The 63,400-nt window shown below is 44.0% G+C and overlaps 1 protein-coding gene across 1 annotated transcript; it reads left to right on the top strand.

The window, feature by feature from the left end:
• The first annotated feature begins 12,864 nt into the window (after positions 1-12,864).
• Positions 12,865-37,140, top strand: LOC109896225 (endothelial lipase-like). The gene is made up of 10 exons (XM_020490524.2): positions 12,865-13,431; positions 18,669-18,850; positions 19,004-19,183; positions 21,647-21,758; positions 22,045-22,269; positions 22,571-22,813; positions 27,443-27,563; positions 34,486-34,716; positions 35,090-35,197; positions 35,843-37,140. Exons 1-10 carry the CDS (start codon positions 13,341-13,343, stop codon positions 35,856-35,858), a joined length of 1,509 nt encoding a protein of 502 aa, XP_020346113.1. The 5' UTR covers positions 12,865-13,340; the 3' UTR covers positions 35,859-37,140.
• Positions 37,141-63,400: the final 26,260 nt, after the last annotated feature.

Raw genomic sequence — 63,400 nt, 5'->3', positions numbered from 1 at the left:
CCGAGTCAATGTGCGGGGGTACAGGTTAGTCGAGGTATAGATAGCAACAGCAGTGTACAAAACTGACTGTCCCCATCAGTTTTAGTGAAATCCAGAAAGTTGAAGATCATTTAATGCTTTTCTACACCATTTCAAAACTCTAAAATGCTATTTGGAGAACAGCAAAAACAAAGCAAAAATGACCCCAGCCTTGGTTGCTGTAGCTTCATTCACCTCAGTCGATCTACAAACACATAGCCTATTAGCTATACAATTGGCAGCTACACACATTTTTATTAACAAAAAAGGTAAACAAATAAGTTTGCTTTACAGAACTTTTGTTTGTTGCAATTTTACAGCAAATTTCCTGCAATTTTACCCATTTTGCTCTGGAACTTTGGCGACATCTACGTGTTTTTGAAACCTCCCGCTTTGGGCTGGATGTGTCAATGTGTAGTTCATACACAAGCTTTAGACCCTCGCCATTTGAGTGACAGCTAGCAATGCACACGCAGCAGAGGTGGTGCACATATCTGCACATATTGTGATGTAGTGCACCATTTCCAGGGACCACTTTTGGCTCCTGAGTGCAAAAAACTTTTCTGAGAATCTCTTTAATATGATATCTGAGTGAAAGTGACTAACAAATCAATGTGTAGGGCCCTTGGGCACGTGATTACTGCAAATTTAGATCGCTGGCTAGACAAACTAGATTCAATTGACCAATCTTTAAAAAACGTTAACTGACATGGGCTAATTGAGTGACTGTCAGTGAAGGACATATAGCCTAACAAGAGGAAAACTGCTGATGCATAACCAAGTTTTGATATTGCACCTTGTGTGTTCTACTAATCGAACTCAACTGAGTTTCCCCCCCAAAATGATTTGTTATCTATATATATTGTAAGGACCTCGGTGTCGCCCATCACATACACATCAAGGCAGGTAGATACTTGAAACCTAAGATGTAGGTTAATTAACCATTTGTTTGTGCGTTTATCTTTTATCGTTTCCGGGATTGTTGTCTCTGTGTTTTAAAGTAACCCAACCCCGACCAGAGAGCAAAGCAAGAACCACATCGGTCCAGGAAAAAAACGGAAGAAACCTTAAAAGGAACCAGGCTCACAGAGGAAGCCAATCCTCTTCTGGCTAAACAAGGTATTGTATGACTACATCTGACTGTATCTAGCTGTATCTCGCTATATCGAACTAGCTTACCTGGTTAAATAAAGGTGAAATATATATATATATTTTTTTAAATAGCTTTTTGGATGATTGATTGATTAAGAACTTTATACTGTGTGTCCTCCTGGCTCTTCTGTTGCCTGTCAACTGTCAAATTGTGTTATTTGTTAGCCTGCATCATCTCTGTGTCTTGCTGCATGTGCCATGTACCAATTCTACACTACAAGTACCCTCACAGGAACATACATCTTTACCTGATCGATCTCTGAATTTGTTTAAACTCCATTCCAATACAGCTTCTTGTTATACAGTGAGGAAGTTGTAGTTTCTTTTATTGGCCACTAGAGTGCGCTAGAGTTGAACTTTTGATACATTTCTATTGTTTTTAACCACATAAAAGTGCAGACAGACAGACAGACAACCTCTGACCATTCTAAAATCCTATCCAGTACTAATAACTGTGGTTCTGGAAAGAAAAGAAACGAAACATGCCCTCAGAAAGTATTCACACCCCCTGATTTTTTCCCCACATGTTTTTTGTTGTTGTTGTGTTACAGCCTGAATGTAAAATTAATTACATTGAGATTTTTAGTCACTGGCCAACATTGCTAGAAAGCTGGCTGTTTTTACAGATTTGAAATCAACAACAAAGGGCATCAAGAGAACATCCCTGTTCATCTCTACTGCCTAGGATCTGGCAGACTCACTAAACAGAGAACATCCCTGGTCATCTCTACTGCCTCTGATCTGGCAGACTCACTAAACAGAGAACATCCCTGTTCATCTCTACTGCCTAGGATCTGGCAGACTCACTAAACACAAATGCTTTGTTTGTAAATGATGTCTGAGTGTTGGATCGCGCACCTGGCTCTCCGTAAATAAATAAAAACAAGGAAATTGTGCCATCTGGTTTGTTTAATATAAGGAATTTGAAATGATTTATACTTTTGCTTTTACTTTTGATTTATACTTTTGACTTTTACTCCAGTAGTATTTTACTGGAGTCATTTTATATTAAAGTATCTTTACTTTTACTCAAGTATGACAATTGGGTACTGGTTGGTTTAAAACATTCTTAATGTGGGCAAAACGAAATATATGTTCTTCTCTAAATCTAGCAAAAAATGTTTCGGATGGACTACATATTTACTCGTTGAATGGTTCTCCCATCAATCGGGTTCCCACCTCTAAGTATCTGGACTTTTGGATTGACGTAACTGATGAGCTAGTTAAAAAGCTACGATTTAAAGTGGGCTTCTTTTTTTAGAAACAGATCTTGCCACTCCCTAAACAGTAGGAAGCAGATCGTACAGTCAATTGACTATGTTAACAGTATAACGTTAGATCGTCCCCACGCCCATACCCGGGCGCGAACCAGGGACCCTCTGCACACATCAACAACAGTCACCCCTCGAAGCATCGTTACCCATCGCTCCACAAAAGCCATGGCCCTTGCAGAGCAAAGGGGAACTACTACTTCAAGGTCTCAGAGCAAGTGATGTCACCGATTGAAACGCTATTTAGCGTGCACCACCGCTAACTAAGCTAGCCGTTTCACATCCGTTACATTAACACAATTTACCATCTACCGTAGCGCCCTTCGCTTTATCAAAGGTGACAGTTTTAATACTCATCACTACATCCTGTACCAAAAGGTTGGCTGATCCTCATTAACGCTTCAGGTTCCTCGGACCTCCACCAATTTAGGTAAATCCGCTGTTCGTTTTAATAGTCATCACTACATCCTGTACCAAAAGGTTGGCTGATCCTCATTAACGCTTCAGGTTCCTCGGACCTCCACCAATTTAGGTAAATCCGCTGTTAGTTTTAATGTGCCTCGCTGCTGGAACAATTTGCAGAACTCATTACAATTGGAATGTTCTGGTGCCGCTCGGACAGTTTAGGGTTGATTGAGGACCTAGTAGCTGAGCTGTTGTTCATCAACGTTGTGGTTTGTTTTACGTTGTGTTTGGTTGTTGTATTGCTTTGATCAGAGCAGCCATGGGAATGAGACCCTGGTTTCAATGGGTCTTTCCTGAAGAAATAAATCATTTTACATTTTTAGTGACCTAGTCTGTTTTATCTGGAGTATTTCTCCTGTCTTATCCGGTGTCCTGTGTGAATTTAAGTATGCTCTCTCTAAATCTCGCTCTCTTTTTCATCTCTCTCGGAGGACCTGAGCCCTAGAACGATGCCTCAGGACTACCTGGCCTGATGACTCCTCGCTGTCCCCAGTCCACCTGCTGCTCCAGTTTCAACTGTTCTGCCTGCGTCTATGGAACCCTGACCTGTTCACCGGACTTGCTACCTGTCCCAGACCTGCTGTTTTCAACTCTCTAGAGACAGCAGGAGCGGTAGAGATACTCTGAATGATCGGCTATGAAAAGCCAACTGACATTTACTCCTGAGGTGCTGCCCTGTTGAACCCTCGATAACCACTGTGATTATTATAATTTGACCCTGCTGGTCATCTATGAACATTTGAACATCTTGGCCATGTTCTGTTATAATCTCCACCCGGCACAGCCAGAAGAGGACTGGCCACCCCACATAGCCTGGTTCCTCTCTAGGTTTCTTCCTAGGTTCTGGCCTTTCTAGGGAGTTTTTCCTAGCCACCGTGCTTCTACACCTGCATTGCATGCTGTTTGGGGTTTTAGGCTGGGTTTCTGTACATCACTTTGTGACATCAGCTGATGTAAGAAGGGCTTTATAAATACATTTGATTGATTGATTGATTGATTGATCTAAATAAATAATAATTATTCCCTCTCTGTTACCACAACATTTAAAAGAGCTCCCCACCCCAGATTCTAATTGGTTTCATCCTGAGTTTGAGCACGTCCTGTTTACGTACGCATGCACGTACTACTAACTGTTTAAGTGAGAAAGATGAGAAATGCCAGAAGCGTCTAAATCTCAGTAGTTTTCCCACTACTGAGTTGAACACACTCTGCATCACTGAGTGAGAGTAGGCCTATCAATTCCTGAGGGAATATTGCACAGTCATGAAGCTACTCACTGTGGCATTGGACATATTGCAAGGGGAGGAGAACTGTTTCTACGGCACTGTACTACCAGCCCTGGAAATCTTGTTGTCCAAAACACTGAAGGACGGTGTGTGTGTGTGTGTGTGTGTGTGTGTACATTAGGGGCCAGTTTCTTTCCAGTCAAGGCAAAGACAACTGATCCTCTGAAACAGAGTCTTAGGGGCCCTGGGCTCCAGTCAAACCTATAGGCCTCACACTGAGAAGTAGCAGTAGCCTTGTAAGCAGTCAGACTGCAATAAAGTCGAAGGGCGTTTGGCTATTTCTAACAGCAGGTGTCAGCAGTCCACTCATGGTGTCCAACATTTCTGATGATGCAGAGATGATTCAAAATATCCAAATCTAAATCTATCCGCAGACTCAGATGCTTTGAATAGAACCAATTCATATCCTTCCTTAGAAATACATTTTGGAGCAACTCTTAACAGTGCTGACAACATTATTTAACACAAGCTTACCCTTAGCGCATTAGAAAGATATTGAGAGAATGGAGCCAGAGAGAATGGCGGCAATTTTATAGACTCCTGACCAATTGTGTGTATTTTTTCCATGCGCTGATCTTAACTTGTACATTTCCTACGACTGAAAATCACTTCTGGACATCAGAACATCGATCATTAACCTCCATTTGGACTTCTACTTCAATGAGTCAGAGGTGAAAGACATATTGATTATCATAGACCAGGTCCCCGACACTCGAAGGAGGAGGAGACGGTGCTATAGAGGCCGGCGTGTGGGATACCTGACGAGACTACGTCGGAGACGGGATAAATCGCCTCTACCCTCCATTCTATTGGCGAACGTGCAATCACTGGAGAATAAACTGGACTTAAATACAGGAAAACTGAAATCCGTTTGACCTCATTTCTACCAGCATGTGGAACTAGAAGAGAAAACAACTCTAGATCACCTTTACTCCACACTAGGGTTGAAAAAGGGTCAGATCTTTGCATGTAATTTTCCATAATTTTCCTGGAAATGTTCCATGGGAACTGAAGCCAGGAATTTGGGAAATTTTGCTTAAATTCATCAAAAAAAGTTAGCTTATAACGGTGAACCTTTTTAGTGGGATACACATAAGGCAATTCTAGATATTGTGGCATATTTTGGTTAAACTATCCCCAATTCAATGGAATTGCATCCCTCTGCATGCACAGTGCATTCTTCCATCACATGCACAGTGCATTCTTCCATCACATGCACAGCTGATTCTCAAGATCTTGCACACTAATGAGATGCTATTGAGCCCACACTACTACACCGTCTGAGCCAAGGACAACATGCTTTCTGGTAAGTTTTGATTACAATACTGGGTGGGGTGAATATATTTTATATGACATACATGATTTTGTTAATTAGTAAATAGTGGCCTACAGCAAAGTGTATTTAAATAATTTCTAACTTGGTAACAATTTCTACTAGTTCGTTTTTGCTACCATGTGGGTTTTAGCTTGCTTGAGCCTGCTAACTGAGGAGTGTTAATTCACCTGTTTCCATACATGTTTCATTTAAAAAAATGTATCTTACAAAAGAGTTGTTTAATCTAACTGAACCATTGAGAGCATCTTGACTATCTGCATCACCGCTTGGAATGGCAACTGCTTGGCAACTGACCGCAAGGCGCTACAGAGGGTAGTGCGTACGCCCCAATACATCACTGGGGCCAAGCTCCCTGCCATCCAGGACCTCTATACCAGGCGGTGTCAGAGGAAGGCCCTACAGAGGGTAGTGCGTACGGCCCAGTACATCACTGGGGCCAAACTCCCTGCCATCCAGGATCTTTATACCAGGCGGTGTCAGAGGAAGGTCCTAAAAATTGTCATAAGACTCCAGCCACCCTAGTGACAGACTGTTCTCTCTGCTACCGCACAGAACGCTGTACCAAGTCTGGAACCAACAGGACCCTGAATAGCTTCTAACCCCAAACTCTAAGACTGCTAAATAGTTAACGCTTTGTAGTTAACGCTACAAAGTCCACCTTGTTAACATGCAACATGTCGGCATCCCTCTGTTGACAAGGAACATCATGTGGCGTCTCTGCTCCTACTACCATTACTTCTTCAACTTCACTCCTTTCTTCCACTCTTCTCAACTCCTCCGGATAGGAGACATTCTGGACAGTCCTTATTCTCAAAGCCTCCAGATAGGAGACATTCTGGACAGCCCTTATTCTCAAAGCCTCCAGATAGGAGACATTCTGGACAGCCCTTATTCTCAAAGCCTCCAGATAGGAGACATTCTGGACAGCCCTTATTCTCAAAGCCTCCGGATAGGAGACATTGTGGCAGCCCTTATTCTCAACGCCTCCAGATAGGAGACATTCTGGACAGCCCTTATTCTCAACGCCTCCAGATAGGAGACATTCTGGACAGACCTTACTGTCAACGCCTCCAGATAGGAGACATTCAGCCCTTACTGTCAACACCTCCGGATAGGAGACATTCTGGACAGCCCTTACTGTCAACGCCTCCAGATAGGAGACATTCTGGACAGCCCTTACTGTCAACGCCTCCAGATAGGAGACATTCTGGACAGCCCTTACTGTCAACGCCTCCGGATAGGAGACATTCTGGACAGCCCTTATTCTTGACATCTCCAGATAGGAGACATTCAGCCCTTACTGTCAACACCTCCAGATAGGAGAAATTCTGGACAGCCCTTACTGTCAACGCCTCCAGATAGGAGACATTCAGCCCTTACTGTCAACGCCTCCAGATAGGAGACATTCAGCCCTTACTGTCAACGCCTCCAGATAGGAGACATTCAGCCCTTACTGTCAATGCCTCCAGATAGGAGACATTCTGGACAGCCCTTATTCTCAACGCCTCCAGATAGGAGACATTCTGGACAGCCCTTACTGTCAATACCTCCAGATAGGAGACATTCTGGACAGACCTTACTGTCAACGCCTCCAGATAGGAGACATTCAGCCCTTACTGTCAACACCTCCGGATAGGAGACATTCTGGACAGCCCTTACTGTCAACGCCTCCAGATAGGAGAAATTCTGGACAGCCCTTACTGTTAACGCCTCCAGATAGGAGACATTCTGGACAGCCCTTACTGTCAACGCCTCCGGATAGGAGACATTCTGGACAGCCCTTATTCTTGACATCTCCAGATAGGAGACATTCAGCCCTTACTGTCAACACCTCCAGATAGGAGAAATTCTGGACAGCCCTTACTGTCAACGCCTCCAGATAGGAGACATTCAGCCCTTACTGTCAACGCCTCCAGATAGGAGACATTCAGCCGTTACTGTCAACGCCTCCAGATAGGAGACATTCAGCCCTTACTGTCAATGCCTCCAGATAGGAGACATTCTGGACAGCCCTTACTGTCAACGCCTCCGGATAGGAGACATTCATTCCTTATCCTTCTCCTTCACCCTAACAGGACACTTCAGATGGAGTGGGCCACCATGCGGGTCAGTCGTACCAGTCAAATGTTTTTTTTGTACTATTTTCTACATACCAAGATATCAGAACTACGAATAAAGCTGGTTGAGAGAATGCCAAGAGTGTGCAAAGCTGTCATCAAGGCAAAGGATGGCAACTTTGAAGAATCTAAAATAGAATTTAATTTGTTTTAACACTTTTTTTGGTTACTACCTGATTCCATATGTGTCATTTCATAGTTGATGTTTTCACTATTATTCTATAATGGAATGAGTAGGTGTGTCTGGAATGAGTAGGTGTGTCTGGAATGAGTAGGTGTGTCCAAACTTTTGACAGGGATCCTCTCAGGATCCATCCACCTTGACCCATCTTCCTCTACTTTCTCCACTGCCTCAGCATACGACAACTTCTACACTACTCCAACCCCGGAAACCTCAACCTGCCTCTCTCACACCGGACATTTCTGATCCCCAGCTCCATGGGCACCCCTACAATTAACACATACCACTACTTTCTCCAATGCCCTTCTGCACACTTCTCCCACCTAGGATCCTCCCTCCTTCACACTTGCCCTATGCCCATAAACTTGACACCTGTAACAACGTAATGTAATTGGCACAAAAGCTTGTACGGGCAAAGACTCAACATCAAAACTCAAAAGGAGAGACAATGACTCTTCTGTTTCACCCGGTCTGCGTCGCACCAAACGACGAGCATCACAAACACCGGGAATCTTCCCCTTCAGTTGGTCAACTTTGACATTTACCACCACCCCAGTAATCACTCTTCTCAATGGAGCCCTTACCTGTCTTGTCCCCATTCGTTTAACACGGAGAGCCTGCTCCCTCTGACTAGCAGAAACACAAACAATTATCACAAGACCACTTCTGAGTTACCCTCACCGATTCCACAGCACCCAACTCTGTTTTCACCCACCCTGAAACCACAATGGATGTCACTCCCACTGTCACCCTCATCTTTATCCTGACCCTCGGTGCAAGCCTCGGTCTCCGACTTCATCACATCTACCACCTCCGATACTTTGCCCTCATTCACTTCCATTTCTCCTCCTGTCTTCGATCCGGCGTACAGCTCACTCTGCTGACACTTTCTACCGTTCTTCTTCAACACATACTTTCCCTTTATCCCTCCATTTTTAACCAACGTAAACTGCTCCCTCTTCTTCCCTCTCTCTCTCTCTCTCTCTCTCTCTCTCTCTCTTCGACCTCTTCTGCCTCTCTTCTTCCCTCCATTCCTCCTCCCTATTCCAAGTATACAGAGCCTTCGGAAAGTATTCAGACCCCTAGACTTTTTCCACTTTGTTACGTTACAGCCTTATTCTAAAATGTATTAAATAAAAAGAATCCTCAGCAATCTAGACACAATCATCATCCTCGAGATGTTTGTACAACTTGATTGGACTCCACCTGTGGTAAATTCAATTGATTGGACATCATTCGGAAAAGCACACACCTGTCTATATTAGGTCCCACAGTTGACAGTGAATGTCAGAGCAAAAACCAAGCGGTGAGGTGGAAGGAATTGTCCGTAGAGGTCCGAGACAGGAATGTGTCGAGGCACAGATCTGGGGAAGGGTACCAAAAAATGTCTGCAGCATTGAAGGTCCCCAAGAACACAGTGGCCTCCATCATTCTTCAATGGGAGAAGTTTGGAACCACCAAGACTCTTTCTAGAGCTGGCCGCCCGGCCAAACTGAGTAATCGAGGGAGAAGGGCCTTGGTCAGGGGGGTGAACATGAACCCGATAGTCACTCTGACAGAGCTCCACAGTTCCTCTGTGGAGATGGCAGAACCTTCCAGAAGGACAACCATCTCTGCAGCACTCCACCAATCAGGCCAGACGGAAGCCACTCCTCAGTAAAAGGCACATGAAAGCCTGCTTGGAGTTTGCCAAAAGGCACCTAAAGACTCTCAGACCATGAGAAACTAAATTCTCTGGTCTGATGAAACCAAGATTGAATTCTTTGGCCTTAATGCCAAGCGCCACGTCTGGAGGAAACCTTGCACCAACCCAGTGCCAGGTGAAGTATGGTGGCAGCATCATGCTGTGGAGATTATTTTTCAGCTGCATGGACTGCGACATCAAGGCAAATATGAACGGAGCAAAGTACTGAGAGGTCCTTGATGAAAACCTGCTCCAGAGCACTCAGGACCTCAGACTGGGCTGAAGGTTCACCTTGCAACAGGACAACAACCCTAAGCACACAGCCAAGACAACGCAGAAGTGGTTTCAGGACAAGTCTCGGAATGTCCTTGAGTGGCCCAGCCAGAGCCCGGACTTAAACCCGATCGAACATCTCTGGAGAGACCTGGAAATAGCTGTGCAGTAACGCTCCCCATCCAACTTGACAGAGCTGGAGAGGATCTGCAGAGAAGAATGGGAGAAACACCCCATATACAGGTGTACCAAGCTTGTAGCGTCATACCCAAGAAGACTCGAGGCTGTAATCGCTGTCAAAGGTGCTTCAACAAAGTTTTGAGTAAAGAGTCTGAATACTTATGTAAATGTTATATTTAAGTTTTTCATTTTTACCAAATTTGCTAACATTTCTAAACTTGTTTTTGCTTTGTCATTATGGGATATTCGGAGTAGATTGATGAGGGGGGGGGGGGGACTATTTAATACATTTTTGAATAAGGCTATACATAACAAAAATGTGGAAAGAGTCAAGGGGTCTGAATACTTTCCGAAGGCACTGTATGTCTCCTTATGATAATACTGCACTTCTCTTGATATACATCTTGTTCTTGCCCTCTTAAGGGACGCCATTTAGCCATTTAACCTGCTGTCACAATCCCTGTACAATCTGCATAAACCCATCGGGATGTAGCTTCAACAGTGCAAAAACAACAGTAAACGGGATCGACTGTTTACATGCCACAGTATCCCGTTTTAGATCAGCATATGCCAGGCATTTTATCCGGGTTTCTCATAAACGTTTTCGGGTTATTGTAAACGGGATATTATGTTTATGTAACAGTATAACTTTAGACCGTTCCCTCGCCCCCATACCCGGGCGTGAACCAGGGACCCTCTGCACACATCAACAACAGTCACCCACGAAGCATCGTTACCCATCGCTACACAAAAGCCGCGGCCCTTGCAGAGCAAGGTACTACTTCAAGGTCTCAGAGCAAGTGACGTCACCGATTGAAAAGCTATTTAGCGCGCACCGCTAACTAAACTAGCCGTTTCACATCCGTTACACTTATATGTCAACTCAAAAATAGAATACTCAAGTGTCCCGAATAATAACGTGATATTGGTGTGCATGTAAACTTGGTCAATGTTTGATTGTCTCCTTTTCAAGTGTATGTAGAATAGAAACAAATAGAATATCACGTTATTGTCCAGTCAAGGATATACATTTTCTTGTTTTCTCTATTGAATGTTGCCTAGAAACCCCACGTTGAATTGCAAATTCCTTGGGGTCCACATCAACAACAAACTAGATTGGTCCAAACACACCAAGACAGTCGTGAAGAGGGCACGACAAAGCGTATTCCCCCTCAGGAAATTAAAAAGATTTGGCATGGGTCCTGAGATCCTCAAAAGGTTCTACAGCTGCAACATCGAGAGCATAGAACCTGCAACATCGAGAGCATCCTGACCGGTTGCATCACTGCCTGGTACGGAAATTGCTCGTCCTACGACCGCAAGACACTTCAGAGGGTAGTGCGTACGGCCCAGTACATCACTGGGGCAAAGCTGCCTGCCATCCAGACCCTCTACACCAGGCGGTGTCAGAGGAAGGCCCTAAAAATTGTCATAGCGGTACCGGAGTGCCAAGTCAAGGACAAAAAGGATTCTCAACAGTTTTTACCCCCAAGCCATAAGATTCCTGAACAGGTAACCAATGGTTACCCGGACTATTTGCATTGTGTGCCCCCCCAACCCCTCTTTTTACGCTGCTGCTACTCTCTCTTTATCTTATATGCTTAGTCACTTTAACTATACATTCATGTACATACTATCTCAATTGGCCCGACCAACCAGTGCTCCCGCACATTGGCTACCCGGGCTATCTGCATTGTGTCCCACCACCCACCAACCCCTCTTTTACGCTTCTGCTACTCTCTGTTCATCATATATACATAGTCACTTTAACGATACCTACATGTACACACTACCTCAATAAGCCTGACTAACATGTGTCTGTATGTATATAGCCCTGCTACTCTCTGTTCATCATATATACATAGTCACTTTAACGATACCTACATGTACATACTACCTCAATAAGCCTGACTAACAGGTGTCTGTATGTAGCCTTGCTACTCTTTTTTCAAATGTCTTCTGTTATTTTATTTCTTTACTTACACACACACACACCTTTTTTTTGCACCATTGGTTAGAGCCTGTAAGTAAGCATTTCACTGTAAGGTTTACACCTGTTATATTCGGCGCACGTGACAAATAAACTTTGATTTGATATAATTCTGTCGGGCAGAAATGAAGGTTTTACAATCAGGAACGTTTCCTCTCACAGCTCTACACGACAAAATGTTGAATAACGTGATATGTTAAAGTACTTTACCGGTTGTAGGTGAACGTGGTCCTTTTTAGCGGTAGGTATGTGCGACAATATATCCACAGGAAAGTATAAGTACAACATTTTTTTTAAAGCGCTGGTAGTGCGTTCAATCACCTGAAGCATGCGCACAAGATTAAAAAAAATACATGCCGGAGATGCATGCTGATTTGCCGAGTTCATGAACGTGTTTACGAGATTAATTAAAGACATATGAACGCAGTACCAGTGTTTTGAAAAGTTTATTTAATGTATACTTTCCCGTGGATATATTGTCTCACATACCTACCGCCAAACAGACCAAGTTCACCTACAACCGGTAAAGTACTTTGACATATCATGTTATTCAACATTCTGGTGAATGGAAACTTAACCGATTCAAACGCTCAGTCCCGAAGTAGAATTTTATGCAATTAAATTTCTGGTTTCCAGGCAATATTGAAATGCAACCAGAAGTCACACCATTGAAATGTAATCATTGATAATCACCTCCAATTACACTAATAACATTTCCTCTCTGAAACACAATAGGCTAGTAAAGAAATGATCTAGCAGATCTCTTGCTCAGTGTTTTTACGGTCAACTAAATAACGCATCTAAATATGAGGGATTACTATGGGGTAAATGCCAAAGGAAGGAGAGACTAGAGGTCCAGTTTGACTTGTAAATGTACAGACAATATAGTGCTGCTGTGATGCCTACAGGTTGTGACTGCGGTATTGGCACTTGTCGTCCATGCGTACCTGTAGTGGTTCTATTCAATGTAGTCTAATCTGTGTACTCCCCATAATCCGAGCCATACATGGTCGGATCACATGGTGGCATTGTTTGTTTTCAGAGACCGCTCATAAAATAGTTCAAAAGACAACGTGAGGCTACCACAAATCCATTCATGAATTCTTCGCCACGCCTTTAAAACGTAAAGAAATTGTGCTTGACCAATTGCAAGCCTTGAATCCTCACATAGCGCTCTGCCGATGATCAGACGACTAAAGGAGAAACTATTTAAATCTCTAATGAACAACTTGACTCCAGGTCACTCAACTCTCACTGGTGTCAGGCGTACACGAACAACAGTCTCGCTGATACTTGGACGTAAACTCACTGAACACACGAGTAACTGTTAAAAAGAGCCGGTTATCTTTACATCGACGGACTTCACATTTGTTTGCGTGAGGAAGAAATGAAAAAATTAACTTTTTCTTTGTGGATTGTCCTACTTTGTGCAATTGCGCTCTTTGCGTCGGGAGTGGAAGACAACGAACTTTTCAAAGGTAAGAAATGCATCTAATCAGACTATTTCATTGACACTTAACAGCACAATCCAGGGTTTCCCCATACTGGTTCCTCGCACCCCTAGGGGTGCACGTTTTGGTTTTTGCTTTACACTACACCGCTGATTCAACTAGTCATCAAGCTGTGATAATTTGACTCAGTTGTGTAGTGTTGGGACAATACACAACGTGCACCCCCTGGGGTACCGAGGTCTGAGTTTGGGGAAAGTTGGCATAGCCTATTCGGAAAGCCTATTCGGAAAGCCTATTCGGATAGCCTATTCGGAAAGCCTACATTAAAACATTTAAAAATACTAATAATATTAGGCTATCCACTACAAGAATGAGTCAAGGGGAATATGCTACACACCATGAGTAAAGGGTCATTCAGACAAGAAGCAGGTTCAATGGAAATCAGAGTTAATTTTCAATTTAACCCCCATTAGCACAGCATATCTTGGATTTGATTGCATTGATCGTATGAGGATCAAGTGGTGAGATAGTGGAGACCGGGATGAACGGGAATGGATTTTCATGTGAGATACGTGTCCTTGGGAAGTGCTCGTGATGTGGCGCAAAAGCCGGACTAGACGTCACATCTCGTGGTTCTATTTGGTATTGAGATTTTTCCGACGAGTCCGCGTTTTACCGAGAACCGCAGTGCCCCGCCAGGGCTGTTGGCTTGTTCTACAAATCTGCAATCAATTAAAATGATCTTAAGTTTGCTTTTATCTTAGAAAAAACACTTATCTGATGTCCATAATTATTCCACTATCCTGTTCCGGAGAATAATTCATACAAACTTGGCAGTCAAATTTAAATTCTTAACGAATCCAGAATATAGTATTTGTCTTGAGACACTTAACGTCTCTAGTTTCACTTTTCCGGTATTTCGCGTGAAAGCGTGTCAGTAAGAGCACAAGGCCATATGGAATAGAAGTGCAGTAGAGTTCTGGAGTGCCGAGAGATTGCAGTATAGTAGGCAGCTAGCTGGCTTTGTCAGTACAGCCAACTGATACTGTCACAGAGCAGTTGTAAACTACAGCGCATTCCTACAATTTATACACTGTCTGAACAATAGTAGCAGGTTGCCTTTACAAAGGGATTCCCCCCCCCCCCCCCGCACTAAACTCCACACATAGGATAGATGCTAAACGGGGGGAATGAGAAGCACAGGTCTTGATCGGTATCCCTATATTGCTTTCACCAGTCTGGTGCAGTGAATGGAAGAAGAACCAAGTGAACACCTTTAAATATGCTAACTCTTTTTTATATATATATATATTACCTCCAATGCCAGGGACCAGCGATGGTGTGACATGGGTGTAAAATTATGCCAATTCCCTTCTGGGGTGAAAAATGAGTTTACAATGCTATATCTAATCTGTTCTTTTCTAGTCTCCTGTGGCGCCGATACATTGTGTGTCTGGAGGGGCATAGGAGGACTTGAGTAGACTTGTGTTGTATGCAAACTACTAATCCCCATTTGATCATTTACAGAAGAGCATTGCACCTCGCAATTTTTTTATTTTATTTTTGCAAACTCTCTTAACATGCTGACTAGACTGGGCGTTGCACGCATGTTTTTTGTACACGCACACCAGACGCGATCAGGACACGCATGCTGACCACATCCGCGAGCATTGCAAAATGAATGTAAACATGCGTGTTATTCAATCATTGCATCTACACTGCTCTCGCGTAGCCAGGCGCTAAACTAGAACTTGTTTCTATTTGTGACACTTGATGCGCTCCAAGTCCCGCCTCTCCCATCTCCTCATTGGTTTTTAGGTGCATATACCCAGGTGAGTGATTGAAAGATGAACTGAGGTCCACACTCCAGTCCAGTTGGTGGTGGTAATGCACCTTAAAATTGGTTGCCAACGCCATATAAAGTCAGAAGAATCCTGAAGGAGGAGTGATTACTAGAAACTAACTAGATTACCCGTATCTGTGGATGAATTATAGAGGACCTTGTGCATTTCAGGTAAAATGACAACTCAATATTTATATCCCAGTACAAATTAGCTAGCAACATCAATCTAGCTAGCTAAATAGGACAAACTAGCTAGCAAGTGCTAGCTAGCTAAATAGGACAAACTAGCTAGCAAGTGCAAGCTAGCTAGCTAAATAGGACAAACTAGCTAGCAAGTGCAAGCTAGCTAGCTAAATTGCAATACATGTTTAATGCTTTCCAACCTGTCCCCAAGTTTTTAATGTGGTTGGTTCAGAGTTCTTTTTGATATTTCAACATGTGTCCACGTGGCACACGCGGTCAGTGTAGTCCGCATGTAAGGTATGACTATGGCTTCAATTCTGATCCAAACGCTGAACTAGCGCTAGAACACGCGTGAGCAAGATGAAACATCATTGAGTCGAGAGAGCAGAAAATGGTTGAGTGAGCAGAGGACCAGTCCCGTGAGCACAGGCCAGTCAAGAACACAAATTAAACTTGAGCACTTGCAAATGCCTTTTGAGCGAGCAGAACATAATTGGCACAGATACAATGTCAAACGTTACATGTAACCAAGCAAAGAAACGTGCTTAAAACCAGTGTTTGGTGCATTCAATTGTCCACCAGCTGTAGTCACTTGTTATAGCTAGCCGGGTTGAGCAGGGAGTGCCAAACCACTTGTGTAACCCGGCAGTATGATAACTCCAGGTATACCTATTATTAATTGGGGAAATAATTTATTTGGTTAAGTGGAATCTACTTGCTAAACTTAGCTAGCCTATTACTCGTTAACCACCAAAGCGGACTGTCTGCTCACGCAAACTCCATAAAGAGTCCAGTAATTGCTGGAAGGAGCCAATATTTAAAGGGTTTCAGTCCAGGGAAGGACACATCACATGAGGGATTTTGAACTACAGTACCATTCAAAAGTTTAGATACCTACTCATTCAAGGGTTTCTCCTCTGGACAGTTGTCTGTTACTTGAATTCTGTGACGCATTTCTTTTTGGCTGCAATTTCTGAGGCTGGTAACTCTCTCTCTAATGGACTTATCCTCTGCGGCAGAGTTAACTCTGTCTTCGTTTCCTGTGGCGGTCCTTATGAGTTTCATCATAGCGCTTGATGGTTTTTGCAACTACACAACTTTTAGAAAGTTTTTAACTTTCTGTATTGCCTGAACATGTCTTGCGGTAATGATGGACTATCGTTTCTCTTTGCTTATTTGAGCTGTTCTTGCCATAATAGGGACTTTGGTCTTTTACCCCCCAAAAATGTATCTTCTATATACCACCCATACCATGTCACAACACAACTGATTGGCTTAACTCATTAAGAAGGAAAAAAATGTCAAAGTAACTTTTAATTTTTTTAGCAAGGCAAACTTGTTAATTGAAATGCATTCCAGGTGACTACCTCATGAAGCTGGTTGAGACTATGCTAAGAGTGTGCAAAGCTGACATCAAGGCAAAGGGTGGCTACTTTGAAGAATCTATTTTTAGGGGGGGGTACATGATTCAATGTTTCATAGTTTTGAATGTTTTTATTTTACTACAATTTAGAAAATAGTAAAAACTGTGTCCAAACCTTTTTGACTGGTACTGTATATGAAGACACGAAGGGGAGAATCTGCTACCATTCATGGAGTACATAATCAGTCCCCAAGAATACTATGTAAACTGACAAACCAGAACCCGAGTTTAGCATGTCAGAATCAGCTTTATTCGCCAAATCCATTCGCATGTACAGGAATTTGACCTGTGAAATGGTGCTGGCACAAATTAAAATGTCTAGATGCTGAATTTCCACAGATCCAGATATAGTATGAACACTAAGCTGCAGGTAACCTAGTAGGTTACTGGCACAACTGGATTGACCATTAAGGTTAATGTGGGAAAATCTGTGCCCTTGAATGAAGCACTTAAACCTTAAGACTCTTCTCCAGAGCAATGTTAAATTATGCTGGAAGATATGTTCAGTTTTGGGATGACCTGTACCGTTGTAAATGGTGTGTAGTCCATGGATGATAGGACCAGGTGGACTGTTGCTTACCATGGCACGTGGGAAGTAACTGTTCAAGTAGTGGGAGGTATTGGTCGCGCTTGACCTGAACTATTTGCCTGAGGGCAATCTTTGGCGGGAGGGGTCGATGCTTATCTTTACTGCAAGCTTCCTTGCCCTGGAGTCGTACAGGACCTCAATAGAGGGCAGGTGGCAGCCAATGGCCCCCTCAGCAGACCGGACAATCCATTGCAATGATGGTGAGCATTGGACATTTATGCTAATTTAGAATTTGAATCAGTACACACAGCATTCATTGGAGGACAGAACAACTGGAGTGAGGAGTTTAAATGTTTTAGCGTCTTAACGTTGCGTTTGCGGTAGCAGTCCAATTTTTAAGACTGCTGTATTGATAGTTTACTCTATGGCTAATAATTTAGCCAAATAAGTGATCAGATGTGGGCCTTGACTGAGCCCAGCTGTGGGGATATTCCATGGGAGGAGTGATGCTGACACTTGCAGGTGCTTTCCTCCTACAGGTTCATAATGTCCACTATACAGTGTATGTGGCAGTAATCATCCTAAACCTCTCGAACGCAATATTCCTAGACTAATGTGAAACTGCAGCAAATCAAATGATTGAGACCTTAAAGCTGAAATAATGAGGTGGCTTGAACACGGCTCATAAACGAGCACGATTGACTGGTAGAGCCGCCCTCCTCACAATAAAGACAAATGTGAGATCTGCTATGGGTACAAGCTGATTATGTAGAAAAAATGTGATTATTCAAGTGTAATGTTTGTGTAGGAATCTTATATAATGATCATACTCTTATACTTTTTTTTTTTTTTTTACCTTTTTAACTAGGCAAGTCAGTTAAGAACAAATTCTTATTTACAATGACTGCCTGGGAACAGTAGGGTTAACAGCCTTGTTCAGGGGGCAGAACAACTTTTTTTTTTTTTATCTTGTCAGCTCTCGAGCAACCTTTTCGGTTACTGGCCCAACACACTAACTACTAGGCTACCTGCCGCCCCAATAACCTGTGTAGTTCCTGCTGCTACAACTGACAGTAATGACATGTTTGATTTGAAATGAGGGACACTCCCCATGTGAGGGCATCTAGGTACCTCCCTGTATGTTGTATTTCAAGGCTCTGAAGGCGACTCCCGCTGAACTGTAAACCAAAGCTGGGCTGAAGTACATTTTTACATTTTGTATCTTTTTCCATGCAGCTAGAGATATTGCTCATCCTAATGCCCTCCTATTGCTCACCCCTCCCTAGATGAGGAGTTTAAAGTGCTCTACGATGACGAGGCGATCCATGACCGGATCACGTACAACATGCGGAAGAGTCTGAATCTCGACGTGGACGGCTGTATCCTGGTGCCTGGTGAGAAGAGGAGTCTGCAGGAGTGTGGCTTCAACGTCACAGCCAAGACCTTCTTCATCATCCACGGCTGGACGGTAAACACACTCCTTATCCCCTCGTCTACCTTTTTGTCACAGGTTGCTTTAGTGAGCCTTTGCTGTGTATTTGTTTTAGGCAGAGGGTTGCTCTTCAAAGGGTTCTCTGTGTGTGTAAGTTTGAGGATCACCAATTTGCTCTCTCCTATACAGACGAGTGGGATGTTTGAGAGTTGGATGCAGAAGCTGGTGTCTGCCATGATGCAGCGAGAACCGGAGTCCAACGTGGTCATCGTTGATTGGCTTCCCATGGCCCACCAGCTCTACCCCGACGCGGTCAACCACACCCACCAAGTTGGCCTCAGTGTCGCCACCACCATTAACTGGCTCCAGGTGTGTGTGTGTGAGATTTGGTTGTTCAGCGGTCTATTACATTGCAGTATCAGTGAGGAGGGCTGTTGAATACATGGATCTTTAAGCTTACATGACCATAGGACACTATGGGGTGATGTGTTTTTCTCTCAGGGACATTTATCTAAATGATGTGGGACAGGGCCTCGTTTTTCCAGTTGCGATATAACTGTAGCATTACGATCGTAGCGTTTGCATCGGCTCTTAAATAAGAACTTTTAAAAAATGAATAAAACATTTAAGAGGAATGTGTTTACCAAACCAATCATGCAGAGTTCGTTAAGTGCATCGTTAGACCATGCGTCTACCGATGAGTTTGAAAGAATAGCAACGCTGCTCTCGGCTCAGCCTTCTCCACTCAAATCTTACCTCTTAACATTATAATTATTCCACAATACTGACAATGGGTCAGCTCCTAGAGTACTGCTTATGGCTGCAAATATTGAGGCGGTTTATGATGCTTACCCTGTAATAATGCACTAAATTAGACTGGGCACACCTTGGTACACATGAAACGTAATGAGGCCGTAGCCTAGTGGCTACTGAATGCAGTATTATATCATCTCGTTTTTTCTTATTTTTTTCTTTCACTTTTGTTTTGTAACAATTGCAAATCATTTGGCAACTAGTTTTTTTATTTTTTGGTACTTTTTTAATTTATTTATAACTAGACAAGTCGGTTAAGAACAAATTCTTATTTTCAATGACTGCCTAGGAACAGTGGTTTTACTGGCCTAGGAACAGTGGTTTTACTGGCCTAGGAACAGTGGGGTTAAAACGTCCTTGTACAGGGGCAGAATGACAGATTTTTTTTTTTTTGTGTCAGCTCAGGGATTTGATCTAGTAATCTTTTCGGTTACAAGTCCAACACACTAACCACTAGGCTACCTGCCGCCTGTCTAGTCAACTTCGTTCTGACGTTATCGGCCACCAGTCTGATGGATGCCTAGCCTACAAATCTTGATTCTGTGTTTAGTGGAGATCTTCTGTGAATAATACAAATACGATCTAATGTACTTTGGCTGCTCTACAAGTGGTCTTGATCAAAGTGTCTGGGGAAACAGAATGGCTTTTAATAAAGATGGTTATAATGATTTCTTTATTTCACCTTTATTTAACCAGAACAAGTTCTCACTTGCAACTGCGACCTGGCCAAGATAAAGCATAGCAATTCGACACATTCAACAACACAGTTACACATGGAATATACAAAACATACAGTAGAAAAAAAGTCTATACAGTTAAATGTAATTGAGGTAAGATAAGGGAGTTAAGGCAATAAATAGGTCATGGTGGTGAAGTAATTACAATATACCAATTAAACACTGGAATGGTAGATGTGCAGAAGATGAATGTGCAAAGGAGCAAGATAAATAAATACAGTATGGGGATGAGGTAGGTAGATGGGCTGTGTACAGTGATCTCTGAGCTGGTGCTTAAAGCTAGTGAGGGAGATATGAGTCTCCAGCTTCAGAGATTTTTGCGGTCATTGGCAGCAGAGAACTGGAAGGAAAGGTGACCAAAGGATGAATTGGCTTTGGGGGTGACCAGTGAGATATACCTGCTGGAGCGTGTGCTACGAGTGGGTGCTGCTATGGTGACCAGTGAGCTGAGATAAGGTGGGGCTTTACCTAGCGGAGACTTGTAGATGACCTGGAGCCAGTGAATCTTAATACTGAGAAGGCTCTGGGGGAAACGAGGCTCTGGACCGTCTCCAGTAGTTTAGCGAGTTGAGAGCTCCAGTGTGCTAAGAGGACAGCTGAGTATCCCAATACCCTTCCAGTCCAGCGCTGACTACAGTAGTGGTGATGTGCAGGATTGGCTGGCTGGGAACTTTTCCTTCAGGAACAGAACAGCTGGCAGTGTTTTCAGGTGTTGGTGGGAACTCCTGGTATCCTGTGAATTCTAATGAGGGAGTTGTGGGTATTCTGTATTTTCCATTTGGTCATACGGGAACTCGCCAGATGCTCTTGGGGAAGAGTTGTCCTCTGTCTAGTTTGCAATGGGTCTCATTCTCATCACCAGTCAACTGCTGTGTGACCTAGTGTCTCTCCATTGTGACTTCAACAAAGAGCAGAGACTGGGTGTGGTTCCAATCCACTGTACTGCTTTCAACCTATCTAATCTGTTCAGATGGCTGAAGGGAAAGGAGGCTATTTAACAGTATTGGGATACATTCTATGTCTCTCTCAGGCTCTGTCCCCTTAACAGGCCAGGACACCGCTGACATGCAAGCCCAGGGTTCAGGCTGTGGGTAAGAGGGTAGACTGCCTTCTGAGACAAGCAGAGGGTGGAAGCGCTTTTGCATGGAAGGGAGAGCGTGAATGTATTCTGATACCTCATTATCTCCACTGTGATTTGCTGTTGCCCAGGGAACGACTGACTGCTATTGGCTGAGGGTCTTTGTGTGGCAGCAGCTGATGTTGGTTGTCATGTATCTGATAGGCGGAACAGCAGCTGCCCCTGCAGAATGTGCACCTGATTGGCTACAGCTTGGGGGCCCATGTGGCGGGCTACGCCGGAACATCTGTGAGAGGGACTATTGGCAGAATCACGGGTAAGTTGTGGGAGGTTTATGACCTCATTCACTGTTGCTCCTCAAGACTCTGAACAGGCAGCGGTCTGAACCTTTGTAACAGTGCCAATCCCCTTTAAATCAATCTCAATATAGTCCAGTATGAAACCAGTACCACCTTACCATTGACATGTCTTCATGGAGTGATGGCTGTGGCTATAGTCACGGTGTATTGACTGTTAAGCTGTGGCTGTATGCCTATAGATATTAGACACACCTGTCTTGTCCACCAAATGAGAAGTTCCTGTTTCTCCCATCTCTCCTATAGGTCTAGACCCGGCAGGGCCCATGTTTGAGGGGGTGGGAGATGATAAGCGCCTCTCATCGGGCGACGCCGACTTTGTGGACATCCTGCATACGTACACGCGCGAGGCACTGGGTATAAGCATTGGGATCCAGCAGCCCATCGGAGACATTGACATCTACCCCAACGGTGGAGACGTGCAGCCTGGCTGCTCCCTGCGTGAGATGCTTACCAGTACAGCTGGAGGAAGTGAGTACCACACACCGGAAGAAGTCTAAAAGCATTGGATTGGTCTAGGCATAAGCTGGAGGGAGTTTCCATACACCAGTCATTTCCTTTCAAATCCATGAAGGGAAGTGAACAAGTGCACACTTTGGGTGGAAGGAGAGATTTTTGGGACGCACGACTAAACGCAGTGCTGTACCAAGTTTAACTGACTGTTTTTTTTCTTTCTGCTGTTCTTTGGCTAGATGGGAGTTGGCTGCTTGTCATGTGACTGGTTAGCTGTTCCCTGGTTGCTTATCAGTGCTGTAAACTCTTTCCTCCTCAGGCTTTATGGATGTGATTAAGTGTGAACACGAGCGGGCTGTGCTCCTGTTCGTGGACTCGCTGATGAACAACGAGTACATGAGCCTTGCCTACCAGTGCACCGACCCCGAACGCTTCAAGAAGGGCATCTGCCTGAGCTGCCGCAAGAACCGCTGCAACAACATTGGTTACAACACCAAGAAGATGAGGAAGAGGAGCAACTGTAAGATGTACCTGAAGACCCGTGCTGTCACACCCTTCGGAGGTGAGCTGGGGATTATTTTAATTGGGGGGGGGAAATGTGCAGTTTTCTAATGCTGTTCTTCACATTTTGCCATTTTTCCCTCAACCGCAAGGCTTGGTTTCCACCCGACAGATTTTCATGCAAATAGTCTTACATTGTTTTTATTCAAATGTTTTTTTCCCACCAGAACTTTTCATCTAATTGATTTTGGTGCACATACCTTGACCCTTTGGTTAATTTCCCATGTACCAAATACAGTGTACCATGTCCCGACCCATTTTTCAACTCTACTGATGGGTTTTCGCACTTGTGTAATATAAATCAAAGGATTTGTCACGTGCGCTGAATGCGGCAGGTCACGTGCGCTGAATGCGGCAGGTGTAGACCTAACTGAAGTGCTTGCAGTTTAAGAGAAATATTTAATGAATAAACTAAAGTAAAATAGTCCGGGTAGCCATTTGATTACCTGTTCAGCAGTCTTATGGCTTGGGGGTAGAAGCTGTTAAGGAGCCTCTTGGACCTAGACTTGGTGCTCCGGTACCGCTTGCCGTGTGGTAGCAGAGAGAACAGTTTGACTAAGGTGGCTGGAGTCGTTACATTTTTAGGGCCTTCATCTGATACTGCCTAGTATAGAGATTCTGGATGGCAGAAAGCTTGGACTTAGTAATGTACTGGGCTATACGCACTACCCCTCTGTAGCACCTTGTGGTCGGTTGCCGAGCAGTTTCCATACGAGGTGGTGATTATAACCAGTCGATGCTCTCGATGGTGCAGCTGTAGAACCTTTTGAGGAGCCATGCTAAATCTTTTCACTCTCCTGTGGGGTAAGAAGCATTGTTGTGCCCTCTTCATGGCTGGGTGAACGGGGAGTACAGGAGGGGACTAGGCACACCCCTGAGGGGCTCCTGTGTTGAGGGTCAGTGTGGCGGATGTGTTGTAACCTACCCTTACCACCTGGGGGGGGGGGCCATCAAGAAATCCAGCATCCTTTTGCAGAGGGAGGGGTCCTTAGCTTTGTGATGAGCTATGTGGGCACCAAGGGATTTTTAATGTAAAAACAAAAATGCTTTAACTAGGCAGTTCAGTTAACATTCTTATTTACAATGACTGCCTACACTATGGTGTTGAACACTGAGCTGTAGTCAATGAACAGCATTCTCACGTAGTTGTTCCTTTTGTCAGGTGTGGAGTACAATACAGATTGCGGTATGTGAATTGGAGTTTGTCTGTTCCCATACTTTTTATAGTCTCGTACCCCTTCAAACAGTCAACCTCCAGCTGCGTACCCCTCTGGCACCAGGGTCAGAGCACTCTAATGTTTTTTGCCATTGAGTGTTTGCCACACATACTATGCATTTATTAAATATAAGACTTAGGTTTTTTTTGCAACCCGACTCGTGGGATGTGACAGCTCTTTTATAGGACCAGGGCACAAATAATAATCAGTAATTTTGCCATCGTACACACAACCTTATTTGTTCATCAAATTGGTTAATGAGACGGTGTACTTTAATGGATACCTGTAACTCTGCAATGTTGTATTTAGTTTTCATGCTAGCGAGGGCTGAGAATCCACACTTGGATAGGTACGTGGTTACAAAGGGCCTCAGGTGTCTTAATTTGCTGTGGCAAACTGAGTGCAGCTCAAATCATCTGGCTTCTGATTTTAAAGTCAATTTTCACAGAACCGCTTGTTTCGATGAGGCTCTTGTTCAGATCAGGTCAAATGCACTGGCTGCAGGGCATGAAATGGATAACTGATCCAGTTCGTCTGTTTCGGGAAAGTAATTGCGCACCCACCTCACTCAGGTGCTTCGCTATATCACATGTGACATTGTGTGTGTAAGCTTGAGTTAATGTGCATGGTAATCATGCATACAATGACAGGAAAGACCTGTTGTCCTTGTTAATGCAGACAGAAAAGACCTCCAACTTCTTAGCCTCAATTTTGTACCACACAAGTCCATTTGATGTCACAAAGCTGTCCAGTACTTTAAAAAAATCTTAATGTTGTCCTGGTTTGCCGGGGATGTCTTCCTTAATTGCCCCCCCCCCCCCCCCCCCCCCCCATAGACCTAACTGACATGTACCAGGTCTGCCACGGGTGACTCATCCAGCTGTAACGCATATAATTCACTGGCTTGTATGCTAAGCAGTAATTGTTTCAAAATCTCCTGCCATGTCACTGAAGTGTTGCGAAATTGTCTGTAGTTTTTTTTGGGCCTTTACCCCCAGCATTGTTCCAGCCGTATTTGCAACAGCAGGAAGAAATAAGTCACCCACAATAGTATGGGGCTTGCCTGTCCTAGCCACTCGGTAGCTCACTATATAAGACTCTTCTAGCCCCATATTATTAATGGGATCTGTTGCTTTTATACATGTCTTAATACCCAAATGTCTAAATTCTCGCTTAATCTCCTGTGCTCAATTTTTTTTTTGACTGTCAGGGACAGGTGGAAAATGTCAGTGAAGAACCTTGCAAGTAGGTCAGCGCTTGCTCTGAGTAAAAGTCCTGGTAATCCGTCTGGCCCTGCGTCTTTGAATGTTGACCTGGTTTTAAAAGTCTTACTCGCATCAGCTACCGAGAGTGGGATCCCAGTCGTCCGGAACAGCTGGTGCTCTCATGCGTGTTGCTTGCCTTGATGCATGCAGGAAGTCATTTAGCTCGTCTATGAGACTTGTTTCTCATAGCTGGGCTTCTCTTTGTAGTCTGTAATAGTTTGCAAGCCCTGCCAAATCTGACGAGCATCAGATTAGTAGGCTTGACTCTTAGTCCTGTATTGACACTTTGCCTGTTTGATGGTTCGTCGGCGGGCTTAGCGCGATTTCTCATAAGCTTCCGGTTTAGAGCCCTGCTCCTTGAAAGTGGCAACTCTTTAGCTCAGTGTGGATGTTTATATAAATAAAAGATTCCAGAAGTTTCCCATATGCACAAAGTTATTTCTCTCCGATTTGTCACAAATTTGTTTCGATCTCTGTTACTGAGAATTTCTGGGGACAATAAAAGCCCACTCTAAAATGTGCCGTTTTGTCACAACACAGTGCCACAGATGTCTAGTTGAGGGAGTGCACAAATTGGCATGCTGACTGCAGGCATGTTCACCTGTTGCTAGATTATTTAATGTTCCTTTCTCTACTATAAGCCGCCTCCAATGTCGTTTTAAGAGAATTTGGCAGTACGTCCAACCGGCCTCAACCACAGACCATGCGTAACAACGTCAGACCCTGGTGATGTCAACATTGTGATCGGAGTGCCTCATGGTGTGGTTATGGGCAGGCATAAGTTAGACACTATTTGCAATTTCGATGTTAATTCTGAATGCACAGAGATACCGTGACAAGATCCTGAGTCCCATCGTCGTGCCAGTCATCTGCTGCCGTCACATATTTCAGTATGATAATACACAGCCCCATGTCGCAAGGATCTGTACACAATTCCTGAAAGATGAAAATGTCCCAGGCCTTCCAAGGCCTACATACTCGACAGGTCACCCATTCAGCATGTTTGGGATGTTCTGGATTGACGTTGTAGTACAGCATGTTCCAGTTCCTGCCAATATCCAGAAACTTCGCACAGCAATTGAAGAGGAGTGAGACAACATTCAACAGGCCACAATCAACAGCCTGATCAACTCTATGTTAAGGAGATGTGTCGAATGGTGATCACACCAAATACTGACTGGTTTCCTGAGCCACACCCCTACCTTACAAATGTTAACTTTTAAAAAAATTCAGTATTTTTATTTGAAGGTGATCAACCGATGCATATCTGTATTCCCAGTCACGTGAAATCCATAAATTAGGGCTTAATGAATATTATTCCAGTTGACAGATTTATTTTATTATTTTAAATGTATATGAACTCTAATTCAGTAAAATCTTTGTTGCACTTATATTTTTGTTCAGTGTCAAAATAAAAATAATTCAATAGAAAAACAAATGTAGCTAGTTTTCTGTCGTTTCAGTTTGAAGTGATTTGTGTTGGCTAGCTCCTCTGAATAGTAACTTGGCTAGGAAGCAAAATGCTCTATGCCAGGTGAACTTGCCCATTAGCTCATTGTTATAGAAAACAGCTTAAACAAACTCATGTCGCTACTTTTTTGTTATTCTGGCTGCACTGTTTGACATGACAGTTAGCAGATATTTTTATGGCTAGCAAGCAAGAATGTTGCCAGCCATTGCAGCGCAATATTTAGACTGTCCATAGATTTATAACGAGACCTAACTTGTCTCTGGCAAGTGAACGAACAGGTGGCTAGGGTAGCAACCCTAGATTTGGTTCAGGACAATCTTGTGGAAGGCTGAAATGGTATAAATACATGCATAATATCAGTCATTTCTATGTTAACCTGTTGCATAAAAGTGATGCCTTGTGGAACATGTGTTTTTTGGAGGATATATTGCCACAGTTTCTCTACTTCTTCTCAGGCTTAACACTTGTGACAATATCCTCCAGACACCGGCTTCTCGGACATTATCACTTCAACATAAAACACCTTATCAGTACTTGATCAGTAGCCAAGCGATTTATCTCTGAACCTTTTTTTATGACTCAGTCACACCTTGCAGTCGTAAAGCTACTGTATTGGCTCCTGTTTATGTCCCTGTCCTGTGATATATTTATTTTGCCGTATTGTTTGTCCCTCCTAGGCATCCATTATCAGATGAAGATGCATGTGTTCAACAGAAAGCAGGCTGATGATGCTGACCCGACCTTCCACGTCAAGCTGTATGGAGCTCACAATGACACCGATGACCTGCATGTAGACTTGTGAGTACTGCTGCTCTCTACTCAGTGGCAGGTAGCCTAGCGGTTTGGGCCTGATTTAGACTTAGGAAATGTATGCCTTTCCTAGGCACTTAGTAGTTGGTATTCAGAATTGCCTTATGCAGGTTTGTAAATAAGCTTTCCTTGTGCGCACTGAATACATTTTTAATTTGCCCCATGAAAACCCTTTACACTTGCTGGCAAACAGATTTTTCTATGGGTTGTCATTAAATGTACTGAAAACCCAATTGCTCTAATGCCAGACCTTTAAATACGGTGTACATAAAAAATGTATTCGAATTGCTGACACTCACTAGAATGTATGGACATATTTGTCTGTTTCAGCTCCAACTCAATAGTAGCTAGTTTTTTAGGTTAGGAACGTATGAATCATAAGAAATAATAACTTTACGCACCAAAATAATGGGTTTTGAGTCATCCTGAAGATTGTCCTATTCAAGTTGAATCTATGAAATATTGGAAGATGAGCAGTGTACAATAGGGGTTGACCAGTAATGATCCTCAGTGATCATGGAACTGTTTTGACGGCGGTCCTGTTGTCGTGAACCGTGCTCCAGATTTAAACTGCTAGGTATAGTCTTCATTCCATAATGATTCAAATGGGTTACATGTCCCAAATGATTGCACAACTTGTGATGCGTTCGCCTATTATGATCCACTATCGCTAGTGACCCTCAGGAACAACTACACCAACGTGACAGACCAAAGGTGAATGGAATTATGTGGGCTTCAAATTTGAAGGAAAATAACGTGACAGTTATACTTGTATGTGGGTTTTACTTATGGTGGCGAACGCTTTAACCCGATACAACTCTGCATGTTTTATAGAAGCCTAGTTTGTGTCTCAACTTCACCTGCTAAAATTCAGAATAACGGCACAGCTATTTATAGCCTAACGCCATGTTGAGGAGATTTTCAGTTTGCTTCCAAATGACTGATTTCACATTCATCTCCAGGGATCATAAGGAAAATAATCTAAAATAATTGCTATGTGCATTTCCACCAGTGGAGGCGGCTGAGGGGAGGACGGCTCATAATAATGGCTGGAACGGAGCGGATGGAATGGCATGAAATCATGTGTTGGCTGTATTTAATACTATTCCGCTCTAGCCGTTACCACGAGCCCATCCTCCCCGATTTTTTTTTTCAAGTTAACCCACCAATCTCCTCCTGTGACGCCCTTCTCCAAATGGATGACTCATTTACCTTATCAATGTGTAAATTACAGTGCATGTAGATTTATATTTACAACGGGGGGTTAAGTGATGCAGATTACAGCATTGACACTGACCTTTTAATCTCAGTGCTCTCCGCCACACGAATAGCAGGTGACGAGTGACGATAGTAGTACTAGAATTAGGTTCTGCTGCTTAAGGTGGCATAGCAGTTCAGACGTCTTTTGTCCTCGTCTTGTCGTGTCCTGTATATATATATATATATATTTACAACTTTTTCACATACATTTTATTTTTATTTTCCATCAACTCATCTTCAAAACACTCTCCTGCAACCCGTCTCACCAATGTATATTTATAAAAAAGTTTTATTTACCTCAGATCTGTAATCCTCCAAGAAGCTAGCCAGAAACTCCAAGAAGCTAGCCTGAAACTAGCCAGAAGCTAATCCAGAAGCTAGTTCAGAAGCTAGTTGGCTCCTTTACTGGTAAGTCGTTGGTGTTCAGCTAACCACGGTTTGTGGTCATCGGCTATCCTTTGGCTCGAAAGTCTATCGCCAGTTCTGTACGGCGCAGCGCGGCTCGGAGCGGAGCATACCGGACCAATTTTTCTCTCCATGTCCCTGGATTTCGACTGCTCTCTGGACATTCATGCCCGGATCTCACAGCTAGCTAGCTGCTATCCGTGTGACTATCGGCCTTCGTCGATTCCGGAGCAAACATCAATTGTTCCGGAGCTAGCAAGCTCCATCAATCGCACCTGGGCTGCAGTCGCCTATCCGGACCCGTTTTGCTGCCTTCGCGGAGCCCCACCGGGCCTTCACAACTGGACTGCCGACGTTATCTACCCGAAGGGGTTATTCGGCTGGCTCCTCCGTCGCGACGTTACCTGAACGCCCATCTGCGGCCTGCTAACCGTTAGCAGCCGGTAAGACAGCTATCTGAATAGACAATCGGACAATTTTTTTTATTTTTTTTTATTTTTTATTATTATTATTATGTTTTCTTCTTGGGCCTCTAACTATATCTATTGTTTTTATTTTTGTTGTTGTGTGATTTGGATTGATCCCCTCTACCACACGGAACCCCACTAATCTACTGACGGAGCGCAGGAGGTGGCTAACAACAGACCTCCATCCTATGCTAGCTTGCTACCGATGCCCTGGCTAGCTGTCTAAATCACCAACCAACCTCTCCACTCACCGGACCCTTTTGATCACTCGACTAAGCATGCCTCCCCTTAATGTCAATATGTCTTGTCCATTTCTGTTCTGGTTAGTGTTTATTGGCTTATTTCACTGTAGAGCCTCTAGTCCTGCTCACTATACCTTATCCAACCTATTAGTTCCACCACCCACACATGCAATGACATCTCCTGGTTTCAACGATGTTTCTAGAGACAATATCTCTCTCTTCATCACTCAATACCTAGGTTTACCTCCACTGTATTCACATCCTACCATACATTTGTCTGTACATTATACCTTGATGCTATTTTATCGCCCCCAGAAACCTCCTTTTACTCTATGTTCCAGACGTTCTAGACGACCAATTCTCATAGCTTTTAGCCGTACCCTTATTCTACTCCTCCTATGTTCCTCTGGCGATGTAGAGGTGAATCCAGGCCCTGCAGTGCCTAGCTCCACTCCTATTCCCCAGGCGCTCTCTTTTGACGACTTCTGTAACCGTAATAGCCTTGGTTTCATGCATGTCAACATTAGAAGCCTCCTCCCTAAGTTTGTTCTATTCACTGCTTTAGCACACTCTGCCAACCCGGATGTTCTAGCTGTGTCTGAATCCTGGCTTAGGAAGACCACCAAAAACTCAGACATTTTAATTCCAAACTACAACATTTTCAGACAAGATAGAACTGCCAAAGGGGGCGGTGTTGCAATCTACTGCAAAGATAGCCTGCAGAGTTCTGTCCTACTATCCAGGTCTGTACCCAAACAATTCGAACTTCTACTTTTAAAAATCCACCTCTCTAAAAACAAGTCTCTCACCGTTGCCACCTGCTATAGACCACCCTCTGCCCCCAGCTGTGCTCTGGACACCATATGTGAACTGATTGCCCCCCATCTATCTTCAGAGTTCGTGCTGCTAGGCGACCTAAACTGGAACATGCTTAACACCCCAGCCATCCTACAATCTAAACTTGATGCCCTCAATCTCACACAAATAATCAATGAACCTACCAGGTACCTCCCCAAAACCTTAAACACGGGCACCCTCATAGATATCATCCTAACCAACTTCCCCTCTAAATACACCTCTGCCGTCTTCAACCAAGATCTCAGCGATCACTGCCTCATTGCCTGCATCTGTAATGGGTCAGCGGTCAAACGACCTCCACTCATCACTGTAAAACGCTCCCTGAAACACTTCTGCGAGCAGGCCTTTCTAATCGACCTGGCCGGGGTATCCTGGAAGGATATTGATCTCATCCCGTCAGTAGAGGATGCCTGGATATTTTTTTTAAATGCCTTCCTAACCATCTTAAATAAACATGCCCCATTTAAGAAATTTAGAACCAGGAACAGATATAGCCCTTGGTTCTCCCCAGACCTGACTGCCCTTAACCAACAAAAACATCCTATGGCGTTCTGCATTAGCATCGAACAGCCCCCGTGATATGCAGCTGTTCAGGGAAGCTAGAAATCATTATACACAGGCAGTTAGAAAAGCCAAGGCTAGCTTTTTCAAGCAGAAATTTGCTTCCTGCAACACTAACTCAAAAAAGTTCTGGGACACTAAAGTCCATGGAGAATAAGAACACCTCCTCCCAGCTGCCCACTGCACTGAAGATAGGAAACACTGTCACCACTGATAAATCCACCATAATTGAGAATTTCAATAAGCATTTTTCTACGGCTGGCCATGCTTTCCACCTGGCTACTCCTACCCCGGACAACAGCACTGCACCCCCAACAGCAACTCGCCCAAGCCTTCCCCATTTCTCCTTCTCCCAAATCCATTCAGCTGATGTTCTGAAAGAGCTGCAAAATCTGGACCCCTACAAATCAGCCGGGCTAGACAATCTGGACCCTTTCTTTCTAAAATTATCTGCCGAAATTGTTGCCACCCCTATTACTAGCCTGTTCAACCTCTCTTTCGTGTCGTCTGAGATTCCCAAAGATTGGAAAGCAGCTGCGGTCATCCCCCTCTTCAAAGGGGGGGACATTCTTGACCCAAACTGCTACAGACCTATATCTATCCTACCGTGCCTTTCTAAGGTCTTCGAAAGCCAAGTCAACAAACAGATTACCGACCATTTCGAATCTCACCATACCTTCTCTGCTATGCAATCTGGTTTCAGAGCTGGTCATGGGTGCACCTCAGCCACGCTCAAGGTCCTAAACGATATCTTAACCGCCATCGATAAGAAACATTACTGTGCAGCCGTATTCATTGATCTGGCCAAGGCTTTCGACTCTGTCAATCACCATATCCTCATCGGCAGACTCGACAGCCTTGGTTTCTCAAATGATTGCCTCGCCTGGTTCACCAACTACTTCTCTGATAGAGTTCAGTGTGTCAAATCGGAGGGTCTGCTGTCCGGACCTCTGGCAGTCTCTATGGGGGTGCCACAGGGTTCAATTCTTGGACCGACTCTCTTCTCTGTATACATCAATGAGGTCGCTCTTGCTGCTGGTGAGTCCCTGATCCACCTCTACGCAGACGACACCATTCTGTATACTTCCGGCCCTTCTTTGGACACTGTGTTAACAACCCTCCAGGCAAGCTTCAATGCCATACAACTCTCCTTCCGTGGCCTCCAATTGCTCTTAAATACAAGTAAAACTAAATGCATGCTCTTCAACCGATCGCTACCTGCACCTACCCGCCTGTCCAACATCACTACTCTGGACGGCTCTGACTTAGAATACGTGGACAACTACAAATACTTAGGTGTCTGGTTAGACTGTAAACTCTCCTTCCAGACCCATATCAAACATCTCCAATCCAAAGTTAAATCTAGAATTGGCTTCCTATTTCGCAACAAAGCATCCTTCACTCATGCTGCCAAACATACCCTTGTAAAACTGACCATCCTACCAATCCTCGACTTTGGCGATGTCATTTACAAAATAGCCTCCAATACCCTACTCAACAAATTGGATGCAGTCTATCACAGTGCAATCCGTTTTATCACCAAAGCCCCATATACTACCCACCATTGCGACCTGTACGCTCTCGTTGGCTGGCCCTCGCTTCATACTCGTCGCCAAACCCACTGGCTCCATGTCATCTACAAGACCCTGCTAGGTAAAGTCCCCCCTTATCTCAGCTCGCTGGTCACCATAGCATCTCCCACCTGTAGCACACGCTCCAGCAGGTATATCTCTCTAGTCACCCCCAAAACCAATTCTTTCTTTGGCCGCCTCTCCTTCCAGTTCTCTGCTGCCAATGACTGGAACGAACTACAAAAATCTCTGAAACTGGAAACACTTATCTCCCTCACTAGCTTTAAGCACCAACTGTCAGAGCAGCTCACAGATTACTGCACCTGTACATAGCCCACCTATAATTTAGCCCAAACAACTACCTCTTTCCCAACTGTATTTAATTTTAATTTATTTATTTATTTTGCGCCTTTGCACCCCATTATTTTTTATTTCTACTTTGCACATTCTTCCATTGCAAAACTACCATTCCAGTATTTTACTTGCTATATTGTATTTACTTTGCCATCATGGCCTTTTTTGCCTTTACCTCCCTTCTCACCTCACATTGTATATAGACTTGTTTATACTGCATTATTGACTGTATGTTTGTTTTTACTCCATGTGTAACTCTGTGTCGTTTTATCTGTCGAACTGCTTTGCTTTATCTTGGCCAGGTCGCAATTGTAAATGAGAACTTGTTCTCAACTTGCCTACCTGGTTAAATAAAGGTGTTCTCAACTTGCCTACCTGGTTAAATAAAGGTGTTCTCAACTTGCCTACCTGGTTAAATAAAGGTAAAATAAATAAATAAATAAATAAAGGTAAAGGTTTGAACTCCTAGAGAGGATTATGTTCTGCTGCTTAAGGTAAAGGTTTGAACTCATAGAGAGGAGTATAACAAGGGATTTACCTTGTTTTTTTACGTATGCTTAATTCTAGTCGGAATTCACTTAGAGCTTTTGGGCCAGTAACCAAAAAGTCTCTAGTTCGAATACCCGAGCCGACAAGTAGAGAATTCGGTGCTCTTGCGCCAGACACTTATCCCAAGTTGCTCCAGGGTCGCTGTTGATAGTGGCTGATCCTGGCCGTGACCCTTAGGGATATGCAAAAAAAACACCGCTAACTAACCAAAAACACCCCTACGCTAGACTAGCCTACTTCACCAACGGCTAACTAACCAAAAATACAGCGGGTGGTCCGCACAGTTCTAACTAGTGTTCTTATACAAAGTTTACCTACAGGTAGTGTAGGCCCATGGGTGACTTGTCTTAGTACCCCCTTTTCCCACCAACAAAAACAATACTCACAGGTGGGGACAAAGTGGCATGCAGTTGAAAAAACAAAAGAACTACCGAGAGATTGAGCTTCTGAGAAAACAACGGTCAGGGTTTTTAAGCCAAGGGAATGTGATTGGGTAATGGAAACAGGAGGGGTCTTCTGATTTGAAGGCTGTTTGAGGAATGATTGCCACCTGTGAGGGGAGAAGGAGAGAGAAGAAACACAGGATACATGTATCCGTAACAACCTGTGATCGACACCTTTTTGTGTCCCTCTCCCCCGCCAGTCCAAACAAAGTGGGTCTGAACCTGACCAACACCTTCCTGGTCTTCACCGAGGACGACATTGGGGATCTGCTGAAGATTCGTCTGAGCTGGGAGGGGGCGAACGAGTCGCTAGGGTCCATCTGGAAGAACATGAAGAAGTCTTTCTGGTCCTGGAACCGCACCGGCACGCCCATCAAACAGGTGCTGGAGGTCCGTAGGATCCGTGTCAAGTGTGGAGAAACGCAGAAGAAGTAAGTTGGGAGGCAGAAAGCAGTGGCCATTTTTGTTTCCCACATTACCATTCAATGAGTGGTTGGTTCCATAGAATGGAAAAAGGGTTCAGAATTGGGATTTCCATTCTAGTAATTGTATATCTATGGTTAGTTCGCCAAGCAGAGTCTGCTTGTCTTTGAGTGAGAGCATTATCAAATCAAACGGCCTTTGTTTAACTCAGGAAATGGAGTCATTTAGTCTTGACTCAAATGCATCTTGCCGTTAAACATTCTCTTTATATATTTTCACTTTTTTTTTTAAACTACCATTTGGTTGTTTTTAGCATCTAATCTGCTGCTCGTCGTTGTGCTATCGGTTCCTTGTTTCACTTATTGGTTTGTGCTTGTGTAGGTTCACATTCTGTGCCCAGGACCCCTCAGTGACTGAGATCTCTCCAGGACAGGTCATCACGTATGTCAAGTGTCGTGATGGCTGGGAGGTCAAACCAAGTAAAAAAAGGTACAGCACAGCCCTTTCACTTAGTGTTGCGTTCCCTAACGGTGTCTAATTCTTAGATACAGAATTGTATTTTAAACCATTAGACAAGGTCCTTTTCAACATTGTTAACGTCTATGTACGGCCTTCCTGAGGCCTGGAAGTACTGTTGCCACGGTTTCAGATTGATGTAAAATATATCACTAGCCACTTTAAACAATGCTACCTAAGATAATGTTACATACCCTACATTATTCATCATATGTCTACGTATATACTGTACTCTATATCATCTACTGCATCCTTATGTAATACATGTATCACTAGCCACTTTAACTACGCCACTTTGTTTACATACTCATCTCATATGTATATACTGTACTCGATACCATCTACTGTATCTTGCCTATGCTGCTCTGTACCATCACTCATTCATATCTTTATGTACATATTCTTTATCCCCTTACACTTGTGTGTGTGTATAAGACAGTAGTTTTGGAATTGTTAGTTAGATTACTTGTTGGTTATTACTGTATTGTCAGAACTAGAAGCACAAGCATTTCGCTACACTCGCATTAACAACTGCTAACCATGTGTATGTGACAAATACAATTTGATTTGACATGTCTAGTCAATCCAGCATATTGACCGGTCCTCTTGCATTGACAGGTTGCATAACTTATAAGGATTCAGCACTTCATCAATCAACGCACCAATGGCATGGGACCTAAGGTCGGAAGGCATGTCTGTAAGGACCTGCCTTTTCTTCATCTGAGCATTTTGATTGGAGGAGTGATGAGCACACGGGAGGCCTTGGACTTGGGATGCACCTGGATGTTTACTGGTGGTCACATGACTCTGGGCTCTGGCCAATGGGACGGCGGGAGGCTTCACGTGCTGTCTGTCAGGACCTGAGAATTCCCAGAGTTTTTCTTTGTACAGAGACTGTTCAACTCGGAAAATAAACGGTTGTGTTATCCATCGGACATTTTACCCCAACAAACCTAGTCTCTTTACTGTATATTTGTATTAATTTTCTGAATTGGAAGCACTGCGAGACCATGGTTATTTATCGAGCACATTGTTTGAATAACTTCCTCTGCAGTGTTTGTGGTTGAGTGTGTGTTTGCATGCAGTTAGTGTGTGTGTGTGGAGTGACCAAGGGTATGAGCGTGCCTATTGGCTAGAGCGAGCTTAATGTGACTACACTGTAAAACTGAAGGACGTGACTGGGCTACATGCACTTGATCTTTCACTGTGTTTTTGTAGGGTTGCAAAATTCCCAGGTTTTCCAGAAATCTTGTTTGGACGATTGCAGATTTGTTAGTCCCTTCGGTGTCCGGTCATATTCCTTCTGGGAATTTGGTGGGAAAAACCTGGGAATTTGTGGAAATTTTAACTGAAATTTGCTACCCTACTTCTGTATGTGTTGCTATTGTTATTTCGATGTACCCCATATGTAGCTGTGTTTGTGTGTATATAATGTAAAAATAATAATTGGAAGAAATCACATTTGTGTTTTTGTTCAGCTGGATGACCAAGGTGCATGACCTTAAAGGCTGTTTCCTCAAAGCTCATCAAAGTCAAGAGGAGTTGAAAGTACTGCAGAGGTTTTGATGTCCGGTTTTACTTAGATTAGTTTACTACTTTAAGTATGACCCTTACGTTGTACTCACCCAAAAAATCAGATCATTATACCACGATGTGAAAAAGACGCGTTTTCAACATCGTTAACGTCTATGTACGGCCTTCCTGAGACCTGGAAGTACTGTTGCCACGGTTTCAGATTCCTTTGCTTGTCTGGGTCAGTGGTCTTGACGGTGCTACTTTTAGTTGTTAGTGCTGGGAAGTATGGCCTCATTTTGACAGTGGAAATGCAACTCTAGCAGAAGTCTACGTAGCCCATGGTGTGATGCTGGGATTAATCTTATGGAATCTAGTAAACATGCCAATTCTAAAAAATAAATTAAAAAATATGACCCACATCTGCTAAAGTCCCTGTCGGTTGCACTGTTAGAGTAGACCACTTCTGTTTAGCTATTTCCTTGTTGGTACACATGGCACGGCTAGAGTAGGACACTACTCTTCCCATATTCCTCTTCCTGGCCTCTTTCCCCTCCACCTTCTCTAAACGCATTGAAGATGGAAGAAGTGGTTCCAAGGGGAGGCTGCTTGGCTCTTCAATATAGTTTGAGGTGGAGAGAAGACTGAAATGCCTTCTGTCTTGTGTAGCTAGTTAATCGGCACACCGACTCGGCTTATACTTTCTCTTTTGATGTGCTTCCCAAATCTCACAGGTGATGTTCTAAGGCACTGGAATTCTTGGAAAACCTCAAGGATGAAGAAAATAAACCCCAGATGGATTGGATTTATGATGCACTTTCACAGCTGCTCCAATAACTTTACAGTATGTGTGGTGATACTTAGTTTGTCTAATCCACCAGTAAACTTCTGTCACATGGTTTCAATACTTTACATGGGGGGGGGATAGTTTCTCATTTCTTTATTTGAGAGTAAACTATAAGGTTCATAAGCTGCACATCTCACTGAATTGACAGGTTTCAAATCTTCCACATAGCAAACCAGGTGTGACGATTTTTGGCAGCGACTTGCCTTGCGTGATGTACGGTACCCCCCCCCCCCCCCCCCCCCCCCAAATTAATTTAGGACTTCTGACCTTACTGTGCAGACATATTTCATAGGAAATTGGCCCAATGTTTTAAAACCGTAAATTTCTGTGGCCGCAGTATGACACAAGGTTTCAGGCTGCATCTGTTACTACTTATTGGCCTGCACGTCACAATCAAGAAAGTGAAGTGATTCTTGGAGAAGTTTGAGAAATTGAAATTCCCACCGCAAATGCCTTCCAAAAAAGGAACTGAAATTTAAACCATGTGGCACAACTCCAACCAGAAAATGGACATTTGTGTGGCATTTTTTTTTTTACTGTAAATAAATATGAATGAATTTGTCTTAGATGGATAAGTAATTCAGTCAAGTTTCAGATTCATACTGTCAAAGTTGAAAATTTTTACAGAAATAGAGTACCTTTCAATTCTAAGGCTTTTAAAATCTGGTGAAAAATATTTTGGTATGCAAATAACATTTCTAGAATGAATCTGTAATATAAGCTAAATCAACATGATCACTACTGTTCTCCCTATTTTATTTTTTATATATTTTTATTTCACTGTGTTGGTAGTGCTACATTTTAGTGGGTTGGTAGGGAATTTTGGTAAATATTTCAAGTACAAAGTGTATGTTTACCTTACGTTGGAAGACTTGTGCTGAGGTTTGTAAATAAGACTATATTTTAGTTATATAATCAGTACCAGTGAAAAGTTTAGACGACTACAGTTGTCTAAATACATTAACTTTTTTCTACATAGTTGTCTTCACAATTCTACAATGAAATAACACATGGAATCATGGAATCAAAATATATTTGAGGTTCTGCAAAGTAGCCACCCTTTGCTTTGACGAAAGCTTTACACACTCTTGGCATTCTCTCAACCAGCCATCCCATCTGGTTTGGGCTTAGTGGGAACTTCACCTGGATTCCAGGTGAAGTTCCCACTAAGCCCAAACCAGATGGGATGGCATATCGCTGCAGAATGCTGTGGTAGACATGCTGGTTAAGTGTGCCTTATTCTAAATAAATCAAGTGTCACCAGCAAAGCACCATCACACCACCTCCATGCTTCATGGTGGGAACCACATACAGAGGCACATTCATGTAATCTGCTTCTCACAAAGACACGGCGGTTGGAACCAAAAACCTCCATTTGGACTCATCAGACCAAAGGACAGATTTACACTGGTCTAATGTCCATTGCTTGTGTTTCTTGGCCCAAGCAATACTTCTTATTGGAGTCCTTTTTAATAGTGGTTTCTTTGCAGCAATTCAACCTTGAAGGCCTGATTCATACAGTCTCCTCTGAACAGTTGATGTCTGTGACTTGAATACTGTGAACCATTTATTTGGGCTGCAATTTCTGAGGTGCAGTTATCTCTAATGAAATTATCCTTTGCAGCAGAGGTAACTCTGGGTCTTTTCCTGTGGTGGTCCTCAGAGCCAGTTTCATCAGTGCTGTGATGGTTTTTGCGACTGCACTTGAAAAAACATTCAAAGTTCTTAATTTTCCGGATTGACTCACCATGTCTTAAAGTAATGACGGACTTGTTTATTTTTTCTTATTTGAGCTGTTCTTGCCATAATATGGACTTAGTCTTTTACCAAAAAGGATATCTTTTTGGTGAAATCAAAATCTTCTGTATACCACCTCTACCTTGTCACAACACAACGGATTGGCTTAAACACATTAAGTTGGCACACCTGTTAATTGAAATGCGTTGTCCGGGTGGGAAAGGGCAGTGTGGATGCAATAGAGATTGCATAATCTGTGGATCTGTTTGGGCGGTATGCAAATTGGAGTGGGTCTAGGGTTTCTGGGATAATGGTGTTGATGTGAGCCATAACCAGCCTTTCATGCCTACGGACGGGAGTGCTACGGGTCTGTAGTCATTTAAGCAGGTTTCCTTAGTGTTCTTGGGCACAGGGACTATGGTGGTCTGTTTGAAACATGTTGGTATTACAGACTCAATCAGGGACATATTGGAAATGTCAGTGAAGACACCAGCCAGTTGCTCAGCACATGCCCGGACACACGTCCTGCTAATCCGTCTGGCCCCGCGGCCTTGTGAATGTTGACCTGTTTAAAGGTCTTACACACCTCAGCTATGGAGATGGAATCCACTTGTGATGAAAAGGCACATGACAGCACACCTTGAGTTTGTAAAAAGACACGTTAAAGACTGGGAGAATAAGGCAAAAGATTCTGTGGTCTGATGAGACAAAAATGTAACTTGAATGCAAAGTGCTATCTGGAGAAAACCAGGCACAGTTCATGACCCATCTAATACCATCCCTACCGTAAAGCATGGTGACATCATGCTATGGGGAAGCTTTTCAGCGGCAGGGACTGGGAGACTGGTAAGGATAGAGGGGAACAACGAATGAAGCCAAATACAGGAAAATCCCTGATGTGCAGGGGAAATTCAGCCCACAGTGTGGTGCCTACCGTGGGGGAGAGAGAGAGATGATATGAGGGAGGACTTTCCCACCACCCCACGGAACAGCATAAGAGGTGAGCTACAGTTTCCATCAATTCAGCGATTTCTCAAGAATTTCACTTCCCGTAATATCCCTTGTATGCATAAATATGGTGCCAGAATGAGAGGTGCCAAGAAACACGACCTTGCCTTTCTCAATTACCATATGACTGCTAAATAGCCATAATATATTAATAATAATTCATGGTTACTATCTGCACTGACCCTATGCACACTCCCAAGACTACACTACCAGTCAAAAGGTTTAGAACACCTACTCATTCAAGTAGTTTTTAATTTAAAAAAAACTATTTTCTACATTGTAGAATAATAGTGGAGACATCAAAACCATGAAATAACAAATATGGAATCATGTAGTAACCAAGAAAGTGTTAAACAAATGAAAATATATTTTATATTTTAAGATTCTTCAAATTAGCCACCCTTTGCCTAGATTACAGATTTACACACTCTTGGCATTCTCTCAACCAGCTTCACCTGGAATGCTTTTCCAACAGTCTCGAAGAAGTTCCCACATATGCTGAGCACTTGTTGGATGCTTTTCCTTCACTCTGCGGTCCAACTCATCCCAAACCATCTGAATTTGGTTGAGGTTGGGATATTGTGGAGGCCAGGTCATCTGATGCAGCACTCCATCTCTCTCTTTCTTGGTTAAATAGCCCTTACACAGCCTGGAGGTGAGTTTGGTCATTGTCCTGTTGAAAAACAAATGATAGTCCCACACAAGCACAAACCAGATGGCAAGACATCTGGACCGATGCCATTCTTGGATGGCAAGACATTAGGGCTACACTGGAGAGAACCTTTACAAGAGCAATGGAAGAGGAACCTGTCCCGGTGACCTGCTAAAGGGGTGTGGTCAAGGCCAGCCATGGAAGAGGAACCTGTCAGGTGACCTGCTAAAGGGGTGTGGTCAAGGCCAGCCATGGAAGAGGAACCTGTCAGGTGACCTGCTAAAGGGGTGTGGTCAAGGGGAGTTCCTAACTAATGGTTTTTCCGCTAATGGCTTATTTAGGGTTGATATTGCTGCTGAGGTCAGCGATCAATCCTTTTATTGGTGAGGTTTCACTAATTAGCAGGGGAGTGGGCACCAACCCTTCTGATAGCTTGCACATTAGAACATTTGAGAGGAGGGAAGAAAAAAAAGTTAATATTTTTCCAGTTTGATGTTGGAAGCTGCAAAGATGATTTTAACCTATTTATAGACTTTTAATCATCTATTTACAGTACTGATGGTTAAATGAACCATCAGTACAGTATCGGTAATGTGGGAGTTGGACGTGAATGAATTTGCAGTAGCAAATTGACTTGATTAATCAATGATAATGATTAATCATACCTGTATAGGAAACTGGGAATTAAACTTTAATTAACCTGAAAAGTTGGTTCATCTAGGTTAATATGGGAAAGTTTAAAATGTCTCATTTAATTGGAAGAACATGAAAATGTATGTTTGACAATTTCACTTATTAAATTGAATGAGACGATGATATCCAATCAAATCCCTTAAACAAGGGAACTGTTTTCCTAATAACACCTTTGGTAGTCCTGTTACCGGAACTTGCGGTAAATTTAGGAAAAAGATACGCTTGTGCCCTACCCACGTTACTGAAAATGCAGGGGATGTATCGCTTGGTCAAGCTAGTATATCCTCAATTGTTTGCACAATGAATAAATATACTTAATTCAATCATGAAGACCTATTTTAGATTCCTTGCAAGGGGTGTCAAAATGTTGTCTTGTGTATTATTAAATGTGAAGACTTATCTAAAATCAGTTCTCTAGGTTTAATTATTACGTGATTAAACTAATCATGTAAATATTAATTAACTAGGATGTCGGGGCACCACAGAATTCTTTTAGAGTTACAGAGTTAGAATTTCCCGGATATAACTCTTCAGATATTTTAATATCTTATCAATTACAGTCTTCCATTAATTATTATTAATTGTTACCTTCCAAATTCCAAACGTCGTAAAATTCTTGGTTATCTGCACGAACCCTAGTTTCTGTAATGACTCAGCAATATACAATTTAACTTAATCATTTATTTACTAACTATCTAAATAATCACAGAAATACATAACAAACAAACAGCAGATATTGGTTACTAACAATGATGGAAAAGTCCCTAGTGGACTAAGCCGATATGATGGCTTGGTAGACAAAGGAAAGAGGTGGGGCAGATAAAGAGCGTGAAAGACAAGATGAATTGCACACACAGTTGATAATTGTACTCATAGACATACTAATACTTTGCTCATGAACGGCCACTCATTCTTCAAAAAATTCTGAGACTTGCCCCGAAGCCACTCATGTGTTGTCTTGGCTGTGTGCTTAGGGTCGTTGTCCTATTGGAAGGTTCACCTTGACCACACCCCTTAACCAGGTCACCTGACAGGAGCCTCTTACATGGCTGGCCTTGACCACAACCCTTTAGCAGGTCACCTGACAGGTTCCTCTTCCATAGCTGTCCTTGACCACACCCCTTTAGCAGGTCACCTGACAGGTGCCTCTTCCATGGCTGGCCTTGACCACACCCCTTTAGCAGGTCACCTGACATGTCCCTCTTCCATGGCTGGCCTTGACCACACCCCTTTAGCAGGTCACCTGACAGGTTCCTCTTCCATGGCTGGCCTTGACCACACCCCTTTAGCAGGTCACCTGACAGGGTCCTCTTCCATGGCTGGCCTTGACCACACCCCTTTAGCAGGTCACCTGACAGGTCCCTCTTCCATAGCTGGCCTTGACCACACCCCTTTAGCAGGTCACCTGACAGGTTCCTCTTCCATGGCTGGCCTTGACCACACCCCTTTAGCAGGTCACCTGACAGGTCCCTCTTCCATGGCTGGTATCACTTCGTATCATGACGTATCACGACGTCTGATAAGTATACTCTTGCGAGGGAGGAAGGAATCATTTTAAATGGACCAATCTTGGCTGGAAATTCGTCAGTCGTTCATCCCGTGATGATTGTGTTTCCAGCCGCCAGGAGCTTGTGGGTTCTTGATATGGGCTACAGTCAATTATGAGTGCATGTCTACTTATATTAAATATATCATTATTAATATACGCCTACTGTATGACAGCTAGAAAATTAATTAGCTAACTGACGTTAGCCTGCCTACTGTATGATAGCTAGCTAATTAATTAGCTAACTGCCTACTGTATGATAGCTAGCTAATTAATTACCTAACTGACGTTAGCCTGCCTACTGTATGATAGCTAGCTAATTAATTACCTAACTGACGTTAGCCTGCCTACTGTATGATAGCTAGCTAATTAATTAGCTGGAACTTCTGAAGACGGAAAATGTTTTATTTCTACAATTTCCAAAAGATAACCAAACAAAAACATCATTACTTTTTACGAGACGTGTTTGTGCCGTCATGTGCATTAGTAGCACAATTTATAACTTATTTACATTCGCTTTTACTTCCACTTGTATGTTGACTCCTCCATTGATGTTGTTTTTATGTTTTCGACAACTTTTCTTCGCTTATGTACAATCGTCGCAAATGTAATTATGGGGAGTTTCAGGCCCCGGAGTGAACATAATTGTACGCTGGCAAAGCCGACTAAAAACGAGGGCTGTGGGGCTTACGTTGTAAACTTCCCTTGCTTGGCTAATCATTTGGACCGCCCTCCAAGATGGCGATGAGGATTCCCCCAAGAGCATAAAGCGAGGGTAAGTGGACGAGGGTGTGTCTTTTAAGTGTTTGGACCGTAACCAATGACTGGCCCTGACCACGCCTCTTTAGCAGGTCACCTGACAGGTTCCTCTTCCATGGCTCAGTTTGACCACACCCCTAATCATCTGAAATGACACCCTATTCCCTATATAGTGCACTACTATAGACCAGAGCCCTATTTCCTATATAGTACACTTCTTTAGACCAGAGCCCTATTTCCTATATAGTGCAGTACTTTTCCCCGGTCCATAGGGAATATAGAGAGTGTCATATCAGCCCCAGTGTTACAACAGGCGAAGCCCCCTTTTATGGAAAACAACTGGAGATAGAGAACACCCAATCACAAGAGAACTGCCCATCCACCAGAGCCAAACAATGAGAAGCTGCAGGTCTTTTTCCTGACGGTCACAACGAACACATTCCCATTGCAGGGTGTGAATCAAACAAATGGCCAATCTGGGGAGATGTGACCCAGACCTCCTACACTGGGTCGGGTTCAGTTGGCACCAACTGAAGAAAACGGTTTGAAGCTTGGAGGTTCTCACCTGAACTTGTTGAATAAGATGAAGTCGTTTTCTGTTGCAATTCCCAGGTATGGAGAAGGTTGAGAACCCCTGTCCTTATCGACACGACCCAGGTAGAACCCTTGCCCTTATCAACAAGACCCAGGTAGAACCCCTGTCCTTATCGACACGACCTAGGTAAAACCCCTGCCCTTATCGACACGACCCAGATAGAACCCCCGCACTTATCGACACGGCCCAGGTAGAACCCCCGCCCTTATCGACACGACCCAGGTAGAACCCCTGCCCTTATCAACACGACCCAGGTAGAACCCCTGTCCGTATCGACACGTCCCAGGTAGAACCCCTGCCCTTATCGACACGACCCAGGTAGAACCCAAGGCCCCGATCGACACGACCCAGGCATAAACCCCACCCTTATCGACACGACCCAGGTAGAACCCCTGCCCTTATCGACACGACCCAGGTAGAACCCCCGCCCTTATCGACACGACCCAGGTAGAACCCCTGCTCTTATCGACACGACCCATGTAGAACCCCTGTCCGTATCGACACGACCCAGGTAGAACCCCTGCCCTTATCGACACGACCTAGGTAGAACCCCTGCCCTTATCAACACGACCCAGGTAGAACCCCTGTCCTAATCAATATGACCCAGGTAGAACCCCTGTCCTTATCAACACCACCCAGGTAGAACCCCTGTCCTAATCAATACGACCCAGGCAGAACTCCTGTCCTAATCAATATGACCCAGGTAGAACCCCTGTCCTTATCAATACGACATCAAGTAGAACCCCTGTCCTTATCAACATGACCCAGGTAGAACCCCTGTCCTTATCAACACCACCCAGGTAGAACCCCTGTCCTAATCAATACGACCCAGGCAGAACTCCTGTCCTTATCAATATGACCCAGGTAGAACCCCTGTCCTTATCAATACGACATCAAGTAGAACCCCTGTCCTTATCAATACGACCCAGGCAGAACTCCTGTCCTAATCAATATGACCCAGGTAGAACCCCTGTCCTTATCAATACGACATAAAGTAGAACCCCTGTCCTTATCAACATGACTCAGGTAGAATCCCTGTCCCTATTTTACACCACCCAGGTAGAACCCCTGTCCTAATCAATACGACATCATATAGAATCCCTTTCCTAATCAATATGACCCAGGTAGAACCCCTGTCCTAATCAATATGACCCAGGTAGAATCCATGTCCTAATCAACATGACCCAGGTCAAACTGATTCAGAGTCAGTTTGGGCCATTCCTGGCCATTCAGGAGAGTGCAACCACTGGGGTCAAATGTAATAGGGCAGCCATATGTGTTCCCGACAGGCCACGCCACACAGACTTGACCTTTTATTTCTGGGGTCACCAACGCTTCACAGTCTCAGGACAATACAACACACCCAGTGGATGCTCTCCATCCTCCAACTCCACTCTGGACCTGGAAGTCAGTTCCAGTGAGTTTCTTTTCTTCATTGTTCCCCTCTAATCATGGAGTGATTTAGACATGGGACACCAGGTGTGTGAAATTAATTATCAGGTAGAACAGAAAACCAGCAGGCTCCCGGAGCTCGTAGGGTCAGAGTGAGAATGCCCCGGTTCTAGAGTAGATGAGTTGTGTGCCAAATGACAACCTATTCCCTATCAGGGGTTTCCAACTCACTCCATGGAGGGCAAAGTGTCTACTCATTTTGTTATTTCCTTTACATTTGTTTTCACTTCAGACCTTGACAACCAGGTGAGGGGAGTTCCTAACTAATCACTTCAGACCTTGACAACCAGGTGAGGGGAGTTCCTAACTAATCACTTCAGACCTAGACAACCAGGTGAGGGGAGTTCCTAACTAATCACTTCAGACCTAGACAACCAGGTGAGGGGAGTTCCTAACTAATCACTTCAGACCTAGACAACCAGGTGAGGGGAGTTCCTAACTAATCACTTCAGACCTTGACAACCAGGTGAGGGGAGTTCCTAACTAATCACTTCAAACCTAGACAACCAGGTGAGGGGAGTTCCTAACTAATCACTTCAGACCTAGACAACCAGGTAAGGGGAGTTCCTAACTAATCACTTCAGACCTTGACAACCAGGCGAGGGGAGTTCCTAACTAATCACTTCAGACCTTGACAACCAGGTGAGGGGAGTTCCTAACTAATCACTTCAGACCTTGACAACCAGGTGAGGGGAGTTCCTAACTAATCACTTCAGACCTTGACAACCAGGTGAGGGGAGTTCCTAACTAATCACTTCAGACCTAGACAACCAGGTGAGGGGAGTTCCTAACTAATCACTTCAGACCTTGACAACCAGGTGAGGGGAGTTCCTAACTAATCACTTCAGACCTAGACAACCAGGTGAGGGGAGTTCCTAACTAATCACTTCAGACCTTGACAACCAGGTGAGGGGAGTTCCTAAGTAATCACTTCAGACCTTGACAACCAGGTAAGGGGAGTTCCTAACTAATCACTTCAGACCTAGACAACCAGGTGAGGGGAGTTCCTAACTAATCACTTCAGACCTAGACAACCAGGTGAGGGGAGTTCCTAACTAATCACTTCAGACCTTGACAACCAGGTGAGGGGAGTTCCTAACTAATCACTTCAGACCTAGACAACCAGGTGAGGGGAGTTCCTAACTAATCACTTCAGACCTTGACAACCAGGTGAGGGGAGTTCCTAAGTAATCACTTCAGACCTTGACAACCAGGCGAGGGGAGTTCCTAACTAATCACTTCAGACCTTGACAACCAGGTGAGGGGAGTTCCTAACTAATCACTTCAGACCTTGACAACCAGGTGAGGGGAGTTCCTAACTAATCACTTCAGACCTTGACAACCAGGTGAGGGGAGTTCCTAACTAATCACTTCAGACCTAGACAACCAGGTGAGGGGAGTTCCTAACTAATCACTTCAGACCTTGACAACCAGGTGAGGGGAGTTCCTAACTAATCACTTCAGACCTAGACAACCAGGTGAGGGGAGTTCCTAACTAATCACTTCAGACCTTGACAACCAGGTGAGGGGAGTTCCTAAGTAATCACTTCAGACTTTGACAACCAGGTGAGGGGAGTTCCTAACTAATCACTTCAGACCTTGACAACCAGGTGAGGGGAGTTCCTAACTAATCACTTCCGACCTAGACAACCAGGTGAGGGGAGTTCCTAACTAATCACTTCAGACCTAGACAACCAGGTAAGGGGAGTTCCTAACTAATCACTTCAGACCTTGACAACCAGGTGAGGGGAGTTCCTAACTAATCACTTCAGACCTAGACAACCAGGTGAGGGGAGTTCCTAACTAATCACTTCAGACCTAGACAACCAGGTGAGGGGAGTTCCTAACTAATCACTTCAGACCTTGACAACCAGGTGAGGGGAGTTCCTAACTAATCACTTCAGACCTAGACAACCAGGTGAGGGGAGTTCCTAACTAATCACTTCAGACCTTGACAACCAGGTGAGGGGAGTTCCTAAGTAATCACTTCAGACCTTGACAACCAGGTGAGGGGAGTTCCTAACTAATCACTTCAGACCTTGACAACCAGGTGAGGGGAGTTCCTAACTAATCACTTCAGACCTTGACAACCAGGTGAGGGGAGTTCCTAACTAATCACTTCAGACCTTGACAACCAGGTGAGGAGAGACTGAAAAATAGCTTCTATCTCAAGACCATCAGACTGTTAAACAGCCATCACTAACTCAGAGAGGCTGCTGCCTATGTGCAGACTTGAAATCATTGGCCACTTTAATAAATGGATCATTAGTCACTTTAATAATGCCACTTGAATAATGTTTACATATCCTGCATTACTCATCTCATATGTATATACTGTATTTTATACCAGTCTTGCGTATGCCGTTACTCATCTCATATGTATATACTGTATTTTATACCAGTCTTGCGTATGCCATTCGGTCATTGCTCATCCATTTATTTATATGTATATATTCTTATTCCATTCCTTTACTTAGATTTGTGTGTATTAGGTAGTTGTTGTAAAATTGTTAGATATTACTTGTTCGATATTGCTGCACTGTCGGAACTAGAAACACAAGCATTTCGCTACACTCTCAATAACATCTGCTAACCATGTGTATGTGACCAATAAAATTTGATTCGGCGAGGATCAACCTATGATGAAATTAATGTACACTGCCTATGTCAAGTGGTATTCCTTCAGGAGGCATGATAGCATTGTCAGCCTAGTGAGAGAGGAGATGATGTGAGGCCAGAAGGCAGTGATCCCAAGTAGGCTACATCATACTACCACAGAGAAGTGTCTGTTTGGCAGAACATGATCAGATTCCCAACACGGAACTTTATGTGTTGACGCCAGCCAAGCAGTTTTCTCCCTTTCCCCGCCTTAAGGTCTTAAAAGGGTAAGATATTCTCATGAGATAATGGCCAGATGGAAGGAGGAATGTGAGAATAGAAATGCCGCTGTTGTCAGTTTTGAAGGGGGGGAGATAGTAATCAGAAATAGATGGTATAGATAGTAATCAGAAATAGATGGTATAGATAGTAATCAGAAATAGATGGTATAGATAGTAATCAGAAATAGATGGTATAGATAGTAATCAGAAATAGATGGTATAGATAGTAATCAGAAATAGATGGTATAGATAGTAATCAGAAATAGATAGTATAGATATTAATCAGAAATAGATGGTATAGATAGTAATCAGAAATAGATGGTATAGATAGTAATCAGAAATAGATGGTATAGATATTAATCAGAAATAGATGGTATAGATAGTAATCAGAAATAGATGGTATAGATAGTAATCAGAAATAGATGGTATAGATAGTAATCAGAAATAGATGGTATAGATAGTAATCAGAAATAGATGGTATAGATAGTAATCAGAAATAGATGGTATAGATAGTAATCAGAAATAGATGGTTTTTTTCTTTTTTCTTGTATTTTTTTTTTTGCAGGGGGGGGGGGGCGGGGGGCCCCACACCGGTCCCTTTATTTCTTCCCTAAGGACTTAGTACTAACCAGATAATGGTAATGTTGCATGAAAAGACTAGTTAGACAGGCCAACTGGTCTAAAAATGCACCGGCCCATCAGGCATTTGCCCAAAATGAGGTGGGGTCCGTGCAGTTGGGAAGGGGGAATTAAAAGTGAATTTAGATCGCTTTAGATCGAGTTTTTCAATAATATTACTTTGTTATTTCGATTGCTGCCTGCTAAAATCAGCCTGGTGATTGTTCTTGGATGACCTGATAGAATCAGGTCAGGTACTGAGCCCTGTGGAATGCTGTTGTGTTGGGTAATTATAGTGTGTGCATATGCTCAATTTTAACGAGTATTATGAAAGGATGTGTGTGATGTGCGTTCGTGGCACGACACAAACACATTGTTTTCAGTGGCGTGTTACTATTCAAGGGGGTGAACGTACGTGTCGCGTTTGTAGTAGTGTAGACGTGTTTATACTTTTTATTTGGTGGGGGAGGATCCTTATTGTTTTTTTTTTGTTGCTGTGTTTTTGTCGTATATTGCACAAATCTGGCCTTTATGGAAGAGTGGCAAGAAGAAAGCCATTTCTTAATGATATCCATAAAAAGTGTTGTTTAAAGTTTGCCACAAGCCACCTGGAAGACACACCAAACATGTGGAAGAAGGTGCTCTGGTCAGACGAAACCAAAATTGAACTTTTTGGCAACAATGCAAAATGTTATGTTTGGCGTAAAAGCAACACACCATCCCCACTGTCAAACATGGTGGTGGCAGCATCATGGTTTGGGCCTGCTTTTCTTCAGCAGGGACAGGGAAGATGGTTAAAATTGATGGGAAGATGGATGGAGCCAAATACAGGACTATTCTGGAAGAAAACCTGATGGAGTCTGCAAAAGACCTGAGACTGGGACGAAGATTTGTCTTCCAACAAGACAATGATCCAAAACATAAAGCAAAGTCTACAATGGAATGGTTAAAAAATAAACATATCCAGGTGTTAGAATGGCCAAGTCAAAGTCCAGACCTGAATCCAATCGAGAATCTGTGGAAAGAACTGAAAACTGCTGTTCACAAATGCTCTCCATCCAACCTCACTGAGCTCGAGCTGTTTTGCAAGGAGTAATGGGAAAAAATTTCAGTCTCTCGATGTGCAAAACTGATAGAGACATACCCCAAGCGACTTACAGCTGTAATCGCAGCAAAAGGTGGCGCTACAAAGTATTAACTTAAGGGGGCTGAATAATTTTACACGCCCAATTTTTCCGTTTTTGATTTGTTAAAAAAGTTTGAAATATCCAATAAATGTCGTTCCACTTCATGATTGTGTCCCACTTGTTGTTGATTCTTCACAAAAAAATACAGTTTTATATCTTTATGTTTGAAGCCTGAAATGTGGCAAAAGGTCGCAAAGTTCAAGGGGGCCGAATACTTTCGCAAGGCACTGTATATATATATATTATATATAAATATATTATATATAATGCCTGTATGTATATATATATATATTGTGTGTTCTGTATGTAGACTAACTCTTCTAACGCATGACTTCTGACCACGCCCTTTATGACCAGTCACTGTTTCTCATTGGCTAGTATCCAGTATATTAGGAGGCCCTTGTGAACTGGATGAAACTAAGCCATTGTTTTCTGGGTGGGTCTAATCCTGGACGATGATTGGTTAGAACCACGTCCCAGACTGTGTCTTTTCCACAAGTTACCACCAGCTAAATCTACCACCAGCTAAATCTATGATGTTGAAATGCCTATTTAATCTGTTCCATCTGACTGCGCAATCCAATGTCTCAACGGCCCAGCCAGGCAATTTATAAACTTGATCTCCACTATAAAAAGCATCTAGACATTATCTCACATTTCTTTCAGACGAACAATTGGTTTTCAACAGAGGAGATTTGTACAAACCTTGCTGTCTGTCTCTCTGACGTTTGCAACATTGTTTCAATATTGTAATTCGATCTGCTGTCCCATAATAATGAACGTGTAGGTGTCGGGACGAGACAGACAGGCAGCTTTTCTCAGCCAATCACGACTCTGTATTATTTGTTATGGATATATATTAAGAAATGTCAATAGGAAAACATTAAATGCAGCTAGTTTGCTGTCATTCCAGCTTCAGTTTGAAGTGATTGTGTTAGCTATGTATTTGGCTATCTCTTCTGAACAGTGACCTGGCAAGAAAGCAAATATTCTATGACAGGCGAAATCGCGCGTCATTAGCTCATTGTTATGGATGTATCCCCCCCCCCAAAAAAAAAATTACTAGAAAACAAGTTAAACAAACAGAAATGCAGCTACTTTACTGTTATTCTGGCTGCACAAATTTACGTGACTGTGTTAGCCAAAGTTGGCTAGCAAGCAAGGGAAGAACACGTTGCCAGCCATCATGGCAATGGAGCATTTAGAATTGAACGACTGGGTTTAGAACAAAAAGACTTAACGACTGAGTCACGCCTCTGGCAGCCGAACCGATGGAACGAACGACGGACGACCAGCCGGCTTGGGTAGCAACCCTAGAATTGTGTTCGGACTATATCTCATGGAAGGATGAAATAGTATGAATACATTCATCAAAGTAAAGTTTTTAATGAAAATGTCAATCCTTATTTGAATATGTTGGTAATCCGTTGATAATGCCCTCGAAGCCGGTGTTTTGAAGATATATTAATACGGTTTGCCGGCACTCGACAAACATCCATGCCAATATCTCCTCCAAACACCGGCTTCTCGGGCATGTAAAGGATAATCAACTAGGCATTCTATAGATAATAATGAACGACATGGAAGGTGTGTTCCACGACGCGCTACCTTCCACTGTGTTGCATTGTTTTCCAGAGAACGAATAGAGCCCCCGAGTTGATTATCCCTTTTATAACATGGCTATAATTTAACACATTTGCCGCTAGCAATGTGTTCAACACAACTCTAGTAGCTAGCAAATGTTACTAGATAGCTACAGTGTCTGGAGGTCTATGTGTAGCTGGTGTATAGGAGTCAGGCGCAGGACAGCAGATAGGAGTAAATAAACGTATTTATCCAACATATAATAAATGCAATACAAAAACAGAGCCCACAGTAACGGACCTTCCTACATAGAAACGATCACTCACAAACAAACATGGGGGAACAGAGGGTTAGACAATGAACAGGTAATTGGGGGATTGAAACCAGGTGTGTAAGACAATGAAAAAACAAATGGAAAATGAAAAGTGGACCGGTGATGGCTAGAAGGCCGGTGACATCGACCGCCGACCGCCGACCGCCGCCCCGAACAAGGAGAGGTGCAGATCCTCTCCACATCACCTGGTAGGAGCGGTCTGCCGGGTAGGATGTTCCTTAGGGAACATAGAGGCACCCATAGGGGTGCCCATGGGGAACATAGGGGCACCCATAGAGGTACCCATGGGGAACATAGGGGCACCCATAGAGGTATCCATAGAGGCACCCATGGGGAACATAGGGGGACCCATAGAGGCACCCATGGGAACATAGAGGCACCCATAGAGGTGGTGATAGGGGCCCGTAAGGTGCCTCTATGAGTTCCACTATGGTCCCTATGGGGTGCTCCTATGGTCCCTATGGGGTGCTCCTATGTTCCCTATGGGGTGCCCCTATGGTCCCTATGGGGTGCTCCTATGGTCCCTATGGGGTGCTCCTATGTTCCATATGGGGTGCTCCTATGTTCCCTATGGGCTGCTCCTATGGTCCCAGGGGGTGCTCCTATGGTCCCAGGGGGAGCTCCTATGGTCCCAGGGGGTGCCCCTATGGTCCCAGGGGGTGCCCCTATGGTCCCAGGGGGTGCCCCTATGGTACCAGGGGGTGCCCCTATGGTACCAGGGGGTGCTCCTATGGTCCCAGGGGGTGCCCCTATGGTCCCAGGGGGTGCTCCTATGGTCCCAGGGGGTGCTCCTATGTTCCCTATGGGGTGCTCCTATGGTCCCTATGGGATGCTCCTATGTTCCTTATGGGATGCTCCTATGTTCCCTATGGGGTGCTCCTATGGTCCCAGGGGGTGCTCCTATGGTCCCAGGGGGTGTCAATATGGTCTCAGGGGGTGTCCCTATGGTCCCAGGGGGTGTCCCTATGGTCCCAGGGGGTGCCCCTATGGTCCCAGGGGGTGCTCCTATGGTCCCTATGGTCCCAGGGGGTGCCCCTATGGTCCCAGGGGGTGCTCCTATGGTCCCAGGGGGTGCTCCTATGGCCCCTATGGTCCCAGGGGGTGCTCCTATGGTCCCTATGGGGTGCTCCTATGTTCCCTATGGGGTGCTCCTATGTTCCCTATGGGGTGCTCCTATGGTCCCAGGGGGTGCTCCTATGGTCCCAGGGGGAGCTCCTATGGTCCCAGGGGGTGCCCCTATGGTCCCAGGGGGTGCCCCTATGGTCCCAGGGGGTGCCCCTATGGTACCAGGGGGTGCTCCTATGGTCCCAGGGGGTGCCCCTATGGTCCCAGGGGGTGCCCCTATGGTCCCAGGGGGTGCTCCTATGGTCCCAGGGGGTGCTCCTATGGTCCCTATGGGATGCTCCTATGTTCCTTATGGGGTGCTCCTATGTTCCCTATGGGGTGCTCCTATGGTCCCAGGGGGTGCTCCTATGGTCCCAGGGGGTGTCAATATGGTCCCAGGGGGTGTCCCTATGGTCCCAGGGGGTGCTCCTATGGTCCCAGGGGGTGCTCCTATGGTCCTTATGGGGTGCTCCTATGGTCCCTATGGTCCCAGGGGGTGCCCCTATGGTCCCAGGGGGTGCTCCTATGGTCCCAGGGGGTGCTCCTATGGCCCCTATGGTCCCAGGGGGTGCTCCTATGGTTCCAGGGGGTGCTCCTATGGTCCCAAGGGGTGTCCCTATGGTCCCAGGGGGTGCTCCTATGGTCCCAGGGGGTGCCCCTATGGTCCCAGGGGGTGCTCCTATGGTCCCTATGGGGTGCTCCTATGGTCCCTATGGTCCCAGGGGGTGCCCCTATGATCCCAGGGGGTGCTCCTATGGTCCCAGGGGGTGCTCCTATGGTCCCTATGGTCCCAGGGGGAGCTCCTATGGTCCCTATGGTCCCAGGGGGAGCTCCTATGGTCCCAGGGGGTGCCCCTATGGTCCCAGGGGGTGCCCCTATGGTACCAGGGGGTGCTCCTATGGTCCCAGGGGGTGCCCCTATGGTCCCAGGGGGTGCTCCTATGGTCCCAGGGGGTGCTCCTGTGTTCCCTATGGGGTGCTCCTATGTTCCCAGGGGGTGCCCCTATGGTCCCAGGGGGTGCTCCTATGGTCCCAGGGGGTGCTCCTATGTTCCCTATGGGGTGCTCCTATGTTCCCTATGGGGTGCTCCTATGGTCCCTATGGGGTGTTCCTATGTTCCCTATGGGGTGCTCCTATGTTCCTTATGGGGTGCTCCTATGTTCCCTATGGGGTGCTCCTATGGTCCCAGGGGGTGCTCCTATGGTTCGAGGGGGTGTCAATATGGTCCCAGGGGGTGTCCCTATGGTCCCAGGGGGTGCTCCTATGGTTCCAGGGGGTGCTCCTATGGTCCCTATGGGGTGCTCCTATGGTCCCTATGGTCCCAGGGGGTGCCCCTATGGTCCCAGGGGGTGCTCCTATGGTCCCAGGGGGTGCTCCTATGGCCCCTATGGTCCCAGGGGGTGCCCCTATGGTCCCTATGGTCCCAGGGGGTGCTCCTATCGTTCCAGGGGGTGCTCCTATGTTTCCCAAGGGGTGTCCCTATGGTCCCAGGGGGTGCTCCTATGGTCCCAGGGGGTGCCCCTATGGTCCCAGGGGGTGCTCCTATGGTCCCTATGGGGTGCTCCTATGGTCCCTATGGTCCCAGGGGGTGCCCCTATGATCCCAAGGGGTGTCCCTATGGTCCCAGGGGGTGCTCCTATGGTCCCAGGGGGTGCCCCTATGGTCCCAGGGGGTGCTCCTATGGTCCCTATGGGGTGCTCCTATGGTCCCTATGGTCCCAGGGGGTGCCCCTATGATCCCAGGGGGTGCTCCTATGGTCCCAGGGGGTGCTCCTATGGTCCCTATGGTCCCAGGGGGTGCTCCTATGGTTCCAGGGGGTGCTCCTATGGTCCCAAGTGGTGTCCCTATGGTCCCAGGGGGTGCTCCCATGGTCCCAGGGGGTGCCCCTATGCTCCCTATGGTTCCCCTATCCTCCCCTTTCTTCCCCCTCTCGCCAGACCACCTCATGATTGACATGGCTCTGGTAAGGCTGGTGAAGTTGATGTGGCTGTGGTAAGGCTGGTGAAGTCGACGTGGCTGTGTCTCTACATGGGTTCGTATGGTAGTTTAGTGTGACCAGAGAGACAACAGTGACCACCGACTCCCAGCCAATCCAGGCTGTGTCTCTACATGGGTTCGTATGGTAGTTTAGTGTGACCAGAGAGACAACAGTGACCACCGACTCCCAGCCAATCCAGGCTGTGTCTCTACATGGGTTCGTATGGTAGTTTAGTGTGACCAGAGAGACAACAGTGACCACCGACTCCCAGCCAATCCAGGCTGTGTCTTAACTCATCTATTACTGTAGCTGTCAAAAAGAAGAACACGTTTCACTGATTGTGATACGTGATTGTTTTACATTCCTTAAGTGAATTATCCATGGAAATTCAATGGCTCTATTCTAGCTGTCAGAAAGAACAAGGTAGTAACTTAGAAGATAAAAATAGACTCCGAACAACATTTACAGTTTTTCTTACGATTTTGGAGTTTGTTTATTTATTGAACCTTTATTTCACTTGGCAAGTCAGTTAAGAACAAATTCTTATTTACAAGGATGGCCTACCCCCGGCCAAACCCTAACGACGCTGGACCAATTGTGCACCGCCCTATGGGAGTCCCAATCACAGCTGTTTGTGATAAGCCTGGAATCTAACCAGGGTCTGTGGTGACACCTCTACCACTGAAATGCAGTGCCTTAGACCACTGCACCACTCGTGTGTGTGTGTGTGTAGAGTGTGTGTGTGTGTGTCTGTGTGTGTGTGTGTGTGTGTGTGTGTGTGTGTGTGTGTGTGTGTGTGTCTGTCTGTGTGTGTGTGTGTGTGTGTGTGTGTGTGTGTGTGTGTGTGTGTGTGTGTGTGTGTGTGTGTGTGTGTGTGTGTGTGTGTGTGTGTGTGTGTGTGTGAGCATTACCTATCTGCCTTCGTCTGAGCTTTTTTTGTGTGTGGGAACCTCCCACTTTTTTTGGCAGATTTTTTTTACTGGTTTAATGCACCAATGAAACAATCTAAGGGAACAACAAGACTTAATTATGTTCTCCAGGTACAATTTAATTTAATTATATTACTCTCAGCCTGCAAACCAGAATTTGTAAGATCCTGGTTGAATGAAACAGACGGAGGCCCAGCTAAAATGGTCAAAAAGGTTTATTCACGAAACGTTCTGGCGTGCACAGTACAAAGACCTTCATTTTATTCTGACTTCTCACGCACACACATACACACAACCATATGCACACACATACACACAACCATACGCACACACATACACACAAACAGACGCACACAATGTCCTGCTACACACACACTGTCTGTCTCACTACCCAGCCAACAGAGATAGTGACCTTGTCCTTGAGACGTACTCCCCGTTCTATCCCAAATCTCTAGTCAGGTTGGCACCGAGCTCAGACAGTTTTACCCTAATTCTGACTAGGACTACACATTTATTGATTTTGATTTTATACATTCTAAATCAATTCCATACAATTATGGAATGTTATGTTTCAGGACGGAATATTCTAATCATTCAATGAACAGATAATTCTCAACTAACAACATCGTTGCCTGACGACTCATCCACTGCCTATCGATCGCTACACACAGTGTCTTCAGAAAGTATTCCTATCCATGGGCGTATTGTGTTAGTAAAGCCTGAATCCAAAATGTATTTGTATACCCCATAATGACGTCACAATACCCCATAATGACATCACAATACACCGTAATGACGTCACAATACCCCGTAATGACGTCACAATACCCCGTAATGACGTCACAATACCCCATAATGACATCACAATACCCCATAACGACGTCACAATACCCCATAATGACGTCACAATACCCCATAATGACGTCACAATACCCCATAATGACGTCACAATACCCCATAATGACGTCACAATACCCCATAATGACGTCACAATACCCCATAACGACATCACAATACCCCAGTAATGACGTCACAATACCCCGTAATGACGTCACAATACCCCATAATGACGTCACAATACCACACAACGACGTCACAATACCCCATAATGACGTCACAATACCCCATAACGACGTCACAATACCCCGCAATGACGTCACAATACCCCATAATGACGTCACAATACCCCATAACGACGTCACAATACCCCATAATGACGTCACAATACCACATAACGACGTCACAATACCCCATAATGACGTCACAATACCCCGTAATGACGTCACAATACCCCATAATGACGTCACAATACCACGTAATGACATCACAATACCCCATAATGACATCACAATACCCCATAATGACATCACAATACCCCATAATGACGTCACAATACCCCATAACGACATCACAATACCCCATAATGACGTCACAATACCACACAACGACGTCACAATACCCCATAATGACGTCACAATACCCCATAACGACGTCACAATACCCCGCAATGACGTCACAATACCCCATAATGACGTCACAATACCCCATAACGACGTCACAATACCCCATAATGACGTCACAATACCACATAACGACGTCACAATACCCCATAATGACGTCACAATACCCCGTAATGACGTCACAATACCCCATAATGACGTCACAATACCACGTAATGACATCACAATACCCCATAATGACATCACAATACCCCATAATGACATCACAATACCCCATAATGACGTCACAATACCCCATAACGACATCACAATACCCCATAATGACGTCACAATACCCCATAATGACGTCACAATACCCCATAACGACGTCACAATACCCCATAACGACGTCACAATACCCCATAATGACGTCACAATACCCCATAATGACATCACAATACCCCATAATGACGTCACAATACCCCATAATGACGTCACAATACCCCATAATGACGTCACAATACCACGTAATGACATCACAATACCCCATAATGACATCACAATACCCCATAATGACGTCACAATACCACACAATGACATCACAATACTCCATAATGACATCACAATACCCCATAATGACATCACAATACCCCATAACGACATCACAATACCCCATAATGACGTCACAATACCCCATAATGACGTCACAATACCACACAATGACATCACAATACTCCATAATGACATCACAATACCCCATAATGACATCACAATACCCCATAATGACATCACAATACCCCATAATGACGTCACAATACCCCATAATGACGTCACAATATCCCATAATGACGTCACAATACCACACAATGACGTCACAATACTCCATAATGACATCACAATACCACGTAATGACATCACAATACCCCATAATGACGTCACAATACCCCATAATGACGTCACAATACCCCATAATGACGTCACAATACCACACAATGACGTCACAATATTCCATAATGACATCACAATACCACGTAATGACATCACAATACCCCATAATGACATCACAATACCCCATAATGACGTCACAATACCCCATAATGACGTCACAATACTCCATAATGACATCACAATACCACGTAATGACATCACAATACCCCATAATGACGTCACAATACCCCATAATGACGTCACAATACCCCATAATGACATCACAATACCACACAATGACGTCACAATACTCCATAATGACATCACAATACCACGTAATGACATCACAATACCCCATAATGACGTCACAATACCCCATAATGACAAAGTGAAAACATGTTTTTAGAAATGTTTGCACATTTATTTAAAAATAAAATACAGCAATATCTAATTTACATAAGTATTCCCCTGAGTCAGTACATGTTAGAATTACACAATATACTGTACCGGTCAAAAATTTGGACACACCGACTCATTCCAGGGTTTTTCTTTAATTTTTACTATTTTCTACATTTTACCTTAACAGTGAAGACCTCAAAACTATGAAATAACACATATGGAATCATGTAGTAACCAAAAAAAGTGTCAAACAAATCCAAATATATTTTACATTTCAGATTCTTCAAAGTGGCCACCCTTTACCTTGATGACAGCTTTGCACACTCTTGGCATCTTTTGTAGTGACTGGGTGTATTGATACATCATCCAAAGTGTAATTAATAACGTCACCAGGCTCAAATGGATATTCAATGTCTTCTTTTTTTTTACCCATCTACCAATAGGTGCCCTTCTTTGCGAGGCATTGGAAGACCTCCCTGGTCTTTGTGGTTGAATCTGTGTTTGAATTTCACTGCTCGACTTAATTAGTAAATATTTACTTAACTCTTATTTTCTTAACTGCGTTGTTGGTTAAGGGCTTGTAAAATAAGCATTTCCCGGTAAGGTCTACTACACCTGTTGTATTCAGCATTTCACTGTGAGGTCTACTACACCTGTTGTATTCAGCATTTCCCGGTAAGGTCTACTACACCTGTTGTATTCAGCATTTCACTGTGAGGTCTACTACACCTGTTGTATTCATCATTTCCCGGTAAGGTCTACTACACCTGTTGTATTCAGCATTTCACTGTGAGGTCTACTACACCTGTTGTATTCAGCATTTCACTGTGAGGTCTACTACACCTGTTGTATTCAGCATTTCACTGTAAGGTCTACTACACCTGTTGTATTCAGCATTTCACGGTGAGGTCTACTACACCTGTTGTATTCAGCATTTCCCGGTAAGGTCTACTACACCTGTTGTATTCAGCATTTCCCGGTAAGGTCTACTACACCTGTTGTATTCAGCATTTCACGGTAAGGTCTACTACACCTGTTGTATTCAGCATTTCCCGGTAAGGTCTACTACACCTGTTGTATTCAGCATTTCCCGGTAAGGTCTACACCTGTTGTAATCAGCATTTCCCGGTAAGGTCTACTACACCTGTTGTAATCAGCATTTCACGGTAAGGTCTACACCTGTTGTATTCAGCATTTCCCGGTAAGGTCTACTACACCTGTTGTAATCAGCATTTCCCGGTAAGGTCTACTACACCTGTTGTATTCAGCATTTCACGGTAAGGTCTACTACACCTGTTGTATTCAGCATTTCACTGTAAGGTCTACTACACCTGTTGTATTCAGCATTTCACTGTAAGGTCTACTACACCTGTTGTAGTCAGCATTTCACTGTAAGGTCTACTACACCTGTTGTATTCAGCATTTCACTGTAAGGTCTACTACACCTGTTGTATTCAGCATTTCACTGTGAGGTCTACTACACCTGTTGTATTCAGCATTTCACTGTGAGGTCTACTACACCTGTTGTATTCAGCATTACACTGTAAGGTCTACTAACCCTGTTGTATTCAGCATTTCACTGTGAGGTCTACTACACCTGTTGTATTCAGCATTTCACTGTGAGGTCTACTACACCTGTTGTATTCAGCATTTCACTGTGAGGTCTACTACACCTGTTGTATTCAGCATTACACTGTAAGGTCTACTAACCCTGTTGTATTCAGCATTTCACTGTGAGGTCTACTACACCTGTTGTATTCAGCATTTCACTGTAAGGTCTACTACACCTGTTGTATTCAGCATTTCACTGTAAGGTCTACTACACCTGTTGTATTCAACATTTCACTGTAAGGTCTACTACACCTGTTGTATTCAGCATTTCACTGTAAGGTCTACTACACCTGTTGTATTCAGCATTTCACTGTAAGGTCTACTACACCTGTTGTATTCAGCATTTCACTGTAAGGTCTACTACACCTGTTGTATTCAGCATTTCACTGTGAGGTCTACTACACCTGTTGTATTCAGCATTTCACTGTAAGGTCTACTACACCTGTTGTATTCAGCATTTCACTGTAAGGTCTACTACACCTGTTGTATTCAGCATTTCACTGTAAGGTCTACTACACCTGTTGTATTCAGCATTTCACTGTAAGGCCTACTACACCTGTTGTATTCAGCATTTCACTGTGAGGTCTACTACACCTGTTGTATTCAGCATTTCACCGTGAGGTCTACTACACCTGTTGTATTCAGCATTTCACTGTGAGGTCTACTACACCTGTTGTATTCAGCATTTCACTGTAAGGTCTACTACACCTGTTGTATTCAGCATTTCACTGTAAGGTCTACTACACCTGTTGTATTCAGCATTTCACTGTAAGGTCTACTACACCTGTTGTATTCAGCATTTCACTGTGAGGTCTACTACACCTGTTGTATTCAGCATTTCACTGTAAGGTCTACTACACCTGTTGTATTCAGCATTTCACTGTAAGGTCTACTACACCTGTTGTATTCAGCATTTCACTGTAAGGTCTACTACACCTGTTGTATTCAGCATTTCACTGTGAGGTCTACTACACCTGTTGTATTCAGCATTTCACCGTGAGGTCTACTACACCTGTTGTATTCAGCATTTCACTGTGAGGTCTACTACACCTGTTGTATTCAGCATTTCACTGTAAGGTCTACTACACCTGTTGTATTCAGCATTTCACTGTAAGGTCTACTACACCTGTTGTATTCAGCATTTCACTGTGAGGTCTACTACACCTGTTGTATTCAGCATTTCACTGTGAGGTCTACTACACCTGTTGTATTCAGCATTTCACTGTGAGGTCTACTACACCTGTTGTATTCAGCATTTCACTGTGAGGTCTACTACACCTGTTGTATTCAGCATTACACTGTAAGGTCTACTAACCCTGTTGTATTCAGCATTTCACTGTGAGGTCTACTACACCTGTTGTATTCAGCATTTCACTGTAAGGTCTACTACACCTGTTGTATTCAGCATTTCACTGTAAGGTCTACTACACCTGTTGTATTCAACATTTCACTGTAAGGTCTACTACACCTGTTGTATTCAGCATTTCACTGTAAGGTCTACTACACCTGTTGTATTCAGCATTTCACTGTAAGGTCTACTACACCTGTTGTATTCAGCATTTCACTGTAAGGTCTACTACACCTGTTGTATTCAGCATTTCACTGTGAGGTCTACTACACCTGTTGTATTCAGCATTTCACTGTAAGGTCTACTACACCTGTTGTATTCAGCATTTCACTGTAAGGTCTACTACACCTGTTGTATTCAGCATTTCACTGTAAGGTCTACTACACCTGTTGTATTCAGCATTTCACTGTAAGGTCTACTACACCTGTTGTATTCAGCATTTCACTGTAAGGTCTACTACACCTGTTGTATTCAGCATTTCACTGTGAGGTCTACTACACCTGTTGTATTCAGCATTTCACTGTGAGGTCTACTACACCTGTTGTATTCAGCATTTCACTGTGAGGTCTACTACACCTGTTGTATTCAGCATTTCACTGTGAGGTCTACTACACCTGTTGTATTCAGCATTACACTGTAAGGTCTACTAACCCTGTTGTATTCAGCATTTCACTGTGAGGTCTACTACACCTGTTGTATTCAGCATTTCACTGTAAGGTCTACTACACCTGTTGTATTCAGCATTTCACTGTAAGGTCTACTACACCTGTTGTATTCAACATTTCACTGTAAGGTCTACTACACCTGTTGTATTCAGCATTTCACTGTGAGGTCTACTACACCTGTTGTATTCAGCATTTCACTGTGAGGTCTACTACACCTGTTGTATTCAGCATTTCACTGTGAGGTCTACTACACCTGTTGTATTCAGCATTTCACTGTGAGGTCTACTACACCTGTTGTATTCAGCATTACACTGTAAGGTCTACTAACCCTGTTGTATTCAGCATTTCACTGTGAGGTCTACTACACCTGTTGT

This window comes from Oncorhynchus kisutch, linkage group LG8 (genome assembly GCF_002021735.2).
Source record: "Oncorhynchus kisutch isolate 150728-3 linkage group LG8, Okis_V2, whole genome shotgun sequence".
In the NCBI taxonomy this organism is placed as follows: domain Eukaryota; kingdom Metazoa; phylum Chordata; class Actinopteri; order Salmoniformes; family Salmonidae; genus Oncorhynchus; species Oncorhynchus kisutch.
This window is presented reverse-complemented; position numbering and strand designations above follow the sequence as displayed.

Coding starts and splice junctions, on each gene's coding strand:
- LOC109896225 (XM_020490524.2), top strand. CDS start 13,341: ATGAAAAAATTAACTTTTTCTTTGTGGATTGTCCTACTTTGTGCAATT. Junction 13,432..18,668: donor AGACAACGAACTTTTCAAAG/GTAAGAAATGCA, acceptor ACCCCTCCCTAG/ATGAGGAGTTTAAAGTGCTC. Junction 27,564..34,485: donor GATGACCTGCATGTAGACTT/GTGAGTACTGCT, acceptor CTCCCCCGCCAG/TCCAAACAAAGTGGGTCTGA.